We start from the raw sequence: 72,089 nt of genomic DNA, 5'->3' as shown, positions 1-72,089 counted from the left end.
TGATCAATTTTGTTCAATAGTTCAAAGCAAAAAATTGCTTATTTGCAATTGTTCACCTCTTATTGACTTATAATTAACATAAAATATTCTAATTATAAGAACATACAATATATAATGGACTATGGTTTTTACCCTAAACTTTTGTGTCAAAACTAATTTAAGCAACTGAAATCACCATTTTCACTTTTGTGAGAGGTAAGACGTATCGTTACGATGCTTTTTCATAGCCCCAATTTATAACATAGAATTATATCATGTAACAATCTACTTGTTTGCAATTTTGTATTGCTGTTATATTATGACATAATATACATGCCATTCTAAATACAACGTTCCACCACCTCTAACTGTCCTATAACCTCGACTGGTATTGCCTCTGTCTGCCCCGAGCCTCTTATACATGCATGTACTGCTAGCAGGACAATAAATACGCACACGTCTATACCCACGCTGCTAACATAGACGGTAGTCTTTAACAAAATACATTGGTCTTTTCAGAAAATTGTTTGAGACTTTGCATTGTTCACTCTCTTTACGTAATTTGATACGTAAAAATATATGTCTATGTCACTGAACGATTATTGTATGAGGTATTTTATAACAAATCCACTAGATATGTTGAGTCAACCTTGGTCTACTTCAATGCTGCTTTATTTTATCTGCACAAATGAGCGGACAGACGGGCATAAAAGGCATAGTTTAACACATTTATGCCTAGTGGAACCTCCCATTCTTCTAAATTGGATGAATTTATTTCCAAAATTAGAGATGTCTAGTATATTTATTTCTATATTTAGAATATTTCTTACAGAAACTCCTTTAAGCAAACAGCGTAGACCCTGATGAGACGTCGCATCATGCGGCGTCTGATCTGGGTCTACGCTATTTACCAAGGCTTTTTTTCTAGACGCTATGCATCAATGGGTTAAGGAAATATCTGGCACCTCAATGTTTTCTTACTCTTTTCCCTCAGTTGACTGATCATAGTTTTACTGCCCTGATTAATTGATCTGCATGATCTGTGTGTACTGTTGATAAGGGCCGCTAGTGGGTTCCTGTATATAAGGATATTATACACTGGATTTTTATTTGGGTTGATGTCAAATACAGAAGAATAAAACTATGCCTAAAACTAGACCACACGCAAAACATGCCTAAATTGTAGGTATCGATTTATATTTAAACCTTTAGCTGATTGTTTCCTTTAACAAATATAAAGCTCCCATTGGGTCACATAACAGTTTCCTTCAAAATCATCGTATAAGATAATAAATTGTACACGATTTCTTACATTTCACGAAACGTAAAAAATACATCGATACTAAATTCATGGATACACGTATTTGCCATTACAATGACTATACGATTTTCTTTCTGATATAACAGCAAGGCATGTTAAACTAGACGATTCAGGATCAATAGTCCTCAATGCCATTAAATCTATAATTTTGTATTCGTTTCAGGTCAAACATCGATATTTTTTATCTAAATTGGCAGATAAAAACTCATATGACTGCATATTATATTCTTCAACAGTACAGACCAACACCTATTAAGCAGCCAGTCAACGGTCAAATTGGCTGCTTAAGCGGGGTGGCCTCTTAAGAGGGGGTTGGGTCATAGGGAGTCTGGAGTTGATGAGTGCATGGCCAACTGTTCATTTTTTGCATAAACAAAATGGTAAATATGTGTTCATATACTTAACAATGTATAGACTTAAAATAATTTTATTTCTTCCTCTCTAAAATCAGCTATAAATAAAAAATTTCATCAAAAAAATAATAAATAATATTCACCTTTCTAATCATCATCAATATTATCATCATCAGAATAAAGTCAATGAAAAAGATTCATTCTCATGATTCATTGTTTACAATGCGCGTTGTATGGCCCCGCTGCACTTAAGATGGGAACAGTTGTGAATCAGTTATGCGTGAATAACTCCCGTGTTACTATCAATCGATAATTTAATTGGTTTATTGCAGTTGTATGGCTTTGTAATACCTACCGCACGAATTGGTCCCGACAGTGATCTCCTCCACGATAAAATCGTGGCCAGTTACTTAAGAGACTGGTAATAGCAACCGGGTGTAATCCTCCTGGCAATCGTGCTTTTCATGCATAAATTATAAAAACATTTTTTCGCCGCGTAAAGGGTTTTATCAAAGTTAATATATTGAAATCATTGTAAATAAAAACAAACAAATAATTTGTTTAATTCCCAAATGAGAATACCGTAATAATTTGTAATCCGAAACACACTCCCGATTGTTTTATGTTAAGGTTCATGTAAAGGCTTCATTTTGAAAAATGTGGGACCCTAGCATTGAACTCAAATTTGACTAAAGGAAGAGTGCCACATTGAAAATGTAAACACTAAAATATACATTATTTTCAAAAATCTGAATCATGTTTATTCCACGTATTTCGGCGGAAAATTATATTACTAGTGAATAATATTGACATTGACGAGGGCAAGTTACGCTTAAATAGGAAAAAAAGTTTACATATCTTGAAATATCAAAACTCGAACTTCATCACCATGGGGGCAGCCATTTTTAAATTAATAAAATAGAAAGAAACATGCTAAAAACTCACTCATCGCCTAATTGACATTCCAAACGGTTGACGATGACAAATGCATTGGATTGTAATCTTTCCGTTGATGTTTGCAAACTGCACGATCTGACCTCATAAACACTCAAAAGAATAACTATGTAAGAAGCATTTCACCAATGTTTACAATTGTTGCCGAATCACATGTATTATATTATTGCGCATAAAATAGTACGCTTACAGACTGACAGAAAGATCGAAACGTAACTCCGTTGAATTTATCACGGTATACTATTATATTGATAATATATAATAATACATCGCTTTAACAATCTAAAAGTAGATATAATTCTTTTAAACGGGGTTTTTAATAACGAAAGTGAAAACAACGGAAGTTGGATGGATATTCTGTGAGATGCACTTCGGCTCAAGAAAAACAATACACATAAACTAAAAAAGACGTGTGGGGGGCAATTTTCAGCTGGAAAATATTTGAAATAGGGTAAGTGATGATATCTCTACGTGGTCATTTCTGTTATTTAGTGCGATCTCTTGCTGATTAATGTTAATAGTTGTTTTACTAGTTGCCACCCAACTGTCAAAATAAGTATGTGTTTTATCAGGTATGTGTATACACATACCCGGTTTTCTCACCACTGCACGTGGTTTCGACCGATTTGTTTGCACGTTTTTCTACGGAGCACAGCGAGGCCACGCTTTCAAAATGGGTAGAAGGAATCGAAATATAAAATCAATCGGTTTGCCAATTTCTTTATTATCCCCACGCTTTTTGAAAAAAAGGTGGGGATATTGTGGTTATCTCCGCCGTCCGTCCGTCCGTCCGTCCGTCTGTCTGTCCGTCCGTCCTGGCCACTATCTCCTCCTACACTAAAAGCACTAGAACCTTTAAACTTACACACATGGTAGCTATGAGCATATGTGCGACCCTGCACTATTTGGAATTTTGATCTGACCCCTGGGTCAAAAGTTATAGCGGTTGGGGTGGGGCCGCGTCAGAAATTATCACTCATTTTTTTAGGTTATTTTACATTTACTTCTTTATTTCTACACCGATTAACTTCAAATTGATACTGGACCTCTCTTATGACAATACGGTCAATCTCAACCATGCATGGCCCCATTCCCAACCCTGGGGCGCCCCGCCCACATAGGCCACACCCACCAAAAATTTCCATTTACTATAATTTTTTCATTTCTACACAGATTCACTTCAAATTGATACTGAACTTTTGTTATGACATTAGGGTCAATCTCAACTATGCATGGCCCCAATCCCAACCCTGGGGCGCCCGCCCACATAGGCCACACCCACCAAAAAATTCCATTTACTATAAAAAAATTTTAGGTTATTTTACATTAACTTCTTCATTTCTACACTGATTCACTTCAAATTGATACTGAACCTCTCTTATGACAAAACGGTCAAACTCAACTATGCATGGCCCCGTTGCCAACCCTGGGGCGCCACGCCCACATAGACCACACCCGCCCAAAATTGCCTTTTACTATAATTTCTTCATTAATACACTGATTCACTTCAAATTGATACTGAACCTCTCTTATGACAATACGGTCAATCTCAACTATGCATGGCCCCATTACCAACCCTGGGGCACCCCGCCCACATAGGCCACACCCTCCCAAAATTGCCTTTTACTATAACTTCTTTATTTTTACACCCATTCACTTCTAATTGATACTGAACTTCTCTTATGACAATACAGTCAATCTCAACTATGCATGGCCCCATGATCAACCCTGGGGCGCCCTTGGGTCAAACATGCGGCGTTGGGATACGCGTCGGCCTCTGCCGCGCCATTTCTAGTATTCCTTTACAATTTTATATGTCATCTGCAATCTATTTCAATTTGAGATGGTTTAAAATTTGCAATTTGGTTGAGAGGTAAATAACAAAATTGATAAGCCTTTGAAATAGAATTGTGACTCTTATTATTCACCATACCTGGATTTTTAAAAAGTAGTTACGTTTTAGTTATTTTTAGAACTTTGTTTAGGAAATTTATCCAAAAAAGGCAGTTGAATAAAAACTTATTTGTTGTTTTATGACAATAATTTTCTGTGAAATGTTGCTAACTTTACCTTGTATATGTATATAGCTTTGTATTTATTCAACTTAAGAGAGTGCAAATCCTTCCTAACTTTAGATTGAGATTTTGCAAATTAGTGTAAAAATGTATTGGTTTTAAACCAAAATATGAATAAAGCACACAAATATTGAATGTGTTTATGTTATTCTATCCGTCTTTAGCTTTAAAATGATATATAGTTTGACCATATTGTACCACATTGAATGAAGAAAAACCAAAGCGAAGTTTTAATGAATTTTATCGCCCCCCCCCCTGAACCTTAACGAGACGTTTACAAATTCCTCATGTATTTACTTTGTCTCGACAAAAGCGCGCGAAAATTATGCACCAATGGTTTGGTTGGTTTCAAAACACCGTAATTTTATTTTCAAAAGTGCACAATAACGTGATTAAATAGTGTTAGAAAAGTAAATCGCAAATAAACGTATGCAATGCTATTTATAGCAAAGTTTCGGTAGAAAGTTTGGCGCTGGCTCAACGCGTGTCGTATACAGTCTTTTAACAACAGACTGATAACATTTTCGGTAGTAAAGTAGTAATATAAGCCATGATGGCGACCATTAGACACGAGCCTCTCTTACGGATCTCTTACGGAGGAGATGTATCACGATTGCCGCATTTTATCATCGTGCTGATTAGATTGTAACAAGGACGTTGAGCATCAAACTGTTGTACACACTTGTAAGACAGTAAGCAGATAAACCAGTTTTACACAAAACAACGACAATTTATTTTATAGCGTAATTCCGTTCGACTTACAAGTAACCAGCTGACTTATCACGTGGTTTTGTCACCTGATTGTGTGGTTTTAATTTTTCACGTGAGTGGGTGGAAACTGCGCATTTGTATTGAAATCCGTGGTATTGAGGTCGAGTTCAGCATATTTGCGTTTAAAGTAAAGGACACATGAATACATACTCCAATTCATCCTGCTTCGTAAGTACACTGTTATATTTTGATTGTTCTTGTTGATAGTAGAAGTGTTTACTGTACAATGTCACGTGAAAAGCGTGCGTGTATTGATTTTTGGATAAAAACTTTGTTCTCAACTGTGAACATGTAGATCAGTTGATTTCGGCTAAAAGTTTCGTTGTTCTTTTTAACTTTTAATTGGCCGATAATTGTCATAATGCGTGATTTAAATAGTATGATTCAACAACTACAAATAATAAATTATAAATTAATAATCTCTTTTCCAGTTATAATAAATAATAAACAAAAAGATCAAACGGTTGCTTTTAACCCGATAACAACCCGATAATCCGCCGCTTGTTGATAGCAATTTGCAAACTGGCTGTCAAAATGTTTATCACACATCACGCTTCAGCACTACAGAGCCTAAACCGCAGTAGTATCGATTTTATCGCCGTTGCGTCGGTGTAATTTTGCCAATGTACATGACTGACTTACTCGCGCAAGACCACTCATATGGCGGAAATTTAACATTTGGGATGCAAAATTGTTGGCCGCTGGCCGGAGAAACGGGGTTACCGCTTAAGAGGGTGCTTTATATAGTGTTTATCGACGGTCGCGGCACAGACCGGCCGCCTACACGGGGCGACCGGCGATGAGGGGTGACCGGAAGTAGGGGTTGGACTGTATGATGTTCCGTAAATACAATGCGGTTTTACAAAAACTGATACGTAATGCAGTGATGTGGCCTTCATTATTAACGAAGACATACACACGAATGTATACCTTTGGTATACAAATAAAATACAACATAGGTATCACTTTTTCATTTTAAACCTCATACTAATTTACATTCGCCCTAGCAACGTTTTGTTAACTTGCGCCTGCTAAAGGTATAACCGTTAACGCAGATGATCGGGCGAAACAATACAGGACAGACTCTTGTAATACATTCATTGTAACTTCTATGAAAACAAGCACATTTTTATAGTCAAACGATTGTTATAACCAAATGATAGCAAAGCATGTTAAATAATATATTGATGACTTCGTTGTTATTTAGCACACGCGTGTAACCTGTGTATGGTTGCATGTGTGTGCACCCATGAATTAATATTAATAACGATTGCATCGTAAGTAAAAACTTTATTCTCTAATAAATATCCTTTTTTCATGACCACCAGTAACGACCATTTGGTGACGTCGATAGGGAGTGAGGGACCATCTGCAACGGTTGAACGACCGATTAAAACTTGTGGGACAGCAATCCCATCATCAACTAATTTACGTGTAGTTTGAATGAAACATTGAAACGAAACTCAAGCCACGAATGTAAATAATTTGCAGATTATAACAAACTGGATTGTTCATTAGTAAACAAGATGTGTTTGTGAAACACTATGCCCCCCCCCCCCCATATATTTTACCTTTGATCTTAAATAATGACCTTGACATTGACCTTTCACCACTCAGAATGTCTAGCTCCATGAGATACACATGCATGCCAAATATAAAGTTGCTATCTTCAATATTGCAAAAGTGTATATTAAATGAGCGATTTTGACGCATATATTTGAACTTTTACCTTAAAGAATGACATTGATCTTTTACCACTAAAAAACGTGCAGCTCCATGAGATACACAAGCATGCCAAATATGAAGTTGCTATCTTCAATATTGCAAAAGTTATGGCAAATGTTAAAGTTTGACGCAAACCAACAAACCAATAAACGAACCAACAGACAGGGCAAAATCAATAGGCCCCTCACAATAGTGGTGGGGGACATAATAAAAGCTCACAGTTTAAGAAGAGCAACATTAAAAGTATATTATAACATGTGTTGGCTAACATCGTGAACAACAAATGGAAGTCCTGTAATCATTAATTGAAAGTTTACCCATTCATTTCTTAAAAAAATAATAGACCTTGTTTTTTCATAACATGTATAAAGGATACAATGTAATTTGTGTTTGCCATTGCTATTAATACTTCACACTGTTGAGCCTGTTCTAGACAATACGTACACCCCGGAGGGGGGGGGGGGTAACTTCATATATATGGGTATATAGGGATGTGCCGATTTTATGTGGTGTGTTTTTCGACTAAAATTATAGATATGGTTATGCTTTTGAGTCTAAGTATAGATATGTGTATTGAAATCAGAAATTTGCTTGTATATAAATGCATATAGATTTGAAAGTATAAGTATCAAAATGGGTATGATAAATGTCATTCTTGTACATATAAATGGGTATCAAAAAGTAAATTTCAGTAGCGGGAAAGCAAATTCAATATGTATACTGTATTGATATGAAAGATATTAAAATTCTAGTATGAAATGTGCCCACTTTATTAAATTCTAGTATTTAAATGGGCCCATTTTATCAAACTTATTGTATTAAAATGGGTCCACTTTCCCAATGGTATCGTATAAAAATGGGTATACTTTTTCAAAAATCTTGTATCAAAATGGGTCTACTTTATCAGAGTTCCGGTATAAAAATGGGTCACATTTCGGAAGACTCAGCAGGACACCCCTACCAAAAATTTGGGAAATTACCCCCCCCCCCCTCCTCCCCCGGGCAATACACACGGAAACGCGAGTTCATTTTTACTTAAATTGTGTCTTGTGATGTGTGGAAAAGCCTGAGTACCCAGAGGAAACACCACTTGCGACCACTAACCATGCTCACATGCGCCAGGAATACCGTTGTACCTGGATCACCTAATTAAAAAGCGCTTGTACCAACAACTGCGCTTACCGTGCAGCCGATATCGGGCCACGTGGCACTTACATTTAATGTACTTATGACAATCACATGACCGGAAATACGGAAATACCCTCAAAACAATTTTACTGCAATATTCATCAAAAACAAAACAAATCAAAGTAATTAAAATTCAAATGACTTTTTATTTATCGAGCTACAACGAGCCACAAACACTTCCGTTTGCAAATCGTGCTTACACGTGCACCTCGTGTTTAACGAACAGTATGCCGTAAACGGGACATCTTTTCTTCAATGCAGAAGTGTATTTTTACTTTCCTTTTTAATATTTTGAAAACGGTCTTCACCAAGTGGAGTATCATTGCACATTGCAACAAGCGACATGTCATTTATGCAGCGGTTTTCGACCATGGTAGGTGTTGATTTTTAGTTTAGTAAACATTTATTACATTTAGGCATTCGGATGTTTTAAATTATATACGAAACTGTTATTTGGTTAATATGTTTAAATTGATTGTTGCACACAGTTGTAAAATAAATAATAATTTTCCGACTATAAATAATACGAAAGTTAGTTGCACACAGTTGTAAAAGAAATAATAATATTCCGACGTACGGCAGTTTTGATTAAATTGACTTTCATTAGTTATATGTCAACTGTTAGTACTTCAATACATTTATCGGTTGGTGACTGAAGTTTCGACATTTAAATAGGGTTTATTAGGACAAGGACAACATTTATAAATGTAATGGATGGGAAAACAGTTTGAAGAAACGCCACGTGCGTGACGTCATACCATTAAATGTCGGGTATCATATGCCTCTATTTGATATCCAATCTGGGCGTTGAACTTGGGTAGCAGTAAATCTTGAAACGCGTGTGTGCATCAAGCACTTTTCTTATTCAACCTTTCTTCAAATAAATTTAAATTCAGATTGCTTCAACAAATGCACACTTTATTCTAAAATCAGCCAAAAACGAAGGTAAATTTATAAACAAAAATCAACTTGTATTTTATATCTGCATTACATTTGTTTGATATATAAAATTGGTGTTTTGTCTGATAATACATGCATATTAAAAGGATCTCATCACAGTGACAAAATTGAAAAAAAAAGTTTCAGATTTGAAAACGTTCGTTGTAGTTATGTTGTTTTGTTTTGACGTTAGGAAATACTGTTGTAATATTAATATCAAACATATATTAAGCCTTAAAATATCCACTACATGCATCTTTGAGGATTCAAAGGTGTGAAATGATAAAATTTACACACTCATAAGGATTACATCATTTGTCTAGAGTTCTGTTGTCATTTGTGTTATGAGGATTGCTTACATAAAGTATAAAAAAAATATGTTCTGTTGAAAAATATAGATGGTACAGGATGTGTTCAGCGATTTTTTTTTTGCCAAATTGGGAAAAGTACCTGTACCAGCCCAATTGGGAAAATTGTGCGCTAAAGACCCTGAAATTGGGAAAATTCGTGTCGTGAAGTCTTCATATCGGGAAATTGGTTAATTTTGTTGTTTTTTTGCTCCCAAATACTTTAAAATTGATAACTAAATCTGGTCAAGTTGTCAATATTATACTTACTTCGGTTCAAACCATACAGCTTTATAGGGAAACTAAAAAAATGTTGCCCTTTAAAAAATTTTTTTGTAGAAACCTTTAATTGGGAATTTTTTTACAGCAATTGGGAAAATTGTAGTGTTTTCCTCATTGGGAAAGTGCTGTTTTCCAGTACTTTATAAAGAAGGAAAAAAATCAATGGTGTTAGTTAAACTTGCAATTTGGGCTTAAGTGCAAACTCTTAACACAGTTTGATATTGCTTCTTGCTGAGGATTACAACTATGGAAGTAATAGCTAAGATTCTATATTTTTTAATTTAATGATGAGGATGACATTATCTTTAAGATAATAATGCCCCCAGAACATAGGTTCTAAGGGCATAAAAAAATCGCACCGTCCGTTAGTTAGTTAGTTAATGGTTCAAGCAATTGTCATCAGATCTTCACCAAACTTCATGAAAATGTGTAAGGAAATGACATCTAGATCAAGTTTGATAATTCACCAAACTTCATTAAAATGTGTAAGGCAATGACATCTAGGTCAAGTTCGATAATCAGTCAAATTGACCTAGACAAGCTTGAGTTACGGCCCTTGAATCATCATGGAATTGTTTTTTTTCTGGTTTCCGCTCAATAACTCCAGCAATTGTCATCAGATCTTCACCAAACGTCATGAAAATGTTTAAGGCAATAATATCTAGGTCAAGTTCGATAATCGGCCAAATTGACCCAGACACTCCTGAGTTAAGGCTCTTGAATCATCATAAAATTGTGTTTTTTTTCTCGTTTCCGCTCAACAACTCAAGCAAATGTCATAGGATCTTCACCACACTTCATGAAAATGTCTAAGGCAATAACATCTAGGTCAATTTCGATAATCGGCCAAATTGACCGAGACACTCCTGAGTTACGACCCTTGAAGCATCGAAAAATGGTGTATTTTCTCATTACCGCTCAATAACTCCAGTATTATCATTGTATCTTCACAATACTTCATAAAAATGTGAAAGGCAATAACATCTAGGTCAAGTTAGATAATCAGCCAAATTGACCCAGACACTTCTGAGTTACAGCCCTTGAATCATGGAATTTTTTTTTTCTCGTTTCCACTCACTAACTCAAGCAAATGTCATAGGATCTTCGCCACACTTTGTAAAAATGTGTAAGGTCATAAGATCTAGGTCAAGTTTGATAATCAGCCGAATTGACCAAGACACTCCTGAGTAACGGCCCGTGAATCATCGAAAGGTTGAGTTTGTTTTCTTGTTTCCCTTCAATAACTCTAACAATTGTCATCGAATCTTCACCAAACTTCATAAAAATATGTAAGGCAATAAAATCTAAGTTAAGTTCGATAATCAGCAAAATTTTCCCAGGTACTTCTGAGTAATACAACCATTGAATAATAAAAAAATGCGTTTCCGCTCAATTACTCAAGTAATTGTAATCGGATCGTCACCAAACTGCATGAAAATGTGTTAGGCAAGATCTACGTCAAGTTACATAATCAGCAAAATTGACTCAGGGTCGGCGTTTAGGTTTCGAAATCTGCATTTAGGTTTCAAAAAAGTGTTTTACGGGGGCATATGTCTTCCAATGGAGGCTCTTGTTTTTAAATAATTTTTTTATAGAGTTTAGTACATCCTGTGCATGAATATGTATGCCTTGCAAATTGTCTTGAAATGTCTTCCAGTTCACTGCCTAGATCAACATCTGCGGGGTTTCTCATGATTCAAGCAATGTTCCACTCCTTCATTGCTAGTTTTATTCTTCAAACTGTGAACATCATAGAGTAACCAACACACCATCAATTTTCAACCGATTTCACTACCTTGGTATCAAAAAATGCAGAGGACTTCCTGATACATAAATAAATTGATGCCTATTCACACAAGCTAACCTTAAAGGGACTGTCAACCACGAATGACGAAGAAGAAAAGTTCTAAAATACCGTATTTTTTTACAATGATTATTTTATATTGATTTAAATATAACGACTGGTATATTACATTACTTGAAAAAAGTTCATATTTTCAGTATATTTGGTAATAAAATTTCGCGATGTGAAATCGAAAGTACATCGCAAAAATAGGTGACATAACGATATACACACTATAAATAGCGCAAGTAGATTGATAATTTTATATATTAGATATATACAATTCACTACGCATGCAGAATTTGCATTTCTGGGTTTAACCACGTGACGATGATGATCAATTTACTGGCGTTATTTATAGTTAACTGGTAGTTACCTGGTAGACATACCCAGTAAAATTTATTACAAAATATACTGAACATATAAAAACTCAACAACTTTTTTCAAGTAATGTAATATACCAGATGTGATATTTTAATCAATATAAACTAATTATTTTAAAAAAAATACGGTATTTTACATCTTTTCTTTTCTTCGTCGTCGTGGTCGCCATTCCCTTTAAAGGTCATCAAAAAAAGCAGTCATCAAATAGCAAACATGCAAGAACATATACTAGAATCAATTGGACTATATAAAAACACATTGCAAGCATGGATAATATTTAGTTAGACTGTGATTCACACTGTAATTTCCCATCTCATATGATTATCAATTAACAATAAATATTTAACTAACTTAACGCTTACTAACACCAATATACCTCCGGATCCAATATGATGGGAGAATCAGCTTTTAAATTATTCAAAAGCTGTTTTAACACTTGGTTACATAATACAAAATGCAACCACAGAGGATACAGATGATTTAGTTTAATGTAACCTAGAGTGAAAAAAAGCGTCACTCCTCGAACACAATTCTTAAATTATTATTACTGAAGGGCTGTGTTTTTTTTTTAAATATTTTTATTTGTATGTATCTCATAGTGCCGTCCCATAAATTTGTCCGCCTAGGCGGCAGCCTTGTTTACCGGTGGTTAAACCGTGCCTGCTTAATATCAGTCTTATATTCTGAAATACAATCATGCATATGTAAACAAGGAAATGTGGGTAATGTATTGGTTTATACTGTTTACACACAATTTAAAAAAATGTATACATAAGTATGCATGCAATACCCTAAATAACAAATGTTCAGGTATTAATTGAGTAAACAACTAACAACTGAAACAAAAAACACAGCAACAATTTAACTTTTGTTTTCAAGTTAATTATTTAGAAACATAAATATTCAGCCTTCATTTCCAAAATCTGTATTTAGGCCAAATATCTTTGTTTTAAAGATACTTCTGGTTAATATTATGATAATTATATTATTATCCCCATGCTTTTTGAAAAGCCTGGGGATATTGTGGTTATCTCCGCCGTCCGTCTGTCTGTCCGTCCCGTCCTGGTTTTTCTCCTCCTCACTATTAGCAGGCCTTTTTCTGCCTATCTCACGGGTCCGATAGTCGGACCCATTCCCAATGCCAAATATGGATGTTTTTTCCCAATTATCAAAAAAAAATTTACCAATTTCCGACCGAAATAATCGAAGTTGAAAAATGCGTTTCCTGGTAGGTACCATGTTTTAAATAATCGGGCACCGTGTTTTAACGTGCCAATGCGTAGAACTTCATCGTATCGAGTGTTCCATAACGCAATTTTGCAATCTTGAGACTTCAGACAAAATGGCGGCCGCTTGTGTCTATGCATTTCTTAAGACACATTTACAGTCATTTTCGGTCAGAATTAGCTTTTAAATATTGAAGTGCTGGATTATTCAGAATTATCAGGTATGTATACAACTAGTGATAGCCATGTGTACGCATTAATTATTGTAAATTGGTTGAGAATCGATATCGATGGTCTGAGGTAAATAAATATAGACTAGTCACCAGTTTCATTTTTAACTTTACTGTGGTTCGAAAGAGTAAATTTGGGTAAAAAAAAACGGAAATCGGACGCAGTATTATAGTAAAATACGGAAAATTTACTTGAAAGGCACACACAAACTGAATGTTTTGTGGGGAAATACTACCGCAAGGCGCCAGTCAGTCCACGGTTAACCCCGGTATGACTAGATACCGAAAACAGTACTGTTTGAGCGAAAACAGTAAAATGTACCGAAAACAGTGTTTTATTATATGAAAACATTGAATATTAACACGAAAACATTGCTTTTTCCTATGCCTGGTTTAAAAAAGAATAGTTGTTTAAAGATATTTCATTATGTATGTTAAAACTTTTTTTATAAAATTAATTTTAATAACAATAATCCACATTCAGTTTTTTCATATACAAAAACAGTATTTAAAATGTACGCCCGAAAACAGTGAACAAATATACAAAAACAGTATGTATTCAATATGATAGTAACAAAAAGCTATCGATAATACATAACCAAATCTATTTTATTAATTTGTATAGAAGTCTATTTATTCAAGAACCATGAAACAAATAAATACTACTGAAAACAGGTACCGAAAACAGCATCAAAAACAGTAAGCAACTGGGTGTCATAATTGATAGCCTTAATATAAAATATTGAAAAGTCGGCAATGTTTGATTAACATACTGATTCGTGTGTTCTTACTTGATTTGCATTTTGTTAGAAATATTTTCCCATGATTTATTATTGTACAGAAAGTTACTATAAAATAAACAAAATATGCAACCTATGAATTCTTTGTTTGTTCGTCGGTCGATGTCTAACACCTTCGATTGTTTGTATAAGGATAGGCGTGCATTACGATTTTTGGAGTGTAAAGTATTTGTCATAGGTGTGAAACCATTGTTTAATACCGGTATACATGGTTTTTAACCCAATTACGCAAATGTCAGGGGCCATAGCCCTAAGGGATTCATCTGCCAGGTTTTATTACTTTAACCCGGTCATGAAAATGCATGATCAAAGTGACACAAGATAAGTGAAAATAGGGAAGAAATCTGGTTAAATAGCGCTGTAAAATGTACTGTCCAAAAATTAAGAGTAATAATTTATGGGTGAACACCCGTATGTCCGAAAATGAAGAATCACAAAAAAGAATTAACCAAAAACTTAGAGTAATTATTCTATGTTTCAGGCTTGTATTTATCCTTTTACATTATACAAACTTATTCAGAAGTGTTTTTTCATTCTTTCAGGTATGTCATACCTGGAGTCATTTAAAACACCGGAGTATCACGAAATCTCTTGAGAAAATAAATAATTAATATATAGCATCATTTAAATACGTACTGGAGTAAACATTCATTAAAATCAAAGTTGAACGCCACTATCACGATGTAAAGGTGGAATCTAACTGATTTCAGTATATCAACTGTTTTCGGTATCATGTCCTCGTATTATATAATGCTTCCGTTTTTAAACAGGAATAAAATGCTTTTTTGTAAAAAAGAAATAATTAATATATAACATCACCTAAATGCGTACCGGAGTAAACATTCATTAGAATAATAGTTTAACGCCACTATCACGATATAAAGGTGGGACATCTCACTGTTTTCGGTAAATGTACTGTTTTCAGTATCATGTCCTCGTAATATATAATGCTTCCGTTTTTAAACAGGACTAACATGATTTTTTGTAAAAAAGAAATAATAAATATAAAGTTTCATTTAAATGCATTCTGGAGTTAACATTCAATAAATCGTAGTGTAACGCCACTATCACGATGTAAAGGTGGGAAATCTAACTGTTTTCGGTAAATTTACTGTTTTCGCGAAAACAGTACTGTTTTCGGTATCTAGTCATACCCGGTTAACCCAGAATCTGACTCGCCCATTATCAAGCAAGTGATGAACATTTGCCTCTGCCAGATTCAGAGTCACTACCCTTTGTAGCTTCTTAACATTTCAATAATGTACATTTATGATGTTCAGCTTTACTTTTGTGTTTCAAATTATGGTTGCCTTCAGACATTTGGCAACTTGAATTTTGAATAAAAATATGTTGGATGCATGTTCTGCGACTGTGAATATTCATAAAAAATCCTTAATGACATATCAAGCTATATATTTTATTTGAACTTCAAGCAAAACAAAGTCTGTGTTTTTTTTTATCATACACATACTTACGTTAGCAGTGGACAACGACTGTTACATGTTAAAAAACAGTTTAATCCTTTCTTAGCATTTTTGGGCAATACCTATGCATGAAAACATAAGCTTTAATAAGAAAAAATCAGAAAAATAATTTCCCAAATAATGCTTTCGTCGATGAAAATTCTTCCCAATTTGGAAAGATTTCGCGACTCGAAAAATCCTAATTTTGCTAGGTATTTATTCCCAAAATAGACAGAAAAAGGCCTGATTAGCACTAGAACCTTGAAACTTACACACATGGTAGCTATGAGCATATGTGCGGCCCAGCACTATTTAGAATTTCGATCTGACCCTGGGTAAAAAGTTATGGGAGTTGGGGTGGGCCCGGTTCAGAGAATTTTACTCATTGTTTTAGGTTATTTTACTATAATTTCTTCATTTCTACACAGATTGTCTGCAAATTGATACTGAACCTCTCTTATGACAATACGGTCAATCTCAACTATGCATGGCCCCATTACCAACGCTGGAAAGCCCCGCCCACATAGGCCAAGCCCATCCAAAATTGCCTTTTACTATAATTTCTTCATTTCTTCACCGATTCACTTCAAATTGATACTGAACCTCTCTTATGACAATACGGTTAATCTCATCTATGCATGGCCCCATTACCAACCCTGGGGCGCCCCACCCACATAGGCCACGCCCACCCAAAATTGCCTTTTACTATAATTTCTTCATTTCTACACCGATTCACTTCAAATTGATACTGAACCTATTTTATGACAATACAGTCAATCTCAACTATGCATAACCCCATTAACAACCCTGGGGCGCCCCGCCCACATAGGCCACGCCCACCCAAAATTGCCTTTTACTATAATATCTTCATTTCTACACCGATTTACTTCAAATTGCTACTGAACCTCTCTTATGACAATACAGTCAATTTCAACTATGTATGGCCCCATTACCAACCCTGGGGCACCCCGCCCACATATCACGCCCATCCAACATTGCCTTTTACTATATTTTTTTCATTTCTACACCGATTCACTTCTAATTGATACTGAACTTCTCTATGACAATACTGTCAATCTCAACTATGTATGGCCCCATTACCAACCCTGGGGTGCCCCTGGGTCAAACATGCGGCGTGGGGATACGCGTCGGCCTCTTCAGCACCATTTCTAGTAAGTTTTTCAATTAACAAGGAAAAAAGTAATTGTATAATTGTCGGACAATCTTTGAACAGTACATCACTTAAAGCAATCCATGTTCGGTCATTTATTAGAACTAAAATAGCCTCATATCTTTCAGATGCATTTTTTTCTGATGTGATGAGAAAATACGACAATGGGTTAACCAAAAAATGGGTAAGTACCTTCATATCCATGTATATATATGTTAAAGGGGCATATAGTTTGTAGTCTCCTGGTTTTTATTTTTCGGTCAGTACCTTGATGTAGGATCTGGTGATATTGCTGACCATCTTTCTGTCTATCAATCAGTGGAATTAAGTTCACTGGTTCTTTTAGCACCAACACAACTCCTGTTTTCCAAGTTGTCGCTCATTACCATCCTCATAAATCATCCAATCACATTTTCTCTGCAAACTAATTTGGTTACCTCTTTCAGTGCTGGAACCAAATTTTGAAGGCCTTTGCAAACAGTTTTGATCCAGAAGAGACCCCACAGAACGTGGCGTCTCATCAGGATCCAAACTGTTTGCTATTCTGATAGTTTTCTTTGAAAAAAGAATTAAAGATAATGCTAATTTTAGAAATTCCGCAGACGACATTTAAGCAGATGACTCCCAGGAACAGGGTTAACTAGACTTTACCATGCCATTTAACAACAATTAGATGTTGTCTTTGCTGTTGCTGTACAACCTACTATTATAAGCCAACAACACTTAAACCATTACCTTGATCTTATCTGGACTTCAAGCTATGGCATCCGTTCCTGATGCTGACAGTAGATAATTATATAGTTTTAACTTTTATCATCACAGCTGGAGTTCTGTTATCAACTCATGATACATTCACAGTTGTTTGCTTATGACCATCCCCAATCCTCATATACATGTATCACTAAATCATTTTTCTCTTTTTTATTACTCCAAGTAGGCTGGCATATAGCAGTCTATAGTATTGTCTGTCTGTCTGTCCGACCGGCATTGTATTTTCTGGAAACAATTAGGATATTGTTAATATTTGGTAAGTGTATCCACCTGCATTACCTACGGATGAAGTTTAAAATTTGTTCTGGTCCGTGGATTTTTGACAAAGTTATGGGCCTTGGTCTTAGAAATTGTCTCTTTAATAACCGTTTTCAGAAGATTTTTACAGATATTTAGCTGATTTTTGGTATGTGACTCTACCTACATGACTTACAGATGAGTCCAATTTATTCTGGTCCTTTGTTTTTTTGACGAAGTTAATGGGCCATGGACTTTCACATTTTCTCTATAATAACTGTTTTCTTGAGGGTTTTTTAGGCAACCCTTTTAGATATTGAGCTGATTTTTGGTATTTGAGTCTACATACATGGCCTACAGATCAGGCCTGTTGCCAGGGTTAAGAAAAGGTGTGTATGAATTTTCCCATCAACGATATTTATTTAGCAACAAAGTGGCGAAAAGGGTAGGTAAGGTTTTGAGGTTCTTCCCCTAAAAAATTTGATAATGAAACGTAAGATCCTGCATTATGGTGACTTTATCTGTATTTAGAGACTGAAGTTACAGAGCATTTTTATATTAAATTTCACTTTCACTGACCATACTCGGTGAGTGATGGACATGAATATTATATAACATACATGTATTCCCCACTACCATTTTTCAATAATCACCTTTTTCGATCAGTCACTGAAATACATTATTATCCCCTGCCATAGGCGGTGGGATATTGTTTTGGCGTTGTCCGTCCGTCTGTCCGGCCGGCACTTTTGTGTCCGGAGCCATATCTTGGAAGTGCTTTGGCGGATTTCATTGAAACTTAGTATGAGTATATATATGGATAAAGAGATGATGCACTTCTAATGGCATTGTACACCATCTGTTAATAACGGAGTTATGGCCGTTTGTATCTTGCAAAAAATGCTTTTTAATATAATCTTAGAGCTTTATCTCCATTAACACATATGAGCCAGATACCATGAAACTTGCCATAGTCATTCTTAATCATCTGGGAGTGCATGCTTCACACCCATAATCCTAGGGGCGAAGGTCAAGGTCACACATTTGATGAATTATTCATTATTTAGTTATTCGTTTACTATGCATCAAGTGATTCTTTAATAACTGTCCAAAAATGTTCTCCATTATCTAGCTGAGTGTAAAATATAAGATCCAGGTTCATGGTCAAAGTCACAGTCACACACAAAGCTCAAAATCACACATTTTGATAAAATATGCCTTATTTGGTTAGGATTCTACCATACTAAAATGGATTCTCAAAATGTCCTAATGTAATTGTTCTGAATGATCAGGCAGTGCAAGAACTATTTGTTTTTTACCAAAGTCAAGGTCACACATCAAAGGTCACACATTTGTAGAAGTATTTATTATTTAGCCATTATTTTACTATGCATCAGTGGATTCTGTAATAACCTTCCATAATTCTTCTCCATATTCTTCCTTGCTGTGTGTCGTTTGTAAGATTCATGTCTAGGGTTAAGGTCAAGGCTCATGTATAGGGTTAAGGTCGACGTCATGCAATATACTTCATGTAAGGTCATATGATTCACATCAAGGGTCAAGGTTACACAAATGCTTCATGTAATGTTGTACGCTAAACCCCTAAACCAGCATTTTTTCCAGAATTATGTATACATCTTTGTACTTAGAAATTACAGGTTAGAAATTTTGTGTTCCAACAAGGGAGAGCATATAGTTGCTGACTTGTCTGTCCTTCCTTCTCTCATAATTTTATCTGGAGGAGGATATTGTTTTGGCGTTGTCCGTCCGTTCTTTTATCTGGATGAGATTGTTTTGGCGTTGTCCATCTGTCCAGAAAACTTGCGTGTCCAGAAGCATAATTTGTGGAACTGTTTTTGTGCATTTCAATGAAATTTATTTTGCGGGGGATATTAATTCAACGAATTTGCTTCTTTTATATGGTTTTTGACAGTACACCAGTATGGGCGCACACACTTTGTTTACAATGCAACAACAAATTTTTTAAATGTAAAATTGATCAATAAGAACGGTATAAAATATCATAATTATTGGAATATTGATAAAAATTGGTGTATTTTACCTTTCCAAAATTCTACCATTCATAAATAAATCAAATTAAAAGGAAAAATGTATGCCCCCTTTAAGAAGATGGGGTATATTGTTTTGCTCATGTCGGTCGGTAGGTCGGTCGGTCGGGTCGGTCCGTCCACCAGATGGTTTCCGGATGATAACTCTAGAACGCTTACGCCAAGGATTATGAACATTCATAGGTAGATTGATCATGACTTGCAGATGACCCCTATTGATTTTCAGGTCACTTGGTCAAAGGTCAAGGTCATGGTGACTCGAACCAGTAAATGGTTTCCGGATGATAACTCAAGAATGCTTACGCCCAGGATCATGAAACTTCATAGGTACATTGATCATGATTCGCAGATGACCCCTATTGATTTTCAGGTCAAAGTTCAAGGTCAAGTTGACTTGAACCAGTAAAATGTTTTCCGGATGATAACTCAAGAACACTTATGTCTAGGATCATGAAACTTCATAAATACATTGATCATGACTCGCAGATGACTCCTATTGATTTTCAGGTCACTAGGTCAAAGGTCAAGGTCACGGTGACTCAAACCAGTAAAATGGTTTCCGGATAATAACTCAAGAATGCTTACGCCTAGGATCATGAAACTTCATAGGTACATTGATCATGACTCGCAGATGACCCCTATTGATTTTCAGGTCACTAGGTCAAAGGTCAAGGTCACGGTGACTCGAACGAGTAAACTGGTTTCCGGATGATAACTCAAGAACGCTTAAGCCTAGGATCAGAAAACTTCATAGGTACATTGTTCATGACTGGCAGATGACCTCTTTTGATTTTCAGGTCTCTAGGTAAAATGTCAAGGTCACAGTGAAAAAAAAACAGTTTCACACAATGGCTGCCACTACAACTGACAGCCCATATGGGGGGCATGCATGTTTTACAAACAGCCCTTGTTGACTTTTTTAAGCTCATCTATTTTTTGAAAAAAAATGAGCTATTATCATGACCTTGGCGTCGGCGTCGGCGTTGGCGTCGGCGTCTGCGTCGGCGTCGGCGTCCGGTAAAGTTTTGCGTTTAGGTCCACTTTTCTCAGAAAGTATCAATGCATTTGCATTCAAACTTGGTACACTTACTTACTATCATGAGGGGACTGGGCAGGCAAAGTTAGATAACTCTGGCGTGCATTTTGACTGAATTATGTGCCCTTTTTATACTTAGAAAATTGAAAATTTTGGTTAAGTTTTGCGTTTAGGTCCACTTTTTTCAGAACGTATCAATGCTATTGCATTCAAACTTGGTACACTTACTAACTATCATGAGGGGACTGAGCAGGCAAAGTTAGATAACTCTGGCGTGCATTTTGACAGAATTATGTGCCCTTTTTATACTTAGAAAATAGAAAATTTTGGTTAAGTTTTCTGTTTAGGTCCATTTTACTCCTTAAGTATCGAAGCTATTGCTTTCATACTTGCAACACTTACTAACTATCATAAGGGGACTGTGCAGGCAAAGTAATGTAACTCTGACTGGCATTTTTACAGAATTATGTGCCCTTTTTATTCTTAGAAAATTGAAAATTTGGTTAAGTTTTGTGTTTAGGTCCATTTTATTCCTACAGTATAAAAGCTATTGCTTTCATACTTGCAACACTTATTAACTATCATAAGGGGCCTGTGCAGGCAAAGTTATGTAACTCTGACTGGCATTTGGACGGAATTATGGGCCCTTTATACTTAGAAAATTGAAAATTTTGTTAAGTTTTGTGTTTTGGTCCACTTTACCCCTAAATTATCATAGATATTGCTTTCATACTTGGAACACTCGCAAACTATCATAAGGGTACAGTAAAAGGACAAGTTGCATAACTTTGGATGTCATTTTTATGGAATTATGGCCCTTTTTTGACTTAGTAACTTTGAATATATGGTTAAATTTTGTGTTTCGATCCACTTTACTTCTTAAGTATCAAGGCTATGGCTTTCAAACTTCAAATAATTTCATGCTATCATGAGGTTACTGTACCTGGCAAGTTGAATTTTACCTTGACCTTTGAATGACCTTGACTCTCAAGGTAAAATTATTAAATTTTGCTAAAATTGCCATAACTTCTTTATTTATGATTAGATTTGATTGATACTTTGACAAAACTACTCTTACCTGACATACCACAATAGACTCCACCCAAACCATCCCCCGTGCCCCCCCCCCTCCCCCCAACCCGAATCCCCCCCCCCTAATTTTTTTTTAAAGATCATCTCACAAATTACCACCACATCCTCACACTATACCCCCCCACCCCCACCTCACCCCCCCATTTTTTTTAAGATCATCTCACAAATTACCACCACACCCTCACACTATACCCCCCCCCCCACCTCACCCCCCGAATTTTTTTTTTGAAACGGTTAAAAAACACAAATATTTATTTGTATTATTTTATGTTTGAAATACCGTCCAACCATCACACCAAAGAATCCCCCCCACCCCCCCACCATACCCCCCCCTCCCCGATTTTTTTTTTGCATTTTTTCGCATTTTTGGAAGATAATGTTATAAATGTCCACACCCCCACACTATACACCCCTCTTCACTCCACCCCTCACTCCTTTGTGATTAAAAATGAGAGTCCCTTCACCTTGAAAAAGAAAATAGATGAGCGGTCTGCACCCGCAAGGCGGTGCTCTTGTTTTTGTTCAAAACAGTTGCTTGTCTGCTACTTTGGATATTACCAGAGGCCCAGCATTGCTCTAATGTGCTAATAGTGTATTGTACTACAAACACTGATTAACCAGTAAGTGAGGAAGTTAATATTTGTATGAGCACTTGCGGAAGTGAAAATCTCTTATTTTTCTCATTTACTGAGAAAAAAAATCGGAGTATTACCTAGAAAGCAATCAAATGTGCTTTTATTGTATATGCTGTTGATTTATTTTTTCCGATCATTGCTAGGGTATAAATTCGGTCACTTTAAGGGGGTGTTGTATAACGGCCTGATTAGCTTGCCCTGATAGTGAGGTGTCCCTGGTTGGAGTCATGGACCGGTCACCCTTTGACATCTGGTGCCCAACAGGGGCTGTGATGTTACCTGGATATACCTAAGAGGCCCACTGTTATTTATTTGAATCCTGATTACCTGTATTGGAAGATTAATAGTATGTTTGAATGAGGGTGTATGTCACAGTACAAACTGGGTCACGTTTGGGGAGATATTGTGTGGTGCAAGGGTAAGCACTGTCCCAGAATGGTGGATAAATATTTGCCAGATGTTTAAGTCAAAACTGTTACAGGAAAAGACTATTGTGTACTTTCACAATAGTTGTTATTCTTAACTCTGTGAAAACTGCTTTAACAGCTAGTTACAATAAGGTCAACATAAAATGGCCTCAATCCATTGGGTTATTTATGGTGATTGAAATTACTTAACCGTCAAATCTTTTGTCAGTATGCAAATATTCTTATGGTTCAAGTGCATATATTAACAGTAAAGGGTAGATTTGAATTGGAGATCAGTTGAGTTCTGAAAAAAGGTATATTTTTGGGCTTATATATGTGTTTCAATCATGTTACACATAAGAACCTATTCACTCATCACTGGTAGTTTTTTTCTGTAAGTACCAAAAACTTCCTTTTTACTGGTAACAAGTACTTAATACCCTAGATAAGTACCGGTACTGATTTTATTGTAATTATAATAATATTTATTGCATATACAATACTTCTTTAATTGCATTGCGTGCCTCTCATTTGAAATTTATATTCAAACTGCAGGTGACTCAGACTCCGAATCGGATGCGGAGTACGCAGGAATAGAGCAGCCCCCAATAATTCACCAGCTGAAGAGGATCCTCGATGAGTACAGTAATGATGTACAGATCATCAAGGTAAGAAACTGCGAGTACAGGAATGATGTACAGATCATCAAGGTAAGAACCTGTGAGTACAGGAATGATGTACAGATCATCAAGTTAAGAAAGTGTGAGTACCGTGAGGAATGATGTACAGATCATCAAGGTAAGAAACTGTACGTACAGGAATGATGTACAGATCATCAAGACAGGTAACTGTGAGTACAGGAATGATGTACAGATCATCAAGGTAAGAAACTGTGAGTACATGAATAATGTACTGATCATCAAGGTAAGAAACTGTGAGTACAGGAATGATGTACAGATCATCAAGATTAGAAACTGTGAGTACAGGAATGATGTACAGATCATCAAGACAGGTAATTGTGAGTAAATGAATGATGTACAAATCAGCAAAATAGGTAACTGTGTGTAAAGGAATGACAAACAGATCTTCAAGAGAGGTAACTGAGAGAAAAGGAATGATGCACAGATCATCAAAATAGGTAACTGTGAGTAAAGGAATGATGTACAGATCTTTCAGGTAAGAAAATGTAAGTACAGGAATGATGTACTGATCACCAAGGTAAGAAAGTGTTAGTACTGAAATGATGTACAGATCATCAAGGTAAGAAAGTGCAAGTACAGAAATGATGTACAGATCATCAAGGTAAGAAACTGTGAGTACAGGAATGATGTACAGATCATCAAGGTAAGAAATTGTAAGTACAGGAATGATGTATAGATCTTCAAGATAGGTAACTCAGATTAAAGGAATGATGTAGAGATCATCAAGGTAAGAACCTTGTAAGTACAGGAATGCTGTACAGATCTTCAAGGTTAGAAACTGTGAGTACAGGAATGATGTACAGTGGAACCCCTCTAAACCGGAGGACCCCGGGAACGGGAGGAAATTCCAGTTTTGAGAGGATTCCGGTTTATAGGGAAGTTGACTGTTTTACTTTCAGAGGGTCAATTACAATGGCTAATTTGGAAAAACACATTCTTGCAGCTAATTTCAATAGTTTATTTATATATAACATGCATTAATTGTGCAGCATCTTGAGTGAAGTTTAGGCAACATCTCTGACTCTTTGATCAGTTTGGTTTTGTCTTCTAGAGACATTTTATAGCGCCTTCGCCTAGGAGGAGGTTTGGACATATTAAGTCTTCCTTATTTTAATTGCCAAGTAGAAAATATAAATGAATATAAATCACCATTTTATATGACACTTAATAAGCAATTGTAATAAACAATTCACAATTTAATAGCAGTAAGCTTATTACAATTTAGGATGGCTTCTTACATCGAAAACAAAACACACTAAAGAACCCTATTGTGTTATCAGTAATTATAATCAGTCTTATCACTTCTATTGACCGATATGTACATCACATGCCAAGTCTCGTTAAATTGTTTTGCGATTTTTACAGTTTGAAAATTTTTCGACCACCTCTATTAATTTCACGCCTCTTTAATCCGCTATTCACCAGTTTTTGACTCTAGGTCTGAGGTGCAATAAACCGATCCTGACCGGTTTAGAGAGGTACAATTACGTATGGAATGACCCAAGTTTGATCCAAAGAACGACCGGTTTTCGGAATTGAGGGGATTCCGGTCATGGTTTTATAGGGAAAAAATTGGGACCGGACAATTTGTCCGGTTTAGAGAGGAATCCGGTATATAGAGGATCCGGTTTAGAGGGTTTCCAATGTACATATCATCAAGGTAAGAAATTGTAAGTACAGGCATGATGTACAGATCATCAATATAAAAACGGTGAGTACAGAAACGATGTACAGATCATGAAGGTAGTACCTGTGAGTACAGCAATTGATGTACAGATCATCAAGGTAGGTAACTGTGAGTACATGAATGATGTACAGATCATCAAGGTAAGAAACACTGTGAATTAAGGAATGATGTACAGATCTTCAAGATAGGTAACTGTGTGTAAAGGAATGACAAAGGATCTTCAATATAGGTAACTGTGTGAACAGGAATGATGTACATATCAAGGTTAGAAACTGTGAGTAGATGAATGGTGTACAGATCATCAAGGTAAGACACTGTGAGTACAGAAATGATGTAGAGATCATCAAGGTAAGAAACTGTGAGTAAAGGAATGGTGTACAGATCATGAAGGTAGGTAACTGTGAGTACAGGAATAATGTACTGATCATCAAGGTCAGAAACTCCGAGCACAGGAATGATGTACCGATCATCAAGGTAAGAAACTGTGTGTACACGGATGATGTACAGATCAATAGACAGATAATTGTGAGTACAGGAATGATGTATAGACCATAAAAATAAAGTATAGAATGTTCTTTTTATCCCCCACCAAAGGCGGAGGGATATTGAATTGGCTTTTTCCGTCCAACTATTCGTCCATCAGTCTTTAACACAATTTTCAAATTTGCGGGGGATATCAATTCAACAAAGTAGCATGTTTAAATTCTTTTTGTGCCCCTTTTAAGATTGCATTTATCAGTCAGACGGTCTGTTAGTGTGTCAGTCATTCCGTTTTTAGAGATTTTATTTCTTAACACTTTCAGATATGTACCAAATTTTTGATGCTTGAGTCTACCTGCATGACTTACAGATTTGTGTAAGATTTGTTTTGGTCCATTGATTTTAGGCAAAGTTACGGGCGTTGAACGTAGGAAATTTCTTTAAAAATCACTTTTTTTTTTAATTTTTAAAACTCGTTCACATACTGACCTTATTTTTGATGTGGGAAATTACCTACATGACTTACAGATCAAGCTCAAGTTTGGTTCAGCCCCCTTGATTTTTTACAAAATAACTGGCCTTAAACGTAACAATTTTCTCTAAAATAGCTATGTGTGCAGCTTCAAAGTGCAGAAGGTGTCATTGTGTTTTACAAACGGAAACATGTTTTTTGCTTTAAATGTGTGTATAGCATTATTACCATTACGAAATTCTTCTATTTGTTTGGTACACGACCAGTTCACATTAGTGAACAAAATCAATGACATTGGCAAAATGCTTGACATGACATTGAACATTTTAGGTGATATAACAAGGCAAACCTATTTTTATGTCCCCCACTATAGTAGTGGGGAACATATTGTTTTTGGCCTGTCTGTTGGTTGGTCTGTTGGTTGGTTGGTTGGTCTGTTTGCGCCAACTTTAACATTTTGCAATAACTTTTGCTATATTGAATATAGCAACTTGATATTTGGCATGCATGTGTATCTCATGGAGCTGCACATTTTGAGTGGTGAAAGGTCATGGTCATCCTTCAAGGTCAGAGGTCAAATATATGTGGCCAAAATCGCTCATTTTATGAATACTTTGCAATATTGAAGATAGCAACTTGATATTTGGCATGCATGTGTATCTCATGGAGTTGCACATTTTGAGTGGTGAAAGGTCAAGGTCAAGGTCATCCTTCAAGGTCAGAGGTCAAATTTATGTGGCCCAAATCGCTTATTTTATGAATACTTTTGAAATATTGAAGATAGCAACTTGATATTTGGCATGCATGTGTATCTCATGGAACTGCACAATTTGAGTGATGAAAGGTCAAGGTCAAGGTCATCCTTCAAGGTCAGAGGTCAAATTTATGTGGCCCAAATCGCTTATTTTATGAATACTTTTGCAATATTGAAGATAGCAACTTGATATTTGGCATGCATGTGTATCTCATGGAGCTGCACATTTTGAGTGGTGAAAGGTCAAGGTCAAGGTCATCCTTCAAGGTGAAATATATGGGTCAAAATTGCTCATGTAATGTCACTTCTGCAATATTGAAGCTAGCAATTTTATATTTGAAATGCATGTGTATTTCATGGAGCTGCACATTTTGAGTTGTGAAGGGTCAAGGTCGAGATCATCCTTCAAGGTCAAACGTCATATAGGGGGGCTTGTGTTTCACAAACGCATCTTGTCAATATTATTGTTTTTAAATTGGTGCTTGTTTTTCCTTTCATTATGTGTAAGCTGTTTGTACATTTACTTCAATGGGTTATAGGAGCTTGTGCAGAATGCAGACGATGCAGGTGCTACAGAGCTGAAGGTCTTGTACGAGGGGGACACATTCAACCATGAGGATGGAGGCAAGAAAGCAAGATACAGGAAGTTCTTCCAGGTACGTGATTTACCAAAACATGATACATTGTAGTTGTGGCACTTCGTTATAAGAGTTGATTTGATGATTTTCTGTAATTGTTTGTTTACGTTATAAGAGTTGATTTGATGGTTTTCTGTAATTGTTTGTTTATGCGTTCAGTGCTTGGGGTATACTTTCACACAAAAATGGTTGTTATTGTTGTACATAGAGGAATTAAGTGTTGAGGATTTTCTATGAAATGCTTTGGTTATAACTGATATGGGAGATTTGAAACTTGCTTTTCTACAAAATACTTGTGTCATAGCAGGTATGGGAGATGAATTGGGAGATTAGGAGATTAATTCATGAGTTTTCAGAGAAGTTATAATTTTCCAGCATGGCTCAGCCCTGAGTTAAAATATTAATTTTTGTTGATATGGAGTGAATGAAATCGATAATCTAATGAAACCAACACATTTCCTTAAATTTCATACTTTTTTGAGTTATAACATTTTAAATTGGTTTGATTTGAAATTGGACAAATATCATCACAATGTGATGAATAATGATCACATTTTGCAAGACTGTGAAAGAAAAATAATTTTTACTTGTATTCTTCACTCTTAGGAACAATGGATTTCCAGCTTTAAATCACTGATTATTTTCCCCATATTTACCACAGAAAAGCTAATAATAGAAGTAAATATGTCATTTAAGCTGTTTTAATAATCCATTTAGCGGCAATTATTTATTTTTTGTCCCTATAAAGTAACTTAAAAAAGTATAATTTTAAAAAATAATAATATTTATTGAAAGTTCTAGAGAAAGTAAGATTGTATATAATATAACACTACCAAGGTATTTCTTATGCTCGAAATAGTTGGACCAGTTCTCGAGGCTCAGTATACATAACTGTTTTCCCCTATTCTGACCGATTAAATGTCAAAGGTAATGTTATTTGTAGTGTTATTTTTATGTCCTCCACCACTATAGTAGGGGGACATATTGTTTTTGCCCTGTCTGTTGGTTTGTGTTTTTGTTTGCCCCTGAACTTTAACATTTTGCCATTACTTTTGCAATATTGAAGATAACAACTTCATAATTGGCATACATGTGTATCTCGTGGAGCTGCACATTTTGAGTGGTGAAAGGTCAAGGTCATCCTTCAAGGTCAAAGGTCAAATATATAGCTTCAAAGCGGCACAGAAGGGGACATAGTGTTTCTGACAAACACATATCTTGTTTAAACATATAAGTTAAATATGAGTTTTCAGTGTTGAACAGCTGATTTTCAGACTGATGTACCATTAGGCATCCTGTAAGTTTACTGTTGTTTACAGGGGAGAGCACGTATGTCTGATTGTCAGAATAAGTGTACAGTATTATAGTCTAGTAGGAACATGGCACATGGTTGGACGTTTGTAATATTCTGACGATGTTCTACATTGTCTTGGGTAAAAGGTAAAATAGTATTTTTGTTCCCACAAGAAATTGTGTTCTTATTGGGTCTAAATCAAAGATGGCCGCCCATAAATACCATGTTTTTACAGATGAAACAAACGACAGATATTTTGCACCATTGTAAATAGTATTTTCAATGTAAACAATTTATAACATATAATTTTGAGAACATAAATATGTTTTTTGGTGAAATATCATACTTTTCATGAAACAAATGTCTGAATACATGAGAAATCTTCATGGGTAAAAACACATGTAATGTTTTAACATGACATCTTTTAATTTGTACCTGTAAATCTGACAGTTTAGACATAACTACATCCCAAGTATGTATTTGAACAACCACAAGACTAAGGAATATAATAAGTTAAAAAAAGTAAATTATTTGTCAATGTGGCATTGAACTTTCAATATTCTTCAGCCAGACAGACAACACATAAACATTTCACTTTTCTGAGTGGCACCAACAATAATATAAAAACTGCCATATGTAATATTATCTTAATACTTTAATGTCACTAAATGTTGTTACAATCTGTTTAAAAAAAGCAATGTTATTATAAAATATGTAATTGTTTTTGTGTAATGTTGGTTGACAGAACTTCCAATCACTTAATAGTGGGGACGGCTAAGCTCATTTGTCGATCAGGGAATTAGATTGGATTATTAGATTGATTAGATTGGCTAGGTTTGCAAAGATATTGAGAGTAGGTTAAAGATCAGTAGTTCTATAACTAAAATTGTGCCAAATATCCACTTTAAAGGGGCCTTTTCACAGATTTTGGCATTTTTTTAACTTATTCATTTAATGCTTTATATTGATAAATGTAAACATTGGATCGTAAAAGCTCCAGTAAAAAATCAAGAAAAAAATTAAAAAAGGAAAAGAACATTGCCTGGAGCAGGTTTCGAACCAGTGACCCCTGGAGTCCTGCCAGAGTCCTGAAGTAAAAACACTTTAGCCTACTGAGCTATTCCGCCGAGTACACATGCGTGACGTATTTTATACCTTATATAAGCAATCTTCGTAGTTTCACAAAATTTAACGACAAAAACAGAACTCTCCAAATTATTCAATCGTTTCGCGTTGCAACGCTTTATAATTTTTAGGTTTTAAAATCGTCAAAAGATGCATATAATGGCTATATTAGAGCATGGTTAATGTTCAGTATTACTGTTTCCTCACAAATAGCATAACTAAAACGAAAACTTACGAATCTGAAACAACATTTTTCAATTTTGTCAATTTACCAAAGCGTGAAAAGATCCTTTAAGCCCATAATCATACATTTAAATGATCCATTGTAGGCCCCTGCTCTGGTGTTCTACAACAATGCCAAGTTCACAGATGTGGACTGGAAAGGCATTCGCCAGATTTACAGCAGCAACAAGGCGGATGATCCGATGAAAATTGGCAAGTTTGGCTTGGGATTCAAGTCTGTATTTCATCTAACAGGTAAGCAAAGTTATCATTCATTTTGATGGCGGGTCATCTTTTTTTTTGTCCAACATCACAGTCCTCATCTACATTTCATAAGGGTGTTTTTTTCAAAAGTCTAAAACTTTGAATGTATGTCTTGCATTGAAAATTCTTTTCTCATCCAGTACTTGGGGTTATTTGGCTATCAGAGACTACTCACTCAGTGTTTAGTTTTTGTAAGCTTTACTGGGTACAAAGTGCTCATGAGGAGCTTTTAGGATAGCAAGATGCCTGTCATTGTTATTGCATGCTTGAGGTGTGTTGCCTTGTTCTTCTAATGATGTTCTCTCCATAACCAATTAACAGATTTTAAAGAAACTCAAAAGAAGTAATTCTTGTGTGACCCTCTTGTAAATATGTTTAACCTGTTCCTGTTCATTTCAGATCGAGGTCACCAGAGCTAAAATAGATTTATGAAATGAAAACTTCAAAAATCCATTAATCCACAGGGTCATGGCTTTAATATTCGGTCTGTTACATTGTCTAGAGGACCTCAAAGTTTGTTTAAATCATGGCTCTTAAGTCAACTGGCCTGGGATCTACATGATTTATATAGAATTATATAGTAAATAATTAAAAAAAATCTTCTATGAACAGCATGGGTGAGGTGTTAAATATTTTTTGTGTTGCATGGTAATCCTTTACAAAGTTTGTTCAAATAATACTCCTGGTGTCAAATTTTACAATGTCCTTGAGGTAACCTGACATTCTTATATGTTAACTGTTAATATTACTTCTTTGAAACTGCAGGGCGGAGAGGTTTGTTATTTTTATGTCCCCCTTCGAAGAAGAAGGGGCATTTTGTTTTGCTGGATGTTGGTTGGTCTGGCTGTTGGTAGACCAGTTTGTTTCGGATCAATAACTTGTGAACAGATTGACCACTTGGCTTGATACTTCCCATGTGCATGGCCTTTTCCAGTAGATGACCCCTATTGAAATTGGGGTCACTATGTCAAAGGTCAAGGTCACTGTCACAATAAATGTTAAAATCATTTCCTAACAATAACTTGTCAACAAGTTGACAAATGGGCTTGATACTTCACATGTAAATTGGCCTTGGACAGTAGATGACCCCTATTTTAAAGTCACTGTCAAAATTAGTGTGAAAATTGTTTCCGATCAATAACTCGTCAACAAATTTACCGATTGGCTTGATACTTTACATGTGCATTGGCCTTGGACAGTAGATGACCCCTTAAATAGATTTATAAAAACTTATAAAATCTGCTTAAAAACCCCAAGGCCCAGAGGTTGGTTCTTGGTCATGAAACATCTAATAAAAGTCTTCTTCTAAGTTTGTTCAAACCATTCCCCATTGGTCACAATTAACCACGCCCCAGGTTTGAATTGATTATATAGACTTAAATAGTAAATAACTATAAAATTCTTTCCACAGGGAAGATGTTGTATACTATATGTGTAAAATCTTTTATTATAACCCCGGATCGAATGATCGGGGGTAGATTTTTTTTAGCCTGTCTGTCTGTCATTGTATGTGTCTGTCTGTCATTGTATGTATTTTCCCCAAAACTTTAAACTTGGTCATAACTTTTGCAATATTGTTGATAGCAACTTGATATTTGGCGTGTATGTGTATCTCATGGAGCTGCACATTCTGAGTGGTGAAAGGTCAAGGTCATCCCTCAAGGTCAAATGTCAAAAATATAGCTTCAAAGCAGTGCAGAACGGGGCATTGTGTTTGACAAACACAGCTCTTGTTCAAATAATGCCCTGGGGTCAAACCTAACCATGCCTCAGGGTTCAAATTATTTATAACAACTTGTATAATAAATAATAATATAGTTTCTGATCCATATATCCTTTACCCATTTCTGGACTTTCATCAAATTAAGCCACAATTTTCAGATATTTGGCATGAAGCAGAAGGAATCAGTTTGTAAAGCTGGTTAAAAAAATCAAGGTCAAAACTTAAAGGTAAAACAATCTCTGCAGGGGATATAGCTGTCTTGAACTTTTTTCTTGTTAACTTTATTCCATGACAACAGCAGGTTTTTAAGTATAAGTATTTTAGGGATTCAAATGAAACCTCATTAAATGATAGATTACTTTTTAAAAGACATTGCGGAGTATAAGAACCATAGCTCTTTCCTGAATATTTATGTAGTAATTGCCCTTTGTTTACATTTATTCTGCAAAAAATGAGTATAAAATTGTTGCAATTAAAATGCATTGATTGATAAAGGAATTTGAGATTTCTGTTTGTCAATAAGGGAAAAAGCTTGTTTGAAATCCTCAGTTTTTATGCCCCCGGATGAAAAGATCGGGGTATATTGTTTTTTGCATGACTGTCTGTCACTCTGTCCCTTGGTTAAAGTTTTGCGATAACTTTTGCAAATTTGAAGATAGCAACTTGATATTTGGCATGCATGTGTATCTCATAGAGCTGCACTTTTTGAGTGGTGAAAGGTCAAGGTCATCTTTCAAGGTCAAAGGTCAAATATATGGCTTCGAAGCGGTGCAATAGGGGGCATTGTGTTTCTGACAAACACATCTCTTGTTAAGGATAAGATACCACTTTTTAGGAGAATCAATGCTTCAAGGAAATTCACACTTACATTGACAGCAATTCTTATAAAACAAGCAAATTTGTTGAATTTATTCCCCCCCCCCATTTCAAAATTTGTGATAGCCCAAATTTGATATCCCTCCGCATTTGGCTGGGGATAAAACTTGTGCTTTCTGGTAGGAGATTCTTGCAGTGCAGCTTCTAATAACGGCAATGCAATCTTGCAGCTTAAATTATCTTTGCCTGTGGATGTTGCAATGTTTGATTTCCCATTTCTAACTTCAGAATTAATTGTGCTTATATAAGTGTAGGTGTAAATCACTCTGTTATAGACAACCCGTGTATCCTGAGCGGTGACAAGGTCATGTTCATAGACCCTCATCAGGGCAATCCCGGCAAGGTTTGTGTCAGTGTCAAGGTTTGCAAGTTGAGAGGGTGGAAACGTCTCAATATTAAAGAGTGTTTGCATGCGTTTAATGGCAGATTTGGGTTCAGTGACAATACTCTTGATAGTGGACAGTTTGAAGGGACATTATTTTGGTTTCCTCTTAGACATTGTGCCTCAAAACTGTCTGAAAACATATGCAATGACGAGCAGGTTACAATGCTTTTACGTGCATTCATGGATGAAGCAAAGCGCAGTTTGCTTTTTCTGAAAACCATCTGTAGTGTGCAAATGTTTGTACACAAATCCCAATCTGAAGGTGAAATTGTGTATTCTAGAACAAATGGATTTCTCTCTATCATTGCACGAGGTTATAAGAACCCGTTCTTTTTTGTAAAAATCGAAAATCATGATGGAACTCTTGTTGAAAAGAAAAAAGAGATATTACAAGAACTGGAATCAGTAGGAAGAACTATACCTGATCAAACCAAAATGTGGATTCATAATGTTTTCGTCAAAGTAATGACATTTGAACATTGCAAAGAAGAAAATACTGTCAAGAATTGGATCGTTGTAAACCATTTGAAAGGTGAACCTTTATCAACCCGTTTCAAAGAACTTTTGTCAGACGATGATATCTGCAATCCTCACTTGGTTGGCCTTGCTGCACCAATTCTAGAAACTAACTCTTACGCGCATGACAGTGGGCATGTGTTTGTTTATCAGCCACTTCCTCAGGAGTCATCTTCTGTGACTGGACTACCTGTCCACGTGAATGCATTTTTTGTTCTCAGCCAAAATCGAAGACACATACGATGGCCGGATAATAATGAGAAACAAGCTACTGACAAAAAAATTGAATGGAACATGCGACTTTTAACAGAAATTCTTCCCGATGCATACGTTGCTCTTGTTACCGAACTTGCAAAATACTCTGAAAGACATGAGAACAATGACATCTATGTTAAGTCTGTTTACAACGCCATTCCTAGCTGCGAAAAAGTAAATGAACGATGGATGTGTCTAGCCCAGGCTTTTCTAGAAAACATTCAGACCAAACCTATTTTGCTGTCAAAATCAATTAAGTGGACTTGTCCTTCTTCTGCAGTCTTTATTGACAGGGCATTAAATGGCTCTTCCAATAGAGTTTGGGAGCATGTTGCAGATGTTTTCATGGAAGAAGGAAGATCGCTTGTTGAAGCAGAACCACACATTGTCAGCTCTTTGGAAAAAGTTAGATCAGATCATTTGACATATGTCGACGCGGCTCTTCTACGAAACTTGCTTGCAGCATATGAAGCCTACAAGTCTAAAAACATTCAAGTGAAAATTGATTTGCTCATGTTTTTGATGAAAGATGATATAAAACTAATTGAAGGATTACAACTGCTGCCACTTGTGGATGGTACATTTACCGAATTTGACGCTAACGCTCAAAGTGTATTCTATGAAGACCATAGTATAGTGTACTCATTTCCAGAGTTTAAGAGCAGATTTGTTGCAGTTTGTCATAAGGAATTGGACCCGGTTTTTGAAGGAGTTATTGCGTCTGGTCTCTATCAGATTAAGAAGCTTTCTAAGGAAGAAACATTTGATCTTATCCAGTGTTCATTGACAAAACACACCACTGAGCATGCTCCTCAAGAAAACACACAGTTATGGATAACAGATATTTGGCAAAATGTTTTGACAAAATGGGAAAAGGATTTAGAATTCTTTTCTGAAATACCGATTCTTCCAGCTAACATTTTTGTCAAAGGGTTCCATCGCCAACTGGTTTGTCTGAATGACCTGCTGTTATTTGAACCTGTGCCATGTTCTCCTGATTTGAATGACATTCTGACTATGTTAGGAGTTAAAATAGTGCAAAATGAAACCAATGGAATCCTTACTAAAGATTCAGTAAAAACATTTATACACCAAGGAAATGATACAGGTATTACAAAGACCATGGAACTACTAACAGATGCCAATATAAATGCTTTTAACACTAACTCCACCAGTGCTCAGAAGGAATTGTTGCTTGATTTTCTGTCATCATTCAACATTGCAAACTTTTCTGCCGCATGTAAGAACAATTTGCAAAAACTAAGTATGTTCAAGGTGGCTAGACGCGTAAATGATTGTATAGACAAATATTCCTCCTTAGTTTCTGGATATGATATATACGACATACGTGACTTTCCTGTTGACTTTCCAAATGAAGTGATTGTTGTACATTCTCAAGGACATAAAGCATTCCTCGAGGCATTGGGATGTCAATTACTTCAAGAGCAAAGACTAATACTCAAGAGCATGGAAAACATTTCACACTACTCAGAGGCAGATACACAAACTTTAATGTTTTGGTGTCTCAAATATCGTTGTCAGTTGGTAATTTCAGATATAAAGATAAACACTACTGCAAGAGAAATACCATTTTTAAAAACTAATGATGGTCTGGCTAAACGGGCAAGCGATGTCTTTGATCCTGAAGATGTCATTTTAAAAAGCATATTTGAGGATGAACCAGTGTTTCCAGTTCTTGATGAACATGCGCTCAAAACTGCCACGCAAGCCTTGCATAGTCTTGGCTTAAAAAGTGTTAACAACACAACAAGCGAGGATATATCACGCACTCTGAAGAAATTGTGTGAAAAGAGCTTTTCAACTGCGGTTTCACAAAGAAAAGCGGCAGCTTTAATGAAATATTTGAATGAAAATAAGCATTTAATACTAGAAAAGTTTGCTGATATGGAATGGATATTGATAGACACTGATGAGTTGTATCCCTGTTCTATTCCAATGAAAAACAGAGATGATAGGATGTCTCTAGTGAAGCCTTCTGTGGTGAAGTCACTTAAGTTTTCTGACGTGATTGGATCAGTTTGCTATCTTCATAATTGTTCAAACTTTGAGAATCTGGCAAGATTTTTTTCCTGGAATGAAAAGCCGCAAATAGAAGAAGTCGTCAAACATTTGATGATATTAATAAGCAAATACACTGTTGACCAAAAGGCTACATTCTTCAAAATGGTCATAGAAATATACAGTTTTCTTAACGAATACTCTAAAGTTGGATGCGAACACATGCAAACCTTGAAGAATCTATGGCGTAGTAAATTCAAAGAAGAGTGTTGCATATGGAATGGACATGGATTTTCACCATTGGCTGGCGTCTACATACATCAGTCTGGATCAGATGTTTATTTGCCTCGATATGTAAAACCTCTTCCAGAAGAACTTCAAGGAATGAAAAGCTTGTTTTTGGAACTAGGTTGTTTGCCAAGAATGGATCTCCATACATATTTGTTAATTCTAGACAAAATAAAAAGGGGTGCTGAAAGAGATACCGACAAAGTGTTAGAAGGACTTCACGATTCGATATCCATTTTAAACAAACTTAAAGATGATTTTGGAAATGACCTGCAAAATACTACTGTGCGACAGCAAATTTACTGTCCTGTACAAACTGAAGACAATAAATTGGAATTGCGAAATGTAGAAATGTGTGTTATCCTGGATGCAAATAATTTTCCAGGATTCAGTCCATGTGATGACGAACTTGAATTCTATTTTATTCATCCCGATGTACCAAAATCAACTGTGGATGCACTGAATGTAAAGTCAGCAAGGCAGTTGATGCTATCAGATGCTGATGCCTTTGAGGAATGGGGTCAAGCAGAGCCACTGACTCGTAGAATCCATGTGTTGCTAGAAGAAGGTTATGTTGATGGTTTTTCCATAGCAAAAGAACTCTTACAAAATGCTGATGATGCGGGCGCAACGAAACTACGCATTCTTTATGATGAACGGCAAAACCTTGAATATCGAAAAAAACTTATTAGCCCAGGTCTTGCAGACTTTCAAGGTCCTTCTGTATGGGTATACAATGACGCTGAATTCACAGATGAAGACTTTCAAAATATAACCAAGTTGAATGGAGCCACAAAACAGAATAATGCAAAAAAAATTGGGAAGTTTGGATTAGGATTTTGTGCAGTGTATAATTTAACCGATGTGCCATCTTTTGTTTCAAGGGACAGCTTTGTAATATTTGATCCTCATACCAGTTTCTTGGGAACATCGGCTGGTGGGAAATGTCCAGGCTTGAGAATTAATTTCCAAAGGAAACACAATTTAATGATTCGGAAACGTATGAGTCATCAATTTGAAGTTTTTAACAATATATTTGATTGTCAACTCACAAATACAGATCATGTTTATTACGAAGGTACATTATTTAGATTACCACTCCGACGAAGGGGAAGTGAGATCAGTAATAAAGTTTATAATCATGAAGATACTGTGGACCTGTTGACGAAGGTAGTCCAGATGGCACCTGACATGTTTCTGTTTAATCAGTCTGTCACAAAGCTGGAAATTTACCACATTGAATCCAGTTCCACTGACACTGTTCCGAAACGTGTGTTTCAGGTAGAAAAGAAGTCTTTCCTTTTGACCCCAATATCTGTCAGTTCATCAATTGTTTGTGCTGCTGTTGAAAAGAAAAAATCGAGTTCTCTTGAAACCTATCCCTTAAAGTGCTTACAAAAGGTTACGATTGAATCACATACAACCAACTCTCAACGTCTTAGTCTAGGAGATAACAAATTTCAAACTTCTTGGATTGTGTCCTGGGCAACTGGTAAACAAAGCAAAACATTACAGATGACTGCTGCTTTAGAAGGTGCATTACCGCTTGGTGCTGTAGCAGTGCCAGAAGCAAATGAGGAAAATCAATATCGTGATTTTGTCGAATATTGCTCAATTTCTACTAAATGTAAAGATAATCAGGGCCAATACTTCTTTTTTCTACCACTTCCAATCAAGCACAGTTTTGATTTTCATATCAATGGTCAGTTCAGCGTTACTTCAGATAGGAGGCATTTTGTAGCTGCAACGAAAGAAGACACCAACACATCTGTTTCAGATTGGAATGAATGTCTTATGTCTGATGTAATTGTTGAAGCATTAATTGTGTTACTTGAGAGTGATCGAGCCAGAATTTGCAGCCATTTCAGTGCTTGGCCTCAAATTGAAAACACACCCAACGAGAAAGCATTCCTGACAAGCTTTTACAACAATATTATTTCACAAAACCGGAGTGTTTTTTGTGTTGGCAATGCAAAAATATCATATTCCAGAGCCTGTTTTATTGATCCCTGTCTGAGAAAATCAGAACCATTAGGGCGATTGGTTTTTGAAGTGCTGTGTTGTGTTCTTTCTGTGGGAGAAAATCGGACGTTAGTCGATGTACCAGAACAAGTCTACATGCACCTTAAAAAGTGTGAAAAATCAAACATACGTGCTCACACAATAACACTTGATAGTTTTGTAACTAACTATTTTCTTCCAAATATAGATAAATTTAGTGCGACTGAGCAGTTGACTGTGACTAGAGATCAGCTTATGAAATGCATTTTAATGAGCAGCCTTGCCAATGACACAGTTGAAAATATTAAACAGTACGCCTGCATACCAACACAGCCTCAAGGGATTGGAATTCTAAGAAAGCCTGATGATTTAATTGATCGTTCATCCAGAACAGCAGATCTATTTCATGATCAAGACCAAAGATTTCCAACTGAAAACTTTTTGGAACCATTAGTGTACGAAAGACTGGACCAGTTAGGAATGATGAAAGATAATCTTCCAGAAGATCTTATACTCGAACGAGCAAACAGTGTGATGGTGTTAAATCAAACATGTCATGTCTGTGCCCTTCAACGCTGTTCTGCTTTTCTAGGATATCTTGAATCCAATGTACATATGCTGTCCATGTTTAGCAAACTCAAGAAAATACAATTTATACCAGTAATGACTAAACCTGACAATTGGCAATTTGCTTGGAAAGGCGACGAAATCGCTTTTAAGAACAAACGTTGTCTCAAACATGAGTCGAATGAGCACCAAGCTGCATTTGTCGCACCCAGTGACATATATTTGGCAAAAGACATGCCTCTGCTTTGTTGCAGTTCATTGATTATGTGTGATGAACAAATTGGTCGAAAATTCGTTGATGGATTTTTTGAGCGTATCGGTGTCAGGACAGCTTCATACAATGAGCAAAGTGTTGTTTGTGTCATTCAGCAGATGTTTTCATTAGAAAATTGTACAAAAGAAGAACATGTACGTCCACTCTACGATTTTTTGAATCAGGCATGCCATGACAGCCTTTTGAAGAACATTGTCAAGAGTAAATTACAAAACCAGAAAGTTGTTTTTGTGGATCATTGTTTTGTTTTTACGCTACATGTAGCTCAAAGTAGTGTTGTTCATTGCCCACCCTTTTTGTTTTCCTTGCAAAATACTACACTCGGAGAAGAAAAGTATTCCACTTTATCTAAAACTTTGGATTTTAAACCTGTTTTTGATATTGATGATCTGTTGTCAGTGTTAGATGAACTTAAACATGACAAGCAAGAATGTTCATTAGACCACAATTGTCTTAACCAGGTGATTCATTTGTTAAAGTGTTTGAATGACCTTATGGAAGAAGCTCAAAAAAAAGAGAAACACATAAATCGTGTGATTTATGTACCTGACACTTTAAAAGTTCTGCGCCCTAGTAAAGAATTGTGCTTCGATGAATTTGACACACTTGGAGAAGATGACAATAATGTAAATTTTATTCACTCCGAGGTCCCGATGAAACATGCCAAACGCTTTGGAGTACGGTCCATCACGCAACAGATGTTGTCAGATGCGTTTGCATTCGAGGAATGGGGCCAAGATGAACCGTTAACTCGTCGATTAAAGGTGCTTTTAGAGGAAGGATATGTTGACGGTTTTGCTGTAGGCAAAGAACTGTTTCAAAATGCAGACGATGCTGGAGCAAGGAAAATGTACATGCTTTACGATGAACGGCAAAACGAGATGTTGCGTTCTAATTTGATTAGTGAAAAACTAGCAGAATGCCAAGGTCCTGCTCTATGGGTGTACAATGATGCTTTGTTTTCTGAAGATGACTTAATTGCTATTACAAAATTAAATGGTGGAACAAAACAGTTTGATACTACTAAGATCGGCAAGTTTGGTCTTGGATTTTGTTCTGTTTACAACCTTACTGATGTTCCTAGTTTTATTTCAGGGGAAAATTTCGTCATGTTTGATCCTCATACAACATTCTTAAGAAAGGCTTTACCAGGAAAAAGTCCTGGTATACGGTTAAATTTTAGTAAAGCTAAAAATCTAAAAGTGATGGGACGAATGAAACATCAGTTTGATGTTTTTGAAGGCGTGTTTGATTGTCAAATCACTCAAGAAAGTCCATTTTTCAAGGGAACTTTGTTTAGACTACCATTACGAACTCGTGGTTACCAAATCAGTGATAAAGTGTACACAAAAGGAGAAATGGTTGATTTACTGCGAAAAATTGTTGAAATGGCTCCAAATATGTTTCTGTTTAATCAGCATATTTCTGAGCTGAAAATATTCCACTTAAATGACAAAGAAAACATTTCAAACATGCGATTAATGCATCATGTAGTTAAACATGAAGCAAAGTTTGGACCGACAGACTTACAACTCCCAATCATGATAGAATCTTCTTACAGAAAAAAGGAAGGGTCGTTGCAGCAGAATCCAATCCAATGCGTTCAAAAGGTTACTATTTCAACAGATGTGTTTGTTACTGCGAATATGTCAATGGAAGGGAAAAATCAATCAAGCGTTTCAAATTGGCTCATTTCTTGGGCATCAGGTAAGGATAGTGAAACAATACTGATTTCTGAGAAGGAAAAAGGTGCACTCCCCTTAGGTGCAGTTGCGGCGTTAATTGCAGAAGATTACGCAGATGCTGCTTGTGAAAAACGTCGTTCATGGCCAATAGTGGACATGAAGATTGCACCAAAGTGTTTCTTCCAAAAAGGGCATTACTTTTTTTACTTGCCTCTTCCAATTGAATGCAGTTTCCCTTTTCATATTAATGCCCAGTTCAGTGTGACTTCAGATAGAAGACATTTAAGAAGCATATCTGAGGATGATAAAGATTCATCCTTTGGAAAATGGAATGAAGCTATTATGTCAGATATGATCGTAGATGCCCTACTACAACTTCTTTCATGCAATACCTCCAGTGATCCATATTGTATGTGGCCTTTAAAATCAAATGGGTCAATAGAACATAAGCTCATTGAAAGCTTTTATAAAACAATTGTCAATAACGAAAACAAGTACTGCATATTTAGAGTTGCTGACAAGTTGACATCTTTGAGTAATGTGCAGTTCTTACACGCAGATGTTAGAAAAAATGAAACATTTGGAGAAGCAATTTTTGAAATGCTTGGTTACCTTATGGATGGGAAGATAATGGTCGACATTCCAATTGATATTTATGAACGGCTATTAGAGGTGAATGAAGAGGTCATTATGAGCAAAACTGTAACAGCCAAAGATTTTGTATTGAAACATTTTCTACCAAATATTAATAATATAAAGCAAGAGCACGAAAACTTAAGGGACAAAGTCATGGCTTACACGCTTACCTTGCCTCCTGACAATGACATTGAAGAAATGATATCATGCACTGCCTGCATACCAACAGATCCTGACAACATTTTGCGAGCACCTAAATATCTGGTAGATCCAAACTCGGATGTGTGCAAAATGTTTTTGAAGAATGATGGCTACTTTCCAACAACCCCTTTTATTGATCATGTTTATATAATTAGGTTAAAGAAATTGGGCATGATGTTCAACATTATAAGTGATGATGTGCTCATCGAGAGAGCCAACACAGTTGCAAGCCTGTATGAATCATGCTGCTTTTGTGCTTCACAGAGAAGCATTTGTGTTATGAAGTACATTCGGTCTCATTTAAGTGAAATTGAAAATCAATCTGCATTGAAACAAACATTACAAAATTGCAGGTTTTGTGTAGTTCAAAACAAGCCTCAAGACTGGGAATATGTCTGGCATGGAGTAAGCAGTGGATTCACTCAGATATTTTGTGAAGAACATCACAATGCAGTAAGCCCTGTCGTTATTGCGTGTCCTATTCAGATGTTCACAAAAGAATCAAAACACCTTGTTGGCTGCCATTCGCTCATAGTTGATGAATTATATTCATTATGTACAAACACAACTGAATATTTAGGTATCAATCAGTTGCAGAGCATCAACGAAACCCACGTAAAACTTGTATTGAAACAATTGGAAACGATGGTTGTTTTTTCTGGAAATACAACGACGCTTCAAATGCAAAGAGCTCTTATAGATGTTTATTCATTTATTGAAAAAGCCTGTTCTCATGGTGGAGCCATTCAAGAAATTATTGCGGAATATTTTTTTAGTGAAAAAACCATATTGGCAGGCAGTGTGTTTGTTAATCCCTTAAACATTTTTCGGTCATGTCATGAGATTGATTGCAAGCCATACATATACACTCTTAAGGAAACAGCGTTGTCAGCCAATCCAACATTATGTAATGTTTTACAAATTAAGGACAGTTGTAAAATTGACCAACTCATTTCAATTCTTGAAAATATTTACATTGTGAAAGAAGGAATGAGTTTGAGTGAAGTGGAATTTCGTCAATGTGTAAATCTTTTGAACTGTATCGCTCACATTATTATTAAAGAGGGGTTTATCTTTGATGACATTTTAAAGAATGAAGGCGAAATTTATGTTCCGGATACAAAAATGATCCTGCAACCAAGTCAAAAGCTTTGTTTTGATGACGATGATTCCATTCCAAAAAGTGATAGCATGATTTATGCTCATGGTGATGTTTCAAGGAACACAGCAAAGGCAATAGGGGTGCGCAAGAAAAAGCTAAAACATTTTGAAGAAAACTCTGTTGATATTGAAGGCATGGAAGACTTTTACCAATGCGAGCCATTAATAACACGTTTACACAGACTTATTGAAGGTTACCCCTTAGGAGTAGAACTTCTGAAAGAATTGCTTCAAAATGCAGACGATGCAGGTGGTACTGAAGTGTGTTTTTTACTGGATTATGAATTCCATGCTGACACAAATCTGCTTTCAAAGACTATGCGGCCTATTCAAGGACCTGCATTATGTGTTTATAACAACAGTGCCTTCACGAATGCTGATTTGATAGGTATACAACGGTTAGGAATTGGAAATAAAGGTGATGATCCCTACCAAACGGGCAGGTATGGGGTTGGATTTAATGTGGTGTATAATATAACTGATACACCAACATTCTTAACAATTGGAGAAGATCTTAAAACATTGTGCTTTTTTGACCCAATTGCTGAAACAATCCCAGGAGTAAATCAAAACAAGCCAGGTAAACGTCTGACAAATCTGGAAGAGTATCGCAAACAAAACCCGGCTTTGTTCAGTGGCTTTCATGAGGGTCATTGCTTCCAATCTGGGAAAGGTACAATGTTTCGGCTACCATTAAGAACGAAACCAAGCTCAATTAGCTCTAATGTTGTCACTGTTGATAAAGTTCAAGACCTTCTGAAAGAATTCGGCCAGTACATGACTAGAATACTATTGTTTTTGAAGAATATTACAAATATATCGATAGTTGAAAAAAAACTTGGTGATTACAAATGCCTTTCGAGTGTGAGAAAAACATTTGATGATGACAGCACAGCTACTTTGCTTGAATTTTCAGTCAAGTATGGGGATTTGTGTAAGACATACAAAGAGTCAAAGGATTTGGTAACAAAATGTCAGCAGCATGTATCATCGTTTCGAATTACCGTGTTGCATGAAGAGAATGGCAAGTCTGTTTCAAAACAAACCTTTACAATTGTGCAGACATTAGGTTTTAGCCAGACACTTCCAGCCTTGTTGAAAGAAGACATCCTTCGAGGTTCTATTGCCCTTTTACCTGTTGGGGGGGGTGGCATATAACGAAGAACAATATAGCACCATTAATGACCAGGATAATGTGTTTTGTTTCTTGCCGCTTCCTTTGAAGTCTGGACTTCCAGTGTATGTGCATGGCTATTTCGCCCTTAATCATGAAACACGTCGCTCTTTATGGAATTCGTCAGATGAATCAAATTGCGGGAAAACTCTTTGGAACAAATGTCTGATAGAAGATGTAATAAGTACAGCATATGTACAGCTCATCGATATACTAAAGGAACGTTACACAAGCACATGTATTGGTAATGACTTGAGTGAAAAAACAGTTTTACAAAGTGTTGAAAAAGTTGTTAATATTTATCCTCTTAAATCAAAAGTAAATGGTGCACATTGGGAATGGCTTGTTAAGGGGGTTTTCTGCAAATTGGAAAGTGAAAAACATGATTATTTACCTTCATCATACAGAAAAGAGGTTATACAAACTTATTTGCTTATGATACCCCTTACATCAGTTCATTTGCGATTGAATTGGTTGTCTGTTCAACCCAAAGATCACTTCTTTCCAACCTTTTTTGGAGACGATTCATCTGACAGTTTCAAAGATCACCATTTGAACAACTTTTTGATGGAAATTGGAATGAAAATTGTTTCTTTAAATAAACGCATCAGAGAAAGCATGGAGTTTGCAGGTGTTCAGTGTCTAGAATTGAAACCTAAAGAGGTAGTTGACTTTTTGCAGTCGTTTTGTAATGAAAATGTTACAGACCGTTGTAAAATTGAAACAGGGATTGACGTTACAAAATCTGTTGTATGTTCCATTGACAATATGGCAAGACTCCTCAACTACATAGCAAAAGACAAACAATATTTTGAACTGAACATTGATAGAATTCCTGTTGTTGTTACCGATGATAACATCATTTGTTGCTTAAATAACAGTTCATCCATGTTTGTCACAGAATATTCACAATTATTTCCAAACAAACGTAATTTATTTGTTCACAAAGGATTACTAAGTTGTTTTCAAACGCTTTGCGATAAGCATGATAAGCTTTCATCATTTACATTGAAAGATTTTGCTTCTTTGGCACGGCTGGAAGAATGTGTGCCAAAAGCCCCTGGAAAAGTTAAGATTGATCAAGAGTTTATTGCGTGGTTGAAAACATTTTGGGTGTTTTTCCAAGACTGTTTGAACATTAGCAATAAAGGTACATCCGAGCATGTTACAGAAATAAAGGATGGGTCTGCGTTATCAGACGCGTTACGTGAAATTGAAGAATTTTCCATAGTCCCCATTTGTGAACCAGTGTCCAAAGAAACATCCCTTTGTTCATCTAAAGATATCCCTAAACTGTTAAATGCAGAATCTTTTCAATTAAATTTGGGTTCTGCATTTATGAAGTTGAATATTCCTCAACTGGATGTAATGTTGAAAGCTAAAAGTCAGTTATTCAGCCGCAAACAGGATGCGTTCGAACTTCTAAGTACAGTAGTTCCAAATGTAAATGCCCCGGATGCGGTCCTTAAAAGTTTAGAGCTAAATTCTCAGGTGATTTACAATGCAAAAATAACTAATGATGATTCCAACACCATTTTGGGGTATTTTAATGACTGTTTGGAACATTCACACATACCTGATATATCTGCACTAAAACATTTGCGATTGTTTATTTCGGCAGGAAATGAACGAGTTGCAATTAGTTATTTTAAATCTGTGTACATAATACCAAGTGTCATGCCTTACAAAGGGTTACACACTATTATACACACGTCAGGTATGCTGCTTCTCAGAGCTGAGGATAAATTGAAAACGTTGATGACAAAATTGGGCTTAACAGAAGAGTCCTTGCCAGATGTGTACATCCAATGTATTATACCAAACCAAAAACAAATGTCACGGGAAGACTTTTACCACCATGTTCAGTTTCTGGCAAGACACATGAAAGGCAACCTCTTAACTGGGCCTAAATGTCAGGATATTGTGACCTGCTTGTCAAATGCTGACTTTATTGAAACAGCATCGAAGTCCTTTGTTAGGGTAAGCCAATTGTTTGATTATGAAAACGAAATCTTCAGAGAAATGTGCAGCCATGAGGAGTTTTTACCACAGGAATTACAAAAGGACGACTGGGGTCTTCGAGATTTAATGTTGAACTTGGGTCTTCAATCTAAACTTAATATTCATTTATATGAACGTTTTGCTCGAGATATTGAAACCGCAGCTAACACGGTTTTAAATGACAAGGTTGAAGAAAAATCATGCAAACTCCTTGAAAGTTTAATAAACGAAGATGAAAGTTTCTTCAAACAGAACAGCTTTAAATATTTGACAAACATTAGATTCGTGACGCCAAAAAAGGTTGATGATAGATTGCAGAAGCTGCATCCACAATTTAAATCATCTGGTCTTGTTACCTTGTCTGAATGTGTCAAATGTTCTAAATCTTATATTTGTTGGACGACGTGTATTATTTTGCCTCTTAGCAATGTACAAGGAATTGTTTTGAAGAAACTTAAGATTCAATCAATGCCATCGCCAAAGAAATGGACAGAACATTGTAGACAAATTGGCATATGTTTCCACAGATGTTTGTCGTTCAACCAATCGAAAGTAGATATGGACATGATACAACAAGTGTTGGTTGCAATTTACAAATCAGTCCATAAATATGGCACTATCGCAAAATCATTAAATGAAACTCCGTTGATTTTCTTTCCTGACTCTTGTTTGCTTGTCCCTGCAAGGAATATAATAATAGAATGTTCACAAGATGATGAAATAGGGCCTTTTTTAATGAAGGCTCCAGTGTGCTTCGGGCCCCATTTCAATTCGTTTATTGCACTGGGTGCGAAGCTTAACCCTTGTTATCAAGATTATGCAGACATTTTAGATATCCTTCCACATGGAGTACAACTGAACCGGTTAGAATTGCACCATGCATATCTGGCAGAGAACTTATTCTTTAGATACGTGTTAATGTGTAAGGAGGTACAACTTCAAAATCTCAATCTTCTGTGTACTGATGAAACCATCCGTAGGGCCAATTGTTTGATTGTGAATGACAAACAACAATACATAAAAATATTAAAAGAGAAAGTTCAATATCTGTTGTTTGCTACAAAAGACTTGAGTGATATAAATGATCAATATGGCAAATTACCAGCAATCCTCCGTCCACATCTTTTGAGTGAATTAGTAGTTGAGGAAATTGATCTCACTGAAATGGAAATAATATCTGAAAGTCAGAAAGCTGTTAAAATAAAAGCATACCTTCAAAGCAGTATGTTCAAAAACGGTTTTGTGAGAATAGCTCGAAATGACTTTCTGCTAACCAAAAAAAAATGGGACATAAGGCATGAAGTAAAATTATGTAATATAATAGACAAGATAAAGATAAACGAAGTGACAAATATGTTTACTTTTCTAAAAGTATTTAATCTTGAAAATGGAGTGAAGTCTAATACGGCCACTGTGATAGCTGGTACTAAACAAAATCAAAGCGTACATGTACATGAAGACGAAAATTTCATTATTTCCATAAACTTTAGCACACATCATAGAACATGGTTTGATTGGTTTAGAAGTGAAGTTTCATATATTTTGCAGAAACACGTTGGAGGGCAACATCATTTATTAAGTCGAATTTTAAATTATAAGTTGGATTCCGATGAGCTCCTGAAAATTCTAAGTGAAAGTAAAATTGCGCTTTATAAGTCAGAATTTTGTAGACACATAGATAACTGTGATGTCCCAGTTCCTGGAGCCTTTGTGCCAAAGACATATCACAAATTTTTGAATAACGGGTACGGAGTTATTCCGGAACACAACTATAGATTTATAGCCTTGCTAGTGGAAGATCCGGCTTTCCAGGAAAACGAGGATGAAACTGATACTTCTGCAACATACATTTATGTCCATGTTAAAAGAAGGAATCCAGAAACTGTACATGAACTGCCTCTTTTTCAAGAATATGAAATAGATAGTGGAGAGGAAAACGGACGAATGGTTAAAGCTTTTTTATTGTACCGATTTGTTCGTGAAGAAAGTGTTAATGTATCGAATGAGAGAAGTGTAGTTCTATATGATGGCGTGGCAAATGAACAGAACACAATAGAAGCGGAACCTTCTCTAACTGAAGTATGCAGGGACGTAAGACAGACATTGTTGGAATCTCTTAAACTGTCGGAATTTGAAAGAAGGCATGTGATTAAACGTTTGATGTTTAAATGGCATCCAGATAAAAATCCTGATCGTGTGCAGATGGCAACCAAAGTGTTTCAGTATATTCGCCAGTGTTTACATTTTATTGACAAAGGAAGGAGTATACCAGAGTTCCATGATGACAATGTGGACATGACTGACGTCCTAGAAAGAGGATATAGAGGTTCCGATAGCCATAACTGGTACGATCGATACTGGCGAACACAAAGAGAAAACTACAGTGATGATGATTGGTTTTTTACTCCGAGATCTTCAAGAACCTCATCGGGAAGAAAATCGTATGGGCCATCGTCCAGCGGTTTTACGTCATCCTCTTCTGGATTTTCGTATCGACACGAAGAGACGCCTCCATATCCCTTCCCAGCAGAGGCCACGCGATGGCAGCGTCAGTCTCAAGCGGATTTGGAGGAAGCACAGCGGACTTACGATAACAATGGCTATCCTAACTGGATTTGTTATAAGGCACATCAGGTTAGTAATACTTGTTAGTAAAATAATTATGTTGTATTTTTTCAAAAAGTGATTTATATGTAATTAGTGAAAAAATATATTTATATTCTATTAACCATTTATATATGTGATGGAATATTGGAACTGTAGAACAATCTGGGAGATAAATTCTTATAACAATTCACTTTTATTAAGGTAAATGATTGTAATATAAAATACACAAGTTAAGATATTACTATTGGTATCTTGTGATTCTTAGGCTGCAGAAAAGGCATTGAAGTCAGCATGGTATGCGAAAGATGCTAATAAAGTTGGAAACATAAAAAACAGTAATGAACTAACAGCTATTGCAACAGGTGAGATATGTGTACCCTGATTTTATGTCGCAACATTATTGTTCTTTTTACATGAACTAAGGTCCAGTAAGTAAAAAAAGATGGGTTGTAAATAACAATTATGTAAACTAATTCATAAGAGTATGTATCGGTTGTGATAAAATAATGATATTTTGGATCAGACTGCAAAGCATTACTGATAATTATTCCCTGCGCATCGGACATCAAATTTCTTGTCCAGTGCATATATTGAATAATGTAGATGATTTTAAATGCATGAAAAAGCAGTCCAAGGGAGACAGTATTCTTGCTTCAAATATTATTGCTTTTTGTTTAGTTTGGTACTTGAATTTTGTCCAGAGCATATCTCAAAAAAAACAAAAAGAGGTATGAATCTCATACGTCATTGGTTGAATGATCTCATTTAGTGTAATTGCGGTGCATATAATGTTACTATGTTGAGAGAAGATATTGCTCTGTGTTAATTTTTAGCTCAGCTGTTTTCGGAAAAAAACCGAGGTATTGTCATAGCCTGAGCTCGTCTGTTGTCCGCGTCGTGCTAAAACCTTAATATTGGCTCTAAAATCAAAGTGCTTCCACCTACAACTTTGAAACTTCATATGTAGCTGCACCTTGATGAGTTCTACAAGTCACCCCTTTTTTTGGGTCACTAGGTCAAAGGTCATGGGCACTGTGACCTCTTATAATGAAAAGCTTTAACATAGGCTCTAAAATCAAATTGCTTCTACCTACAGTTTTGAAACTTCATATGTAGATGCATCTTGAGTATTTCTACACGCCACACCCATTTATGGGTCACTAGGTCAAAGGTCAAGGTAACTGTGACCTCATATGATGAAAAGCTTTCATTTATTCAAAACTGCACCCACAGCGGAGAGTTGGCACCAGTGCTATTTTTAAAAATTAATGATTATGCCATCACTTTATGCGGGGGGTGGCTTATAGAATTGCCCTCATCTGCTCATCTTTCCACTTTCCATCTGTTGCTCTTTTTTCTTTTTATGCCCCCTTTCGTAGAAAAGGGGGTATATCGTTTTCGCACTGTCTCTCTGTCTGTCAGTCTGTCACACTTTTCGTGTCCGCTCTCTAATTCAAATAGTTTTCATCCGATTTTACCAAACTTGGTCAGAAGTTGTATCAAGACAATATCTAGGTTAAGCTCGAATATGGGTCATGCCGGGTCAAAAACTAGGTTACGGGGTCACTTAGTGCATTTCAAGGATTTAGAATGGTGTCCGCTCTCTAGTTTGTGTGGCTTTCTGATTTATTTTGATATTCTAAGACATTTTTATGCACCCGAAGGAGGGCATAAAGTGATCGGACTGTCCGTCCGTCTGACCATCACACTTTGCGTTTAGATTTCAAAAAATGTAAATAACTTCTATGTCGCTTCAGATAGCAATTTCATATTTGGCATGCATGTGTATATGGACAAGGCCTTTCCATACGCACACATATTTTGACCCCTCTGACCTTGAACTTAGTGTCCGCGTTTAGGTTTCGAAATCTGCGTTTAGGTTTCAAAAAAAGCTCATAACTTCTACCAAGCGTTTATAGAGGGTATACGTCATCCTATGGGGACAGCTCTTGTTTTTGTGGCAAGTTAGTAAAAAAGTATTGTAAGGAGGATATGACACTTTTCAAACATTTGAAACAGAATGTGAACTTGTGCATCCCTATATTGTGGTTCAAATATTATCTTCGTAATGGGATTGATAGCCTCTTTTTACCTTCAACAATTTTTGTTTGAATTATTCCCCCTTTAAATATATTAGGCTTTAATTGAAACCTGGGTTTGGATTTATATTAGGCAAATCGGGCCAATGTCAAGGTCACTGTCAATTAATATAGAAAAATTATTTCCATGCAATAACTTAATTATTAAATGGAGAAATTGCATTGAAATTATGTGTGTATGTAGCTTACAAGAAGACGTACCTTATGATTGCATTTTTAGCTCGACTTTTACATATAAAATATATATAGTGGAACTATCCTACTCAACCAAGCGTCTGCGTTAGCGTTAGCGTCTGCGTTAGCGTTAGCATGCACATGTTAAAGTTTTCGTACTACCCCAAATATTTTCTTTGTCCCTTGAATATTGCTTTCATATTTTGCATACTTGTTGACCAACATTACCCCAACCTATAAACAAGATCAGACAACTCTATCAAGCATTTTGTTATAATTATGACCCCTTTTCCACTTAAAATATGCAGCAAATGTTAAAGTGTTCGTACTACCCCATTTATTTTCATTGTCCCTTGACATATTGCTTTCATATTTTGCATACGTGTGTACCTTCATGACCCCAACCTATAAACAAGAGCAGACAACTGTTTCAAGCATTTTGACAGAATTATTGCCCATTTTTACTTAGAATATGCATATTATTGATAAATCTATGTTAAAGTTTACGTACTACCCCAAATATTTCCTATGTTCTTTGACATATTGCTTTTATATTTTGCATACTTGTTAACCAACATTACCCCAACCTATAAACAAGAGCAGACCACTGTATCAATCATTTTGACAGATGTATGGCCCCTTTTATACTTAGAATATGCATATTATTGATAAATCTATGTTAAAGTTTACGTACTACCCCAAATATTTCCTATGTTCTTTGACATATTGCTATTATATATTGCATACTTGTTAACCAACATGACTCCAACCTATAAACAAGAGCAGACCACTGTATCAATCATTTTGACAGATTTATGGCCCCTTTTATACTTAGAATATGCATATTATTGATAAATCTATGTTAAAGTTTGCGTACTACCCCAAATATTTCCTATGTCCCTTGACATATTGCATTCATATTTTGCATACTTGTTTACCAACATGACCCCAACCTATTAGCAAGAGCAGACAACTGTATCAAGCGTTTTGACAGAATTATTGCCCTCTTTGTACTTAGATAATTGAACATTTTGCTTACATTGCCAAAGCAGTGCACAAAGACCAATACTCCTGCTTTCATAATTTCATAATTGTTGCCTCTCTTAATTTTCATTCTGAAAATTTGGATATGACATGTATTGACTGACAAAGCAGAGTGCAGAGGTTGTGACTTGGGGTTCAGGCAGGACTGTTATAGCTATATTGGGAAATCTATGTTGATTTTCTCAACATGACAATTTTGATTTTAGTTGAGATAGTTTAGAATGTTTTTGAATATTTCAGGGTTAGATGGTCAGCTGATGAGCCTCGCAGGGAAGATCTCAGCTATCACTGGCCACCACACCCGCATGCGGTACCCAGACATGTTGAATGGTGCAATCCCTGCTGAAGCCTATTCACGGGAGGAATCATTGAAGGTCGTTGAGTTGGCACGACAAATAATTGATCATGTTCAAAGGCACTTTTTAAGTTAATTGCAAGGATCAATTTGTTAAACTTTCATTAAAGGGACAATAAAACTTAAATTATGTAATTGATAAAAAAGTTAATATGCAAACAAATGAATGTAAATATTTGTGAATAATTAAGTTTCATGTATTATGTGTGATTCGACTTTTTTGCGGAATTTGATTTTTGATTTGCACAGTTTGAAGTAATGTGTGAGATCCATTTTCTTGTAAATAACAGTTTGTGATTGAATATGATTTATAGTTGTTGTAAATTGGTTTTGATATTTATTAGCATCATACTTTTGGAATGTTATGTTTGGGATCTGTTGTATTAATATTGTTATATTTCCTTCAGATTTCACATGTAAATAATGCGTTTAGATATATATATTGCTATAGGAGTGCACTGTAAAAATTTGTATTTGATATTCTATTGATTGCTTAAGGATTTATCTAGTAAATACTAGAGTAATTCATTTTAGTAATAGTGTTGGATCACACGTGTATATACAGAGTTTTTGATACAGAAAAATTGAAATGATTGCTATTGTGAAATATATTTAGGAATATCAATTTGAATAATCATTTTGCTATATTTGTAAATTTTAGAAAATTCATATGTGTCTCGTAATGTAAATTAGCGTGTAAAATATTATATTTGGAAGACATGCCCTTTAGGTGTGCATATAATGTATAAATAATGTGTATATAGTTGTGTGTCATTATTTGTTCAAAGAATGGTATATTTTTATGTAAACATAATGTTTTGTATACATGTATTAATATAAATAAGGCTAACAAAAATAAGATAATGATTTTGGATAGTGATATTGATATAAAATGAGTCACATATTATATGTATATAACGTTTAGAATGGCTCCTGAATATGATAAGTTGATTTTGTTCTCATTGTCATACATTTATTGATCATGTAAATAAAGATTTTTGGTATGCATTTGAATTATCATTAAGCTTGAATCTGAAGATGTAATAATGGGTTTTAATGTTAATATAAATATTGATTTATTTGACATGTTATTCTCTATTGCTTTCTTTTTATTATTTGTCAGGTTAATTATAAAATAATTCATTAATTAAGGTTAGAGGGATTGCACCTGTCTAAACTGATTTTTGTCAATAAATCAAAATGATTGCATTAGTAAAATTATTTGGGGAAATTAAAATGTATAATACATTTTCCATAATTATAACATTGTAAATACAAATATTACTTATTTGGTATATTAAGCACATCATCGAATTCATGTATAAGTAATTGGTTTGTATTAAAATGAAATATGCTATAGAATTGCGCTTGTGTATAATTAACGTTTTATTATTCATTTGAATTATGCTTCATATTTACACATAAATAAAAAAGAATGCAGGTTTTGCAAATATGAGTGTACATAAATAAGGCTATTAGATCACACATGCGTTTAATGATTTTTGATATTCATAATGATAGAAACAAAGAACTTGTAAATAATGAGTAATCTATGCAAATAACGTTGAGAGTTGATTATGTAAATACCGAGGTTTGCATTTTATGCGGATAAATTTAAATAATTGTCGTTGTATGTAATGATAGTTATTTGAATAATGTTTAATGTTAAACTGAAGATTTATATAATGATTTTGAATATTCGTAGTAATGCTATATGAGTGAACATACATATAATATTTGACCATGATATGACAAATGTTATAAAATTGCGCATTTGAATAATGGTGTTGATATTAATGTCAATACTGCTACACAAGACATGCATGTTTATTGCTTCAGTGATTTATGTGAATTTCACAGTAACATTCTACATGTTATGTTATACTTCTAAGATCCATATAAATAATGGATTTTACATACAACAATCATTTGGGAGATCCATATCAAAAGTTGATATGTTCATTTGTATTACTTAAATTAATAGTGTTCATGTATTTTGAATGAAAATTACACATTTTTGGGGAAATGTGTCATTGCAAAGTTTGGTATTGCTTCTGTAAATACTGGTTATGGTTGACTATAATTGTGATGTGTAAAATGAGTGCTTGTTTTAAATAAGTTGAATTTTGTTTTGCATAATTGTTTATAATTATCTGCTTCAATTCATATGTTTGAACTATGAATATATATTTTCCCCCCATATATTATAATTTGTTTCCTATTACTAGTACCGTATTTATCATTGAATATCTGTTCATTTGATACTGTTGATAATGGTATTCAGACAATTTGAAACAATGAAACTGAACTTTTATTGTTACATAATATGCTCTTTTAGTATTGCGATGTAAACACTGCATCTGTTGTAAAGTGTTGATGTTCTTATAAATATGTATTGAAGATGATACTTATTGTGATATTTGTGAAGTTAATACAACAGCCGTAGTAACGAATTTATTTCCTTATCAATTTGTATCCCTGAATTCCTGGGACCGTGTATGTCATCACTCTGTGATTGGCTTAGAGAGATGACATACACAGCCCTAGGTATAGCCCACAGTCCTTATAGCCACCCTTCCCACCCAAACTGTCAAAAAATAATGTACTTATTTGACTGATATGCATAGTTTTTCAAGCGTTAATATGATTTATTGAAAAAAAGAAGGGTTTTTGATCAATTACCAGTATGCAGTTGCATGTTTGTTATGTGTCATACAAATTGGACAAACTTTTTAAATGTTCAACCCAAAATAGCGTCTATAAGATATGCCACCTTATGTTGTTTCTTCATAACGATTATTTTTCTGTTGTTGTAATGTGTTTGTTACATAATCTTGTTTAATTTGCATTATTTTCTGTTTTGCAACTTTCTTCTATCTAGTTATTTGTAATACATATGTACATGTTTAATAATGATATTCCAATACCAAAAGCAAAACCACAATTATTGCAATTTAAATACCAGAAAAATTAATCACAGTCAAAACTAGATAGAGTGCTTGTCTGAAATCGTTAAACATGTATAATTAGGTATGAATGTAACAATTACTATATCAAGTATGTAACCTGAAAGATTCAGGTGACATTCAAGTTTTACATTTACTTAATGTTTGTGTATTTCTGTAGTCACTCAAGGGAGAGTCATTTTGTTGTTAATGGGACTGTGCATACAGTAGTTGATATTTTGACATGTCATAAATACCAGAGAGTACCATTTACTTGTGAATAATACCACATTGATTACTGTTAAATAACAAATATTTATTTATTGGCCTTATTAAATATTTTATTTATAAGTTTAAGTATTACTCCTTGACAATATTTTGGTTTGTATTGTTGTTTTATGTTGTTTGTTAAATGTTTAATGTCTGTTCTTTTTAAATATATCTCGTGACTCAACTTCTTCCACTCTGCCAATTCTTTGTTGATCCTTTTAATGATGATCAGGCGGCATAAGTTTAGTATATTCCAAGCATGTTTGTCTATCATGTGCTGTATGTTTAATGTGTGCCTTTTTGTCATTGCCTTTTCTAAAGTATACAGACTGTATTGAATCTTGTTAAGAGTTGGGTGCCTTGAAATGCACTTATCATGACTAAAAACCCGTTTTGCATCATATGTGTTTTCATGGTTTGTAAAATATTTTAATACAAATGTTTTAAGAATGTGTTGAGTTTCATAATGATGTCACATTTTATTAAGTATATGTAGTTGAAAGTTACTTTATTGTTGCTGGCATAACTGGTACAATAAGGTTGTTAGGAGAAATTATGTATGCATCGTCTAAATGTTTGATGCTCATAAACGCTTTGTTAAATTGTTTTTTGGTAGTGAGTATACTTTAAAAATGATGCACATTCTTTATTTAATATACAGTCTTCTTTTTATAAACGCTTATATATCATAATTGATTTTTAGTTTACCGTAAATGCCAACCTATCTACAGAGTCGTTTCAATTGGTAAATATAATGTAAACAAATCTAAGACGTATACATTTGGTTTCTAAATCTGGGTTGACATAAAATGTTCCAAACCTTTAAATCATTTAATTACGTAGTTCGATTGTTTTAATTGGCGCGTATACTCCATCATCTACATGTAGTAAGAGGTTGTAACACATTTTGTGTTATCAATGTAATTTACTTGTATAGTATTATTAAAAATATTATGTACTTATAGTTATATCGATAACTAAACGTCCATCGATTCTAATCAATCTGAATTCACGTGTTACCCTTGGGTTAATTATAGCAGCAAAAAAAAGATATAACTCTACCTATAATACTGTAAGTGAATTGATCATTGATGTGATAATGAAAGTCTTTATCGAAGAATGTTGATTATTGGTGTATTATCCATGTTTCGATTTTTTGTGCAAGTTTGTAAGACATAATATTTTGCTCGACACAGATCGCCTGATTAAGGAGCAAAACTTGTACATGTAACTTACATGCATTATGTTAGAGAGTATTTTATTTTGGTTTGCTTATATGCCAGGTCATTTGCGTGTTTTCATATATCTATATCTATATATATGAAAAGAAATACTGCAACATTGGTCGTTGCAAGATGGTCTAGTATAGTTAGCACATGAGCGATATTTTGTTTTACTTTTACGAATATACACATGATTTGAATTTCAGTATCTTTTTATGCCCCCGGATTGAATGATCGGGGGTATATTGTTTTTGGCCTGTCTGTCATTCTGTCTCCAAACTTTAACCTTAGTTAAACTTTTGCAATATCACAATAACTTTCGCAATATTGAAGATAGCTACTTGATATTTGGCATGCATGTGTATCCCATGGAGTTGCACATTTTGAGTGGTGAAAAGTCAATGTCAAGGTTATCCTTCAAGGTCAAAGGTCAATTATATGGCTGCAAAGCGGCGCAATTCTGTTCCAAAACTTTAACCTTGGTCATAACTTTTGCAAACTGAAGATAGCAACTTGATATTTGGCATGCATGTGCATCTCGTGGAGCTGAACATTTTGATTGGTGAAAGGTCAAGGTCATCATTCAAGGTCAAATATATGGCTTCAAAGCGGCGCAATAGGGGGCATTGTGGTTTGTGACAAACACATCTCTTGTTTCATGATATATATATATATATGACGTGGTCTTAAGATGAGGTTGTGAACTATGTGCGTGTAATGTATGTTAATTACCTTTCATTGTGCAACAGGATTTGTTGTATTTACAATTCCTTTTTAATTACTGTATAAGTATTATACTTACCTAAGTCATCTATCCATCTTTTTTGCATTGCAGTCTCTAATGTCTTATAACATAGACAATACATTTCTTTATTTTTTATATAAAAATCATAGTATTTTTTTAACAATTGACGGTCTTATTATTAATTGTTTTGGAACAAATGAATAATTAAAATCAAACAAAACTCTACAAGTATTAACAATATATTAGTACTTTTGAAGTTGTTATTCACGGATTAAATAAAAAAATCTTTTTGTTAGTATTACAGTACAAAACAAATAATATAATTATTCCCCCGCCCCCCCCCCATTCGATACCTATATGGTTTACATAACTCTGCTATGTTTCGTTTCAATTATGTTACATGCCACTTATGTTATATAGGTATGACGTTGATACAATATGGGTTTCTTTCTGTAATACATTTCGTAAGAAATATATGTTTCTTATTGTATTTTTATTTATTATGTCATACTTACCATTTAAACATATCAAAGACACTATTGTCATGTAAAATATAGTAAGAAGCAGGAAACCAAATGGTGAAACCTGATTTTTTAAACTTTATTTAGCACGCTCAAACAAGCTGATTACACATAGAAGACCGACCCGTTTACATTAGTAAATATGTTACAGTGGCTTCGTTTAAGCAGAATCCTGCATTTTGATACATGCAAGTTGCAATTTTCTCATTTTTGACTCCTGCAAAAAATTAGCCTTGCATCATTTTGACACATTTGTTTTCCACAATCCAACTTGAAAAAAGAACCAGAAATGATCATTAATTTTATGGAAATAATAAAGCTTTTGTGAATATGTTTTATTCAGTATTATGATAAATAAGCTATTACAAAACCTTGAACATGCATTTAGGAACATTTCCAAGTTACTTCAGTATTTTGACCATTATCAATTTCATTTTCACCCCTCATTATTTTTATGCCACTCTTTGAAGAAGAAGGTGTATATTGTTTAGCTGCCTGTCTGTCAGTAGACCAGTCTAAATGTCGGAGGTCCAGTTTGTTTCCGATCAATAACTTGTCAACATATGGACTGATTGGTTTGATACTTCACATGTGCATTGGCCTTGGCCAGTAGATGAGACTTATTGAAATTGGGGTCACTAGGTCAAAGGTCAAGGCCACTCTCACATTAAGTGTCAAAATCGTTTCCGATCAATAACTCCGTCAACTGATTCACCGCTTGATACTTCACATGTGCATTGTCATTGGACAGTAGATGACTCCTATTGAAATTTGGGTCACTTGGTCAAAGGTCACTGTTACACACTAAATTTGAAATCGTTTCCGATCAATAACTCGTCAACTGATTCACCAATTGGCTTGATACTTCTCATGTGCATTGGCCTTGGACAGTAGATGACCCCATTTGCAATTGGGGTTACTAGGTCAAAGGTCACTGGCACAATAAGTGAGAAAAGCGTTTTTGATCAATAACTCGTCAACAAATCGACCGATTGACTTGATACTTCCCATGCGCATTGGCCTTTGACAGTAGATGACCCTTATCAAAATTTGGGGTCACTAGGTCAAGGTAGCTGTAACAATAAGTGTGAAAATTGTTTCCGATCAATGACTCATCAACGAATTGACTGATTGGCCTGATACTTCACATGCGAATTCGCCGTAGACAGTAGATGACCCCTATTGATATTGGGGTCACTATTTCAAAGCCCAGTTTGGATGGGCATATGTCTCCGACCGCGGAACACTTGTTAGACCTTGGGTCATTTTGACAATCTACTGAAATCCCTATGTTACTTATACTTTTGATAAAAATCAAAATATTATCACTCCTTTGATTCAAATCAAAACATATGACCATCCTTAGTGCAATCAAAATACGATACCTGTTTACGAAAAATATATTCAATCCTCGTAGTGTCACAGAATATATAACGATAACGACAGAACTCTCCAGATTATACAATCGTTTTGAGTTTGTAACGCTTGATAATTTCTTGTTTTTAGATCGGCAAAAGATGCATATAATAAATATTTGAGAGCATTGTAAATATTCATTATTACTGTTTCCTAGAAAATAAATTACAAGAACGAAAACTTGCAAATCTGAAATAATTTTTTTTCAATTTGGTCAATTTATCAAATCGTGAAAAGGTCCCTTTAAGAACAAGTTTATATATGTTCTTATAAGCAATTTTGGGCTCGGCTGTTTTCGGAGAAAACCCGAGGTATTGTCCTAGCCAGCTCGGCATCCGCATTGTCATAGCCAGCTCGTCATCCGAATCTTTATAGCCAGCTCGTCATCCGCCGTCCAGCGTCCGTCGTGCTAAAACCTAAACATTGGCTCTGAAATCAAAATGCTTCCACCTACAACTTTGAAACTTCATATGTAGCTGCACCTTGATGAGTTAAACACGCCACATCCATTTTTGGGTCACTAGGTCAAAGGTCAAGGCTACTGCACTGTGACATAAAAAAAAATACGACAAGCTTTCATTTATTCAAAACTGCACCCGCAGCCGAACGTTGGCACCCGTTATGCGGTGGTCTTGTTATTATTTTACTGCGAGATGTTAGGAGTGGTAAAAATTTCAACATGCGAGGTCGGTTTATATAGTATGTATTTGTTTTTATGCTCCCCCACAATCTATTTTGGGGGGAGCATATAGTCGCCGCTTCGTCTGTCCGTCCGTTCAAATGTTTTGTCCGGACTATTTCTCAGCAACTAATGACCGGAATTCAATGAAACTTTATGGGAAGCTTTACTACCAAGAGGAGATGTGCATATTATCAGCGGGTTCTGGTCGGATGATTTTTCACAGAGTTATGGCCCTTTGAAATTTTCCATTAACTGTACATATAGTGAAATTCTTGTCCGGGCTATTTCTCAGCAACTAATAACCGTAATTCAATGAAACTTTATAAGAAGCTTCACTACCAAGAGGAGATATGCATATTATCAGAGGGTTCTGGTCGGATGATTTTTCACAGAGTTATGGCCCTTTGAAATTTTCTAAAATTTTGTGCTTTGTAAAGATTAAAATTAATTATTGTCGTGACGTTGTGTCCTGCTTGTTAATAACACACATTATTATTTTCAGAAATTGACGCAATATTAGTATGCTTATTTATGTTTACTCTATATACAAATCAAATATATGATATCAATAACTTGTATAAGTTTTACCGCGTGAATTGTAATATTAATATGTAAACTGTTAATTATTTCTGTGACATCAGAATATAAATTAAACTGCTACTATACTTCAAAGATCAAAAATGAGTGTATCAAATAGATCACGCATAATCAAGTCACATCTTACCTTGCTTTTGTCATCCGGAAAGATTTGTGTTAATATATTTCTTTCAAGCTCTCCTGCGAAAGCTTATTTTCAAAATGTGACGACTATGCGATACTTTAAGTTTAAGTGCAGCTTTGACTTAATAGGCAGGGACACTGGTATAACACGTGTCAAGGGATTTCACACGATGTTCATAAATGGGAAGTTTTTGTAAACGTGTATGCCATTGAAGTAACGCTTCAGACTAGCTCGGCGGATGGACGAACAGACGGACGCACGCACGCACCTATCAAATCGCAATACATACAAGTTAACTTAACTAAGCTAATCACCTGCAAGCTCGACACAATACATTCGGAGAGGGTAGTTATAGCGGTAAAAAAAATATTTGTTAAACTGTAACAATAACTTCGGACTCTTTAGCTAGTGTTGGACGCAATATTGTATGTAAAATGTTTCCTTTCATTAGCGACTAACATTACTATTTACCACTTAAATTGATATCAATGAAAACAGCTATACTTGGGCGTCTCTCTGAGGCATATTTCTTTCAATTAAATTGCTCGTCACAAGAACCATAACTGTATGTTCAATAACAACCCTTCGGTCCTAGATTATACCACTCGGCCTGTACCATTATTTCATGTGTGAAGCAACTGTTCGAATCAGATTAACTCGGTCAATATCAATCGAAGTATTTAAATTTCGTGTGCGATATATAAAAGCGGATTAGCAAACCACGCACACTTCTGATCTTTGGGAAACATTTCTGATCTTTTGGTGGCCTTTAACAAACTAAATAACAGCGAACTTTCCACATAGATGGCAACGACTTAATTTTTTTATGGCGATTTTTAAGTTGTATTATTCATCACATATGGTTTGAATATATGTGTAAAGCTTGTGATTTGCATTTCGGATATATATATGTGACGATCTCACGCTGTATATGTTCTCAGGGCTTCTCTGGTAACTGACAAAGATGACGTGATTCTGCTAAAGGCGGGATGGATTTTTAGACAAAGTACGTTTACTCTATTTCCAGTAGTAATGCTTAACTACAGTTTTTCTTTTAAGAAACATATGTCTACAGACGAGAAAATAATTAATTTGTTATTGTGGCAACGCAGTAACGCAGTCATACGCCAAGAATCGAACAGCATTGTGTTGAGTCATTGAGAACGCCAGGACTCATTTGTTTGGGTCACCATTCATTTTACAAGTAAAACGCGTAATGTCCCATATGATATACGAGATGCATTGGCTTTTGCATATAAATCGCCCTCTGATATAGATAGTCGTTAACGTGGCTGCTATGTAAGATTAATTGTTGGTACAAACGCTGCTGATCTTGGCAACCCGGGTACAATCCTCACCCACTCATGTAAGCTTGGTTGATGGTTACCATACAGGACAGATGGAGTTTCCACCGTGTAGCATACCATGTAGAGATGTGTAGGTCTTTCTAATATCCATCCAATTCTGGAGTAAGCATATTCATAGTACTAAGAAGGTCGGTTTGGTTATCGTCTAAATTCTTGTGATAAAACGTCAAATCAGACCTTCTATGCGATAAAATGCAGCATAGAAAAACTTCAATGAAAAATTTCGCTTCCCGCTTGAATATGATTTATGTTATTCGTCAGAGAACGATATTTTCATAGTATGCGTCGAAAATCCATGTACGCTGATCTCTTGACCATATTGACAACATACACATTATGTATGTCAGTTTGCGTTAAAGGCCAATATATAAAACTGGGGACATTTGTCCTTTAGCGTTCAATATGCGATTTATCCATTTATTTATTTTGTGCACAACGTTTGACCTCTTGATGGCAGTCATCAGTTGGGCTTACATACATTTGCGGATTTAAGACTTAGCGAATCGTGTATAATCGTATTAACACCATTTCTATCATCGGATAAATTAGGACAAATATATACCCCGATGAACGTCGTTATGTCAGTCGCACAAATATTTGTATTTATACTGCAAGAATATTTAACAGATACGGTTAATACTGGCATCAAGTACAATGTCGTATGATATTTTGGTCATTGCAATTGATTTTTTGACATAATTAACTAAACTTATTTCATACGAGACCCTTTCTTCAGACCCGTATGAAATGTTATTGTTCGGGATTCATTGTACGATCCCGATAAATGCAAATGTCGTAAAAAGCAGGTATTACCTCCATTATGCATTTTTCCAAAACCAAGGTACTCTTCCCATGAACCGCTGTCAACTTAATAATTAAGGGGACAGAGATACACTTTTTGAGCCGCCGTTCATTATTCAATTTGCAGAGTTACACAGGCAGAGAGCTGTTTATTCTAAGTACACATAAATAAATTAACGTCTTAAGAACGATTACAAAAGACATCCGTTGCCAATATCGTTATTTCCTCACTAACTACTGTACCCTTTTTGTAAAACCACTGTTAACCCTACAATTAATGTCTTGAAAAACTGTGAGAGCCGCAGTTTCTTTTCTGTTGTCGTCATGTGGCTGTTCGTATATTTAACCGGTATCCACTATATAATGAATAATCAAAGCGCTGAAGGCGCTGTAGGTGTTCGCTGTTGTACACGTTTGGACGCAACTCAGTTTTAAAAATTATGTTATAGCTTTTATAGTGCAAGTTTAAAATAAACACAACATATTCAAATTTATAAAGAGTGTGTCTTAGGCAAAGGTCCAGATGTGGTTTTTTAATCATTAATAAACAATATAATTTAAGCTTCATTTTGGGAAAACAGGGCTTAATGCATCTGCATTAATTGTCATCCCACTACCAGAGACTCTTTAAACGAAAAACATAATAAAATCATAAATGTCGTCCTTGATTAGCTTGTGAGCATTGCACAGGCTAATCAGTGTGCACAGGCTAATCTTATTTAACATTTATTAAGCCCCGTTTTCCCTGAAAGCAGCCAATATGTACAGATTTCTGTGATAAACACTAGACTGGCCAATGTTATCTTACAAGCTGTAAAACGCTATTAGTCATATACACCCACTACAGAAAACAGGCAGATGTGGTGGTTATCTTTCCTAGCAGAGGATTCTAGCATAAATTTGTCGTCTGCTAATTTTACTGAAACAGGCAGTGGTTGTCTTTCCATAGCGTAGTTAAGCAGTTAAGCGCATACTGATTTGCAAAATTTGCTCTGTAACATTAGCGTGAGCTAACGCTCACACTAAAAATCAAAGTAAGTATGGCTTTTTGTTTTATAATTACATAAAATTGTTAAATCAAAAATGACTGAAAACACTCATTCATCCGAGCCGCTGATAATGTTCATTTACCTTTATATGCTTCAAAACCGATTGCTCACTCCGCAATGACTAAAAAACACCATAGGAGCCACTGTGCCCTGTCCTGTCATCTGTCTTAATTTGATGGCATAAAAAGCTTTAAAATGCCAACTGATCACTAAAACATGACTGCAAACCACTTTCAGAGCCGCTGTTCAAAAAATGGAAGAGGACGTAGATGGTTGTAAGTCTAGGGCGAAACCTGAAGTCCTTCACCAAAAAGCGCAGCAGTCGCCCTTAATTCAACCTGAAGCTTGATCTAGTCTCTTTTAAACAAGGTGCACAGTTAAGACTGCAGTCTATCAGCGGGGACTACTATTGACACATTTACCATAGAACTCTCTGATAAACTAAGTACATAGGTGATGCGGCAAAGTAATGAGTGGATCTGTGATCAATGTATAATAAGCTAGCACGCGAACCCCGAGGTGACCTTTGTAAAACAAGGTGCATAAGCTATTAGCGGATTCGTGTTCAATGAGTAACACACTTGTACCAAACATCAGGGGTAGTCTCTGTTAAATCAAAGTACTGACAGTACTGGTGTGACGATGCTTTTGAAGAGGATGGATATAAAAGCATCAATTTAAGTTTATCTATTTCACCGCAATTGTGTATGTGGGTAAGAAAATGCCAAAAAGAAATTGGGTACGAAAAAAATTTTGTGGGTACAAAAAAAAATTGGGTACGAAAACAAATTGGGTACGAAAAAAATTGGGTACGAAAACGTATGGCTACGAGAAAAAATTTGGGGTACGGAGAAGTAGTACCCGTGGGGAACTTGACCAATTCAGCGAAACTGGGAGGCGGGTTACATTCTCGATCAAATATAACAAGAAATATCTTTGCAAAGATATTTGACGTGTATGTTCTGTACCACTTATCTTAAAAAAAACATTATGTTTTAGTAAAACGTTTGTGGTTTATAACATTACGTTACGTAGCAGATATGTTCAAAACTTGTCATGCTCTTTAATTACACCATGCTCTTTAATTACACATGTATATCATACCAAACTTTATATTTCGTTGTTTCCTTTCCTAAGTTAATGATGTTATGTGAACGGGCGTGATTTCACATGCCCATGTGGATGAACATATTTTTTCTCTTTTTATTATTGTTTTTTTCTCTAATTCAATAACCTTAGGCATGTTTGTTCGTTAAGTACGGCGATAATTTTATGATGATTCCCGAAAGTAGGTATGAGCACATAGTCGAATGCGATTTGAATACGTGAGTTCGCCCATGAACACATGGTCAGGTTAACTAAATCTCCGCGATATGACCTGATATGTGTTTAAAACAGCAAACAATATCCAACAAACGAATGAATTATCAAACATAGTGTTTGCACTGATGTGGCTCTGTGATTTATGTTTGAAAAATTTATTAAATATGCAAAATGAGAGAGCACGCATAAGAGCGAGTTTCATAGATCCCATAGGGCTATTATGCTGTTTATATACCATACTCGGTTTAACGTTTACGAATGGCAGGTTCCAAATAATTCGTTTTCTTTACACTCATGATCGTGTTAAACGTTAATTATACACGTTTTCCTTCGCACTTTATTTACAGAATCACGACAAATGTCAAATACAATTCAGAAAATGCATAGTTGTTCCATTGATCTGTAAACATATAATGGATTGAATATAACTGATTTAAAATTAACGTTTTTAAACTATTATTAAATCTTTTTCCCAGAATATGCTGTCCTATTTATAACTGAGCTTCCTTTACCTTAATCAATGATATCAGCGAGGAATGCCGATTAGAAAAATCGAGCTATCTCAATCGGACTGGCTCGGACTTTTACATAGGTCGCCATTGTGAAGAATGTTTTCATGGTATGATAACTTAGACGAGCTGCTTCGCAGCCGCAGCATCGTCAAAAACGTGGATAAGTTAGCTTGCAAAGATATAAGCGGATCACTGATCAAATGGTAACAAACTCCAGCCAAAACTCAGAGATGGCCTTTGTTTAGGTACATACGTGTTATTGCATATTAAGGCACAGCTAAATATTGCAAATAGGGTAAGTGAAATCAAAGGGTCATGGATACTGTTACTAAAAATTGAAATAGAAAGGCAATTTCTTCTCAATGGTTAGAGAACGGAATGGCGATACATGTATATAGAAATTACATATGTTGATAGCTCATAAATAAAAGTCCTGATTTGTGATTGCAAATATGATGTGTGGGATCAAAATCAAGGGTCCCACTTACAATAACAACGGTGTGTCCGCTCAATATTTTTAAGACGAAACAAGCAGCTATAATAAAACACTACCTAGTTTAACTTATGTGCAAACTTTGCTTCGCATGGCATTTGCGGAATTTCGGAACAGGGTCAACGATGACGTCACTTTATAAAAAAATCACCATCAAGCCTCCGCTCTATAGTTCATGAACTTACTAAGATTTAGGTTAAGTACATTTTAATTTCTTGTTTCGAAATCTGAAATTATGGATTTAGGATTTAGGATTTATTTCCAAATACATCGGGGCAGAAATGCCCATGAGTACACAAAAGTATACAAAAGATGTTCTACACATATCAAAGTCAAGGTCATAATAAAAACATGCATATTGTTACACAATGTTATGAAGAACAATATATTCTCTATGAAAATACAAAGGCATATGAACAAGTGAAATGTTTTACAATCCAATAATAAAGCATTTGTTATATAATACGTAGTACAGAATAATACATGTACTGAGGAAAATATAACATAATGTAGATGTTTATTCAGGAAAAGAGGCAATATGCCTCATGTAACACGTGACAAAGAAGCATATAACCGGTTAATGGTGAGATATGTTGCATCGCGTTAGATATCTGTTAGATATATGCTGATGCATCAGCATGTAGTTTTGATTGTGGAAATACAATAAAAGATAAATAGATAAGTAAACGTTTGGAAGCAGTGGGAGGAAAAAGTATAACAAAAATTAATATAACGTGTATATGTCTTAGGCCAGGGTTATTGGGTCATTTCGGAGAAAAATGTAAGTTCTATTCTAATGAAATGTAACTAGAGTTTATATATTAAAAAATGTAAATTTAGATATGAACGTTTTTTGAGACACAAAGGTGAGTTAACACAAAAATGGATATTAGATCTAGGTAGCCTTTTTTTGGTGTGGGGGGTGAAATTGTATATTCCTTGTTAGAAAGCCAAAAATATAGAAAAACTCACGTAGGCGTGCCAAAGTGTTTGATTTCAGGTACATGTACATATCAGGTGCATTTATCAGTAAAAGTTATTTACATATATATTTACATACATGTTTAACAGTTTACAAAATAACATTTGTTATACACACACACACACACACACACACACACGCGCGCGCGCATAAATATATGTATACAAATATTTGGTATCATATAACATTTTTACAACCTTGGTAATGTAATTGGTGCATGTGTATTTTGCAATTGATGTTGGTGTTGTGTAGCCTTTCATATTCAAGCTCATAACGATTTTACTATCAGATATATTAACGCGTGTTTCCGTTACACAATCGATTTAAAAGTGGAGCAATGTGTCTGGAAATAATCGGATTAACTACTTTCGTGAATACAGTTAAATGGATTTTATCATGGTAAGTCAACGTTGTAAGTGTGGTACAGTTTTACAGGCTTGACAACCTAACCCGAAATCAAAACGTTAGGTTGAAGCGCATGTGTAAAGTTGACCAACTTTTATTTAATAAGTGTGTAATTCTGCTCATGACTCATGTTAGTCGAGTAACCTAATTCAAGCAATTAGGTTACTACACATGATAGAACTCTATCTATTGAGTGGCTTGATATGTGATGACCAATTCATCATGCTAAAAAACTTTTTTATGAAGATTTAAAAGTTACACATTTAGACAATTAGAGCACACATTTATCGAATGTTATGTGGTAAACAAATGCATTGTATTTACGTTCACAAAATAAGTAAACCTTACAAATTTTGCACATTTTGTAAGTTTTAGTAACAACATAGAATAAAATAGCATGTTATATGATGGACAACTGTTATAAACTTAGATACATACATGTACATGTACATAAAAATGAGCAATATATATATACTGGCTTACATGTTAATAAAATATGACGTTTACTAATGACGTTTATTTGATTCTTATGTTTGCAATACATCTAATAAACATAATTGTGTGTTATGTTGTATCTATTTGTAATACCAGTGTTTTTTGTCTATTTCAGGTACCACTACTGTTTCTTGACACAAATTGTTTTTCTACCAATTTGGTTAAAAAATAGTGGTGTGTGTTTTCATCGGTGTTGTAATAAGAGGCTGAGAAAAACATAGAAAAGATGGATTGCCATCTATGATATGTGTTAGGTAAGCGTGTGAGAGGTATGTATTTTTAGTACTGTTTAATTATTCATAATATGTATAGTATGTATTTCTCAATTCGAAAGCTTTTTTAACAAAAATTGCAAGGTTTCTATTTATTTTACTATTATTGCACTGGAGAAGTTCGATAAATTTCGGTACGTTTGGTCTGACATAGTAATATTTGTTAATGTATGTTTTTCTTAATTCAGTGTAAAGTTGGCATTCCAATAAAAGATGGAATTCGTCCTCTAACTTATGACATATACAACATGTTCTATTTTCACGTGGAGTAGGTATTGGTTTTTTCCATCTACCAGCTTCTATTTCTAAATTATGTGCAGACATTCTTAATCTTGATAATGCAATCCTACAATTGTCTATATTAACCTGGTATAAATATGGCTGTAACTTAAAAATAGAATACATAGTATATGAACTAGATCGTGTTGACTCGTTTAATTCATTTATCCAATTTTGTAAAAATACATCTCTGATTCTTTCTTTAAACGCGAGAAGAAACATATCTATGTCCCCAACACCTTGATATATCCACGCATGGAAAAAACCAATAGATTGTAATAAAATCTTAACATTATATGCCCATGACTTGGTATCATTATTGTTTTCTACATTTTCTACCATGGTATTATATACTATTTTTGCATATTTAATTGGTTCCATTTGTAATATTTTAAACCAGTATTTTATGGCATTTATATAAAATTTATTTTTCAATGGGGTTCTGCCCAGTTCCCCGTATACGAAATTATTTTGTGTTTGAGACCTTACACCGAGTAGTTCTTTGCAAAATTTTAAATGTATTCTTTCTATTTGTATGATATTTTTGTTTAGCCCCCAAACCTCTGATCCGTAACTTAAGACTGGTGCAATTAATTTGTCGAACAAATTTAACTTGTGACTTATTGACATTGTGGGAAATCTTGTAAAACAACTTTTTAACTTAAAAATAGCTTTCATAGCTTGGCCTGTCAGTGAAATAAACGTGCCATTAAAAGAGCCCCCCGTTGTAAAGACAATCCCAAGATAAGTAAAATGTTGAACAATTTCTATATTTTTCTCCATATATGTAAAAATAATGTTTTTTCTTAGTGTACCTTTTCTAAAAATCATAATCTTAGTCTTAGCAGTATTTACACATAGCTTCCATTTTTCACAGTAAGCTTCTAACAAGTGTAATCCGTTTTGAAGTCCAGTTTCAGTCTCTGATAGTAGTACGATATCATCTGCATATAACAGCAAAAATAAATTTTAAGGTACCTATATCTAGCCCTCTGAAGTCATGTGATATAAAATATTCTTCAATGTCGTTAAGGTACATTGAAAATAAAAATGGTGAGAGCGATTCACCTTGCCTTACACCAAGAAAGCATTCAAAATCTTCACTGAGCTGGTTATTATTTTTTACTTTCGATCTGACGGTAATATACATCGCTTTAATTATATCTAGCATTTTCCCTCTAACCCCAAATTTTATTAATTTAAACCATGGGACACTTATCTTGCACAGCGGTTCCTTTCAATAGTTTCCAGTACGATTTAGCATTTTCAAGTTTTGACTTTTCTAATTTTTGAGTTTCATTTTCATCAAAGACAAATTTTTTCTTTCTAACTGTGTTCTTATAAGTATTCCTTGCCTGTACCATTTCCTGCCTTGTTTCTATATTCGGGTGATACCTATATATATTTAGACATTTATAATATTTTGATTTAGCATCGTTACAATCTTTATCAAAGTATAATTTGTTTTCGATATTTTTAAATTGTTTATTTTTATTTATGTTTAATTGTTTTCTAAAAAAAGGACTACAAACACTTTCTACAATATCACAAAATGATTGGAGGTTACAATCCAAATCACAACTACTATTAGATAATTCGATAGTTTCTGTAAGTTCATCAAATTTCCTAGAAATGTTTTCATCTGAGAGAGCATAAAAATATGCATCTTCCTTATTGGGATCCCATTTATATTTGTAAGGTACAAATTTTTCATTATTTTCAACAACAATGGCATTTTCATCATCAACAACAGCATTTATGTTAAAAGTTATTACACATTACATTATGAATATAACGACCGCGAAGGATTGCATGTTTTTTGGTAGCGTTCATGGTTAATTAAAGCAATACTAAAAATAAAAATACGGTTTCTGCTCAGTAACTTAAACAATTAATAGATCTAGTGATCTTACATGTACATATATAATTTAAATCGAGAACGTGCTTAAGATCTCATATTTGGTGGGTGCGGGTCAGATACTCAGAGTATTCAAAAGTAATATTTAATTTAAAAATTATCCTGCAAATTGATAGCTTTCTCCTCACGTGCACTAAAATCACAACGTAGAACGACATTTCAACCCTTTATCAATCTGATGTAACGCAACAAGGGGTGCGTACTTGAAATGTATGTGCTTTATGCGCGAATGCATGCAATTTATTAACCTTGCTCGCAAGAATATGGTATTTACAAAAATATTTTATAACGTTTAATTCTTTTGTTAGCGGAGTCCAGATTATGGGTTGGAGATGTCGCTTTGGCATGGAATGATAGATATAACCGACAATGCAGGATAAGTTGGAGCAACCACGTCCTCGTGAACACATATTTATTGTAAAATATTTCTTCTAAATTTAAGTGCCAAACGCTACTCTTGCCACCGGAAGTTCCGACCACGTGTCTGATAGAGATGTACTTTACCGGAGACCGGAAGTTGAGCCTGTGTGCGCACGACATGGATAGTGCCGCGTGAGTCCACATAGTAAAAACTTGCTCTAGGCCTGCTCTTTATTTATTATACTTATTTTATTTAGATTTGAAACAAAAAGAAACATTTTAATACAAAATAAAGTGTCGAGTATAGTACAAACATGAGCACTATAACAGATGT

At 35.1% G+C, this 72,089-nt stretch overlaps 2 protein-coding genes across 2 annotated transcripts; both read left to right on the top strand.

The window, feature by feature from the left end:
• Positions 1-17,181: 17,181 nt before the first annotated feature.
• Positions 17,182-35,648, top strand: LOC127831260 (sacsin-like). Its single transcript, XM_052356241.1, has 6 exons — positions 17,182-17,235; positions 23,854-23,966; positions 27,932-28,048; positions 30,779-30,926; positions 33,810-35,365; positions 35,622-35,648. The coding sequence occupies exons 1-6, from the start codon at positions 17,232-17,234 to the stop codon at positions 35,646-35,648; spliced, it is 1,965 nt and encodes a 654-aa protein (XP_052212201.1). The 5' UTR covers positions 17,182-17,231.
• A 172-nt stretch (positions 35,649-35,820) lies between these two features.
• On the top strand, positions 35,821-44,818 carry LOC127882182 (sacsin-like). Its single transcript, XM_052430675.1, has one exon. It carries the CDS (start codon positions 35,957-35,959, stop codon positions 44,678-44,680), a length of 8,724 nt encoding a protein of 2,907 aa, XP_052286635.1. The 5' UTR covers positions 35,821-35,956; the 3' UTR covers positions 44,681-44,818.
• The last annotated feature ends 27,271 nt before the right edge of the window (positions 44,819-72,089 follow it).

The sequence above is a fragment of the Dreissena polymorpha genome, chromosome 5 (assembly GCF_020536995.1).
Source record: "Dreissena polymorpha isolate Duluth1 chromosome 5, UMN_Dpol_1.0, whole genome shotgun sequence".
Classification (NCBI taxonomy): domain Eukaryota; kingdom Metazoa; phylum Mollusca; class Bivalvia; order Myida; family Dreissenidae; genus Dreissena; species Dreissena polymorpha.
The sequence above is the reverse complement of the archived record's forward strand: the minus strand, read 5'-3'. Positions and strand labels throughout refer to the sequence as shown.

Coding starts and splice junctions, on each gene's coding strand:
- LOC127882182 (XM_052430675.1), top strand. CDS start 35,957: ATGTTCAAGGTGGCTAGACGCGTAAATGATTGTATAGACAAATATTCC.
- LOC127831260 (XM_052356241.1), top strand. Junction 30,927..33,809: donor GTCTGTATTTCATCTAACAG/GTAAGCAAAGTT, acceptor ACTCTGTTATAG/ACAACCCGTGTATCCTGAGC. Junction 35,366..35,621: donor TTAAGAGCAGATTTGTTGCA/GTTTGTCATAAG, acceptor TTTTTGTCAAAG/GGTTCCATCGCCAACTGGTT.